This window comes from Populus alba, chromosome 3, assembly GCF_005239225.2.
Source record: "Populus alba chromosome 3, ASM523922v2, whole genome shotgun sequence".
Taxonomy (NCBI): domain Eukaryota; kingdom Viridiplantae; phylum Streptophyta; class Magnoliopsida; order Malpighiales; family Salicaceae; genus Populus; species Populus alba.
This window is the reverse complement of record NC_133286.1, coordinates 8,640,892-8,712,980: the sequence shown is the minus strand read 5'-3', so window position 1 is coordinate 8,712,980 and position 72,089 is coordinate 8,640,892. Positions and strand designations below refer to the sequence as shown.

At 30.1% G+C, this 72,089-nt stretch overlaps 3 protein-coding genes and 1 long non-coding RNA gene across 9 annotated transcripts; 2 read left to right on the top strand and 2 right to left on the bottom strand.

Annotated features, from left to right (window-relative positions):
- Positions 1-13,471: 13,471 nt before the first annotated feature.
- LOC118037946 (phytolongin Phyl1.1) lies at positions 13,472-15,496 on the bottom strand. The gene is made up of 2 exons (XM_035044130.2): positions 15,291-15,496; positions 13,472-14,912 (listed from the first exon to the last, which is right to left on the bottom strand). Exon 2 carries the CDS (start codon positions 14,574-14,576, stop codon positions 13,746-13,748), a length of 831 nt encoding a protein of 276 aa, XP_034900021.1. The 5' UTR covers positions 14,577-14,912; positions 15,291-15,496; the 3' UTR covers positions 13,472-13,745.
- A 6,218-nt stretch (positions 15,497-21,714) lies between these two features.
- LOC118037945 (uncharacterized) lies at positions 21,715-28,719 on the bottom strand. Of its 4 annotated transcripts, XR_012169424.1 has the most exons (7): positions 28,101-28,692; positions 27,957-28,027; positions 27,769-27,874; positions 27,288-27,420; positions 25,271-25,419; positions 22,443-23,521; positions 22,013-22,350 (listed from the first exon to the last, which is right to left on the bottom strand). XR_012169424.1 is itself a non-coding variant. In XM_035044128.2 (6 exons), the coding sequence occupies exons 1-6, from the start codon at positions 28,169-28,171 to the stop codon at positions 21,938-21,940; spliced, it is 534 nt and encodes a 177-aa protein (XP_034900019.1). In that variant the 5' UTR covers positions 28,172-28,692; the 3' UTR covers positions 21,715-21,937. The 4 variants fall into 4 exon arrangements, 3 of the variants coding, with proteins under 3 accessions (XP_034900019.1, XP_034900018.1, XP_073264292.1); XM_035044128.2 differs by lacking the exons at positions 22,013-22,350; positions 22,443-23,521 and adding an exon at positions 21,715-21,941; XM_035044127.2 differs by lacking the exon at positions 22,443-23,521 and having other exon boundaries at positions 28,101-28,690.
- A 201-nt stretch (positions 28,720-28,920) lies between these two features.
- Positions 28,921-31,521, top strand: LOC118037944 (uncharacterized). Of its 2 annotated transcripts, none has more exons than XR_004685693.2 (4): positions 28,921-29,335; positions 29,543-29,639; positions 30,124-30,203; positions 30,934-31,521. It is a non-coding gene; the product is annotated as an uncharacterized lncRNA (long non-coding RNA). The 2 variants fall into 2 exon arrangements; XR_004685692.2 differs by lacking the exon at positions 30,934-31,521 and adding an exon at positions 30,435-30,898 and having other exon boundaries at positions 28,930-29,335.
- A 13,736-nt stretch (positions 31,522-45,257) lies between these two features.
- LOC118037943 (auxin-responsive protein IAA26) lies at positions 45,258-48,448 on the top strand. Of its 2 annotated transcripts, none has more exons than XM_035044125.2 (6): positions 45,258-45,830; positions 45,971-46,539; positions 46,941-47,194; positions 47,587-47,734; positions 48,080-48,144; positions 48,265-48,448. In XM_035044125.2, exons 2-6 carry the CDS (start codon positions 46,034-46,036, stop codon positions 48,297-48,299), a joined length of 1,008 nt encoding a protein of 335 aa, XP_034900016.1. In that variant the 5' UTR covers positions 45,258-45,830; positions 45,971-46,033; the 3' UTR covers positions 48,300-48,448. The 2 variants fall into 2 exon arrangements, with proteins under 2 accessions (XP_034900016.1, XP_034900015.1); XM_035044124.2 differs by having other exon boundaries at positions 45,259-45,830; positions 45,999-46,539.
- The last annotated feature ends 23,641 nt before the right edge of the window (positions 48,449-72,089 follow it).

Sequence of the window (72,089 nt, the reverse complement as noted above, 5' to 3'; positions counted from 1 at the left end):
GGGTTATTACGGTAATATCATATTTTACCCTTTAATTTATATTTTGATGATATTTAAAATGAGGCCCTCAATGTTTTGATTTTAATTTTTGATTCTTAACTGTTTTATTAATATTTTTTCACAATTTCATTATTGAATCTATAATCTTGGTTTTTTTTTTTTTTTTTATAAACTTGATCTTTATTCTCTTGATTTATATTTTGTTTTGAATTCTTTTGCTAATTTTATTTTTCTTTTCAATTTTACCCGTCAATTAGAAGTTTCAGATATTTAAGGTTAGGTCCTCAATGTTTTGATTTTAAATTTTGACTCTTAAGTCTTTACCCTTTTATCAAATTATTTTTTTTTTTTAATTTTATCCTTGGATCCATAATCTTGATTTTTTTTATTTCTTCAAATTTGATCCTCATTCTCTTTATTTTTATTTTTAATTTGGATTCTTTTGTTAATTTGGTTTTTCTTTTTGATTTTTTCCATTTAATTCAAAATTTTATGTTGTCCTCTCATTTTTCAGGAGTCAATTTGTGGCAAGTACTAGTTACACGTTAGGTGGGTTGACTTGAGTTAACCAAGTTAAATGATTTTATTTAATTTTTTTTTTTAAAAGTAAGGATGACATCATTTTGAGAAAATATAAAGGAAAATAGTTAACTATTTTTGACATGGTCTTGACTAGGTTTGCCATGGATTGACTAGGTCACGGGGCAACTTGTATTTTTTATCATTTTATAATGGGTTAATTCTTTTCAAATTTCTTTTAAAACTTGACCCATCCTAAGCCTCGGGTCAACCCATTGTTTTTCCTTTTACTGGGTTATCCTACTCACATGATCTCTCTCACGAGTTTTGGTGACTTTAGTCTGATTTACTAGTGCTTTGTTTTTTAGACTTTTTTTTGGATTCTTCAGGATTGAAAATTATTTTTTTCAATTTCATTTTTATAGTGTTAAGTCATGGATTGTTTTCTTTAAAATATATTAATAGCACTTGAGCATCACTTTTTTATATTATTGAAAATTCACCCTGACTTGTAGTAAAGTACAAGCCACTAAAATATCCATGGAAGCAATTTATACTTTCATGAGATAACTTTAAAGAGTTTTTATACTTTTAAAACATGGGTAGAGAGAGGATGTTTCTAAGATAATATTTATTATTATTTTTTTATTCCTAAAATATTCCATGTAAAAAAATCTTAATTCCTAATCAATTCAACCAAAGCATATAATGATAAAAATAATTGTTATTATAGTTTTAAAACTTGACTTTGAGGTTAATTTGTAACAAGATTCAAGTCACAGATCACGAGGGTTAACTTTAAAAAAATTCTTTTTAAAAACAATCAAATCAAATGTCGTTTCAACAATTTTTTTTTTCCAAGAAGTCAAAGGGTTTTTAACCCAGTATTTGACCAAGTTTTACCTTGAGTTGTGAGTTGACCCGAGCCAATCCTTCTTTTATTTTTCTTAAACCTGTAGTTGTGACACGAACCAAAGATTGATGTCCTCTTTCAAGTGTAAGAGTGTCGAAGTAATAAATAGCCTGGCAACACCGAGATCGAACCATGGAGAGGTTATTTATATAAATTATAAATAATAACAATAACAAGTTAAAAAGGACTTTGAGATGTAAGATTAATGTGAGGATTAAACAATGATAAAAATGAATGTCAAGGTTAGAGGATCCACTAATGGTATTTTAAATAAGTATAGTATAAACTTTTTTTATTACTCAACTGGAAACCACACACAAAGGAGGTTCCAATAAGATGATTTTTCATTAATAACTCATTATAAATTGTTAACATGATCATATTAATTATCTTATTTAAGTAACACCAAACTTTTAAATATTGTCAGGAATTCATGATGCTAACTTATGTTAACAACAAATCATGTTCCTTTCATAGCACATATGTAGGTTATACCATACGGTTGGGTTATGAAAGTGCCAAGCATTTGTTGTACCAAGTGTTATACAATACAAATCTAGATTAACCATTTAACAAGTAAATTATTAAGAATTAGTAAGATAAAAATATAAGACATGTTAATATTAAACATTAAGGTCATGTTGAGTTTACACTATACTTATTCTTATACCATTAGTGTAACCTTTTCACCTTGACATAATAAGAACCTTAGGTAAATATTACAAAAAATATGAAGAAAAGAAACATAAATAAACAAAATAAGAATTGTTGAGTGTGTGGCCACATCTTAACCTGGTGACAATCCTTATCTTCTTGTCTGGACAAAACGTCATTGCTAATGTCAGAATTTGAACCAACTTCACCATGAAAGTTCTAGGAAATTGTCTCAGCTTTTCAGGAAAAAAAATTGAGGTCATTTGGACTTTTAGAACTCAAGATATGGGCTGAACACTGAACAATATCTGGGCTGCAGGACATATTCGGATTTCTCCGTTGTTGCTATAATTTAGACTTGAAAACGATCTTTTTAAATTTTGGACTCCATATGAAAGTTTTAGGCCCATATCTTAGCTTTCCATTCATATAAAACAAACTTAAATCCGAGATCTACAGCTTTAGATATGTTCCAATTATCGAACACTGTTCTAATTTGGACTGAACCAGCATCTCTTTTCTAAGTTTAGCTCTTTCTTTGTCCTTTCAATTTCAATAGTTAAACTCATTAATCAATCCTTTTATTTACGTGATAGACCTGTATTTAAGATGAACATTTACCATAAATTAAGGTATCTTATAGTATCAGACTTGTTATTATAAAACATGCTTTAATTAAGGAGTTATTGATACTTCAAGTGCAAAATGATAATATAAAACTTTGATAAAAATATATTTTTAAGTACTAATCATCTTGTATCAGTCCATTCTACCTTGTTCATTTGAGTTTTACATTTAACACGTAATTGTGATGACAAGGAGGATAATTCCCTTTCACTTTAGGCAGCAAAGTTTCCACTTAAAATTCTTGAAATAACTTGTAAGACAAGAGTTTAAAACTTAGTGTGGGAAAAAAAAAAAGATACTCAGGGTTCTTTATTTAACGTAAAATATTTTCTAGATTTTTCTAGATTTTTTTAAAAATGTTTTTCAATGTTTATTTCTCATGTAATATTTTAGAAAAAAAATTAGTCAATGTAAAATATTTTACACTGAATTTTCAAACTTAGTTTATTTGCTAAAAAATTTTTTCAGTTCATGAAGTTTCATAAAATATTTTACGGATATTAATTCACTTATAATATTATCTAATTATTTCAACTACCACATCAAAATCAACACCCCGACCCCGACCATCTTCTCCTCTTTCACCACCACAATGACCACCTCACCACCATTCTTTTCACCATCATCCTTATGTCACCATCTTCACTACCACCATCATCCCATCACCACATACTCCACCACCATTATTACTATCATCTCACTACTACTATACTGACCACCTTACCATGATCTCAATCATAATAGTCGTGTCACAACTACTACCATCATCATCTCACCACCTCTTTCTCCACTATCATCATCATATTACCACCACAATCATATAAAAATATTTACATGTAAAGTATTTTAAGTAAAAACATTTTTCAAATCAAATATTAAAAAATATTTTACATATAAAACATTTTATGATAAAAAAACTATGTCTAAAATATTTTATATCCATAAAATATTTTATGTGAAACAAACGAATCCTTAAGAAAAGGTTGTGTGCTGAAAATTTGGTTACTCCAAATACTTTATTACGAGATTCATAATTTACTAGATGGCATCCACTATGCTATATACTGGACAAAATTTTTTCTAACATAAACAAATAATGTTTAGGTGGCATTAACATTTTAAAAAAGTAAGAATGATCTAAGACTTAGGTAACTGAAAGAGATCTTACACATCGTCAAAACATCGACCTAGAAAGCAAACCAAACAAAATACTATGAATCGAGAATTTAATGCTTGCATTCAATCAATTAACTTAATTTAATTAAAAAATAAAATTTCTTTTAAAAAAACCAAATTCATTAAAGACTAAAAAAAAACTCTGAGATAACTTGTGCTATTTTCAAAATCATTGAAAAATCTCATAGAAAGCAAAAAAAATAGAGTCCAGTCTACAATTAAAATAAATGCCAAAAGAAAAAAGGGTTTGGATCAACTCATCGAGCTGGTTTAAGTAACTGAAAGAGACCGCACATGTCGTTAGAGCAGTGATCCATAAAGCAAACTAAACAAAATACCACGAAGTGAGCATCTAATGCTTATATCCAATCAATTAATTTAATTTAAAAATAAAATTTCTTTTTAAAAAGCAATATTTAATAAAGATTGAAAACAAATATGTGAGAACTCATGTCATTTTTAAAATCACTAAACAAAAAAACAGGGCCAATGTTGAACTAAATAAACACCAAACAAAAAAGGGCTCAAATCGACCCACCGAGTCGGTCTAAGTTTTAACACAACAGTCATGTGATCTTTATATAAGAATGAACTTAAAATATGATGAGATTGAAAAACAAAGCTTAAAAAAAGAAAAAAAAAACCAGCAAATTCGAGTGAACCTTCTAAACCTGGTTTAATCTCTCAAACTCGTAATCTATTAAATTCTAGACTCGAGTTCAATTAAAAACTCATCACCTAACCAATTTAACGTTGGGGGATGGATTCAAAAAAAATATTATTTTCAAGGAAAGAAAAATAACAATAAAAAAGGATTAAATTTGATAAAAAAGACTAAAAGAGGATGACATTGTAAGAAAAATTTGAAAACTATCTCAAATAAAAAAATAGCAATTGAAATAATAGGGGCCAAATTTGATATTTCAAAAAAAGGGGATGAAATTGCAAAAAAATTCAAATTTTATAAATTATTCAAAATAAAAAAATAGTAATAAAAAACATGGATCAGATTGGAAGGAAAAACAAATCAAAAGATTATCCTTAAAATATGGAGGGCCAACACCAAAATCGAGAAGGTGAGAGGGAAGAATAAAATAAAGGTTATTGATACTAAACCAACGACACTTAAAAAACATGCATCACCTAGGAGTGGAGGAGTCGCTAAGGTAATTTTGTCACCCCTCTGAAGTTGGTGTTCGACCGCTGAATGACACCATATACACTGTTAGAATCTAGCGGTTAGTGTTCACGCACCATCTTTTTGTTTTTATAAATAATTTACATGCTAATGAAATAATCATCATGTCCCTGATACAACATTAGAATTATAAGAAAACCATGAAAAAGATGAAAACACCTCTAAGCTAAAATGTAAAACCCCAGATAATATTATTGATATTAATAAAAGACAGGATTATAAAAAAAAAAAAGAGAGGAAAAGTGATAAGTTGAATTATAAGAATGATGATATATTTGAGAATTTGAATTAAAATATTTTGTTCAAGTGTTAATATATATAAATAAATAAATAAAAAAAATGTGAATAAAAGTTACTGTTGAGGGATATAGAAAACATTTTTTTTAAAAAAAGGGTTAAAGAAATAACATGGGCTAAAGTGTGTGCATGGAAGGAAAAAAAAAATTAGGGACATGGATGGTATTTTTTTTTTTGGAAAAGTTAATTAATTGTGTGTCTCTCTCTCTCTCTCTCTCTCTCTATATATATATATATATATAATATATATATATATATATATATATATATATAAAAGTAAAAGTGATAGTGTGTGCGGAAGAAAACATTAGGGACATGGATGGTATTTTTAAAAAAAGTTAATTATATATATGTGTGTGTGTGTAAGTGCAAGTGTGCTGGGAGGAGGGCAAAAAAACAAAAAACAAAACTTACTTTTCAAAAAGAAAGAAGAAGCATTCGGCAGGAGAGGAAAAAAAAAACAGTTCAAGCAAGGAAAACTTTTCAATACAAAAGTGTTAAAGCTTTAGCTATTACTTGGTAAGGTGTCCCTACACTTTTAATAAAATACTTGAAGAATAAATACTCTAAATTGATTGAATTTTGTGAAATGAGGGATTAGAGTTCATTATAAATTTTGAGGAAAATTACAATTGATTGTGAAATTGTGTTAAGATTGTTGAAGTGAGTAGAGAAAGTAGGAAATTATGGTAAATTGAAGCAAAATTTTAGGTGTTCTTGAAGAAGGAATTTTTTTGGAAAAATAATAATAGAAGAATAAAATTTAAGAATTTGAATGAGATGATGAGATTGTGTAGGAAAGACATGATATTAATGTTAAAGAGAGAATGAATCATGATTTTTTTTATGTTTTCCTTTAATTTAAATTTTGGTAAAATAAATTAAATAAATACATTTAATATATATATATATATATATATATATATATATATTGTTTTGAATGATGAAATGTTGTGTGTTACAATGCGGAAATTGAAGGAATAGGAAGGAAGTTTACAAAAAGAAGAAGGAAATTTTTCATGTTTCTCTCTAAATTTTATTTTGGCAAATGAAAGGATAATAGGAAGGATTTTATTTATTGAGTGTTTTGATATGGAAAGTAGAATATTGATGTGATACACATGTCAATTTAGGAGAGGCTACTAGGCCGACACCACAGCAAGGAACTACAGCTCGAGCTCAGTCGTCAGGTAATTACATGATACCCGAATTTAACATTGAACAATATGTATATATATTTTTTTATCTGATTAATCGTGGTTGATATATTAGAAATTATTATGTTGTTTTCTTGAGAAAGTAAGATATGCGATATGATGAATTAATTCCTGAATGAATGGGATTAGTGCCCTAGTGAATGGGCGTGGTAAGAAAGTGAGTCCCTGGTTAATGAGATTAGTGCCCTGGTGAATGGACGTGATAAGAAATTGAGTCCCTGGTTAATGAGATTAGAACCCTGGTGAATGAGTAAGTTGTTGAACTAATTCCTGATTTAATGGAATAAGTGTCCTGGCAAATGGGCAAGATGAATTCCCTGGTTAATGGGATTTGTACCATGATGAATGGGTGAAATGTTAAACTAGTTTTTGATTGATGATAATAGTGCTTATGGAATGGACTGGTAGAAAATTAGTCATTTATTAGCGAATGTAATGCCGTGTTAATTAGGTGATAGAATAATTATATTTTATTGATGTTGAAAAAAAAATCATAGATTATTCTGAAATTTAATTGATATATAATACTAGATGAGCAAGTTGATTTAATGATCTTTTGACTAAATTTACAAAAAGAAAGGAAGAAAGAAAGAAAGTAGAAAGAATTTTATGAATGTCTTTTTTTTCATTTGTTTAATTGAATTATTGTATTAAATTTATTTTCAGGTACATCTCCCTACCAGACTGAACAGTAGATTAGTTCCTTATATTTTGTTGGATATTATGTAGTAATGAATGAAATTATCATTTGTTATGTAATATAATGCATCTCGAAAGCTCTTTTGTGTAGTACAATCTAAATTATGAATTCCTTCTTTAATTATGAACTTAGTTCAATTATAATTTTGTTAATGATCCTTATTTATAAATTTTTGAATTATGTAATGTACTTCAGTTACTATTTTTAGAATAATTCTTTAGATTGCATCCATGTAAGTGCGGGATATTGAATTGTTTAGACATGTGTGAATTTAATTATTGAGAAGTTGTGATATAATGAGAGGAGGATGTCCTGAATGATAGGACAAGTAAGAGATTTGTTAATTGGGGATTGTGGAAGAAGAGTCGATAACTTGGTATCTAAAAATATAGAGGAAACTCTGCCGAAAGTTTTATTAATTACAAAAAAAAAAAAATCCCTTATTGCATTATCATGTCCTTGCTATCTGTTTTGAATACAAATATTGGGGATGTTACATAAAATGTATATATTTTTTTTTAAGTTAAAGGGCAACATAATAAATTTACTATGCTATAACAATTGAAAAGACTAAAAACCCTCTGCATGTTAGATTTATTTTTTTGGCACCCAGGGTTAAATAAGTAATTTATTTGTGCATAAAAAATAGAAAAAAGACCGATTTAACTCAATCAATTTCATAATGACAATCGAATCCTATGAAAATAACAATAATACCCTCACTATCTAGGCCGCTAATTTTTGAAACAAGGGGCAAAACTATAAAAATAGTTGTCCAGTCCACAATAAACTATGTCTTAAGTTACAATGTTTCATTGATGCCTCATAAATGTTTTATAATATATAAATAGAGTTTGGGTATTCCAAAATTCACAAGGAAGCTTACTTTCAAATGCATCTTGAATTTATATATAATGTAGTCTTGATAGATATCTGTTTTTATTGGATTGGTTGAAATGTTTTTAAATGCTTTACTATGGATAGTTGCCAAGTTAGTTTAGTTTTTATTCTCGACTTTATTAAATTTTAATTTTCTACACATTACCATCTTAACAAAAAAGTCTTAAGAAAAGTGTTACCATCTAGGTTTTTGGTATGGAAGATAGTGTTTTGAAGTGTTGCGTATGCTTGGAAACTTCAATGATTTACCAATGGTTCTTTCATCTTCTACTTTTACTTTTTATAGTTTTCTACCTTTAGAGATAATGTTTTGGTACATTTAAGACATTGGTGTTTTACATATAAACTTTAACTAATTCCTGGAGCATAATTTGAGATTCTTGACAGAATTAAAGATGAATTATGGAAAAAAAATCCACTATAGTTAAGAACTTATGACATTTTTAGTTTGGTCCTCTAATTTGACAAAATTACAATTTGACTTCTAAAAATTGATAACATTCCATATTGGTCCCTAGTTGTAAGATTAGCTTTTTTCATATTGGTTTGGTGAGTAATTGAGGGTTATTTAGTGAATTATTATCAAGTTTTATCATTTTTTTTCTTATGAATTAGATTTCAGGAAAACCATTTTTATTTTTAGGTTTTTAGAAAAAAATGACCAGTTTAGTTCAAAAACATATAAGGTTATGGAATAGATTCTTAGTTAAGTGTATTAAATAGGTTGTACGTTCTCTTTGAGTTTTTTTTGAATATGTCTCTTTTGTATTTTGATAATCTTGATATTTTACTTGCGGGACATCAGTAGGAAATTCTTTCAGTATCTACTTTCGAGTTCCATTTGTTTTTGAGTCAAATGAGTAAATAAGCTTTTATATGCACGAAAAATATTATAAATATTGAAGTTGTTAATATGAATTGGATCATGCTTCTTGATAATATATATGTTGATTATTATCATTGTTACGATAAAACATGATCAATTGTTGAATTTGAATTCTTGATATGAACCAATATATATTTTGAATTAACTTTTAAATTAATAGGTTTTCATTTGATTGATGTCATGAGTTGAGTTTTGAGATATGAATATGTTTGTTTGATTATGATTATGAACCTATGGTATGACAGTTAAAATACCTATGCTAACAGGGTAGTGTTAGTCTTTGTGCACATCGTATCTAAAACCCTAGTTGGTTGGGGGAGTCACTAACTTGTATGGACTAATCATCCCACAGTACAGAGCCTCATGATCATTGTATTTTGATTTTTTGACGAGCTTTACCTTATGATATTTTTGTTATGATCTATTTGAGAAACTTTTCTATAAAAACCTAGATCCATAATTGTATATATATTCCTCATTGTTGTATTACCTCGTATATGTATATTGAACGTTATTTACTCACTGAGTTGTTTAACTCACCCTCTCATTATTTATCCTTTTCAGGCATATAGCTTGTTAGTATATCATTTTTGTTTGACCATCATATACCTGTTTTTTTTTTTTTTTTTTTTTTTGTAATTAGTACTTTCCTTGTACGTCTAGTTAGTGCTTCACAACTATGAAATTGCATTAACTCTTGTATTATGATAATCAAATTATATTATGAAGTTAATTTTGTTATTAGTGCTGCATTGAACTCTGATTGAGTTATTTAATAGATAAGTTTGTATATAAGTTTGAGTTTGCATAGGTATGAAACCTTGTAGGGAAATATTATCTATGTGCTGGCCATGAATCCATGAATCAGGTCGTGACAACTACATATAGAACATACTCAATGAGACAAAAAGCACACATCTCTTCTCCAAAAAAAATAAAAAAAACATATTTACGAGAAACTTGCTGTACAGGTACAACTTAGGTCTAGAACTTATCAGCAAGGGAGTGTCTACATTTTTCTTTGAAGTTTTTCCATGATTTTATCAGTAATATTTCAAAAATAGTTTTTTCTAATTTAAATGTTTAAGATGTCACTAAAGAACTAAGTGCATTTTAAGGCTGAAGCTTTTTTTTTTCAATTTATTGTCTGGTAGGTTTTTCAATGGTCCATTGAATAATTCTCAACCTTTCTTTACCTTTTAATGTGTGCAATGGGAGGTTTTTCATTGTTCCTTTGATTAATACTCAACCTTTATTTACCTTTTAAGGTGTGCACTGACATGTGTTCATAAAAAAATTAATCTTTATTTGGGATTGTAATAGTATTTAAATTGTTTTTTCCGTTGAAAGAACATTCAATTAATTTGTTTAAGTGTTTTTTTATGATTTTAATATATTGTTGTTAAAAATAAAAAAATAATGAAAAATAATTATTTAAATACATTTGTAATTAAAAGACACTTTTAACAAGCATTTAACATAATATTATTTACACACGCTAATAAAGGAATATTTTATGCTTTTCCAAATCCGAACTAGTGCCATTGGGTAGTGTTCACAAGCAACGAGGAGACAGAAGCTTAAATCATCATTATGCTATTTTCAGAATGTGTGCCTGAAAAGGTTCTTGATATCATTGGAGACGATAAGAGCTGCTGATGTCTACTGAACTGCAACCGCTGTTTGTTAACAAGAAAGTTCTGGGTCATGATAGAATTTAGTTGAGCATTCTTTCAAGAAATGGGATTTGAACTTCTGCACCTGATACATACAAAGAGGATGAATGAATATATTTCCTCATAGCGAATGCAGATGCTCCTTGACGGAGCTTTGGACACAGAAATATGCCCTCGGAGTTCCACAGCCAAAATATAACATGACTTCATTTTTTACGGCAATGAAAGTGCTTGTGATTTTACCTTGATGGATTGTGTATCATTTAACACCTGAAATTGTACGTTAATTATTCTGAATTTATTCAAAGAAGCTACTCTCGATCAGAAAGGATTTCGTGTCGACTCAAAAGAATAAAGTACAGTCTCTCAACAAGGGATCCAGAGATGGAATAGTTTTTTTCAAGCTTGCCCTGTAATAGTGGATTATATCTTGCCATTGAAGCAAAAATATTCCATCTACCATATCTATCTACCAGCAAATGGACGTCTTGACTATGTGGAGGAGTTTGCGAACAGCACAAAGCTCATCGGAAATAGTCATGAAATCTACACTACTGTACCCTATCAGCACATAAAAGATATTCCAAGACCCACCATATCCTTCTATTCAAACATGAGTCAAGAATATGAATACTTAAACCTAGAGAAACTTAAAATGGTTCATTTGATTAAAAGAAAAAAGTGAATCTGTCCCCCAATTCATTTATTCAAAGAAATCTTTCATGACTTTAGCTCAAAATCTGAAATAGCTATCGCACAGTACTATCAGCCCCACAACTTACTATTTCACAAGGGTCACTAGTTCAGTTCCATCAGGCAAGAAACCTCTTAGCTGATAGCAACTTGGTTGCATTCTTTCCTTGTCAGAATCACTTCGTTCCTCAAATTATGACGATTGCCAAGAGAACTCAACAAGAAGGATTGAATCTGCAGTATCAAAGTAGGATTGGATCGACATGTCTATCGGTTCTAATTATACAATATACTAAAAAGACTCAATGCCCCTCTTATTATTTATCTAAACTTAAAGCATTGTGCGCCGTGGATTAGAACAGTATAATGACAACTCATCCCTTGCCACAAAGAGTTGTAAGGGTAGCGGAAAAGAGATGAGGTTGTTTTTTTATTAGGATACATTTGGCATTGAAGGGATGATTGAGAAGAAAATAGTCACTTTGAGTTTTGGTGGGGCTGCCCTGGGAGTCAGCTATGCCCGCGCCCTCATGTGAGGACACCTTGCACTTGGGATGCCTTGCCCAGGGCGCAATGCCGTACTCGCGCATCACGTGGCGAAACCTGGACACGTATTAATACTTTGAATTATAATTAAAATAAAAATATTTCTACCGCAAATTATAATATTTTTGATATTAATGCTTTGAACTATAATAGAAATAGTAATATTTATAACATAAATAATAGTATTTTTAATATTAATACCTTCAATTATAATAAAAATGATAATATTTATGGCACAAATAATAATAATATTTTTAATTTCATCCTTCAAATCAACTATATGGTTTTTCTTTCATGGTAACATGTTGGACCAAGATGCATCCATGCCCAACCCCACATTGGGTCTGGACGCAACAACGTCCAACTCCATGTTGAACCTAGACGCGTCCATGCCCAACCACAGGTTGGACCTGGACAAGTCTTTGCCCAACCCTAAATTGGGTCTGGATACGACCGCCCTCAACTCCATGTTGGGCCTTGACATATCCATGCCCCACCCCACATTGGGAATGGCCGCGACCGCGGCCAATCCCATGTTAATCCTGGACGCGCCCCCGCCTAATCCCATGTTGGGTCTGAACACGTCCGCGCCCAACCCCATGTTAGGACTGGACGTTCCAAATGCCATGTTAGACCTATATGCGTTTACGCCTAACCCCACATTGGGCCTGGACACGACCACTGCCACCTCCATGTTGGGTCTGGACACATCTGTGTCCAACTCAACGTTGGACGTGGACGCGTCCACGCCCAACCCCACGTCGGTTTTCTTAATATATTAATATGTTATAAATATTATTATTTCTCTTATAATTGGTGTTCATATAAAAAATATTATTATTTTTATTATAACTTAAAGTATTGATTTAAAAAATATTATTATGTGTTATAATCATTCTTGGAATTCTTAATATAATTATTTATGTGACAAATATTATTATTTTTTATTATAATTAAAATTATTAATAAATTTGAAAAAAGATATTATTATTAATATTTAAAAAATATTATTTTTTATATTATAAATTTCTACAATATTTTTTATGAAAATAAAAAATAAACCCATCGCGTAGCACAACCATCCAATTAGTAAAAACTAAAAGACATGCAGATATCCATTGGAATTCAATTATCCTCTATATACATTTCCATTATTTCTGCTAATAAAACCTATATTCTCAAAATACTTTTTGAGCTGAAGGACACATACTTCCAACACCATATTCCATTTACAGACCAAGTGAGATTCAAGTGGAAAGGCGAAATCTTATTTCCAACAAGAAAATTTTCTAAAAGAAGGTTAGAAAAACAGGTACAACAAAGGCACTTAATAAATGAAAGAAAACACACAACACTTGTGATTTTTTAATGCATAATTTCATATTAAGAATGTTGAAACACCATGAAGCTATGTGAAAGAGAAATTCATTTGCATACGATGATTCAACTAAATATTTTATACAAAAAAGAGTAATACTGCAAGGATGGAATACATATTTTTAGATTACATAACATCTCATAATCCATAATGCATAGACAAAACAAAAAACACAAGCAATAGTAGACAACTGACAAAATCATGTGCATATACACTGAAGATGTGATACTGTACAAAGGATTTGATAAACTTATGTGATGCCATGGTATAATTTCCAGCATATACCTCCACTATTTAAAATTAGCTGACAATATCTGATGTGTTGCTTTCATCCACTCGAGTGAATCTCTTTTTCAAATTTAAGTTCAATGAGTACATCCGAAACCACCACAAATTGATAGCCAAGTTAAAAATAGAATCAAACATATAGCCACATCAATAGCTAGAACAATCGTTACTTGGCGCCACCACTTCTTTCGAATGCTTTGAGAGCTTGATCTAATCCTCATTGAACCCAAATCCTTTTGTAGCGATATTGAAGAACCTGCTCCACCTTGATTATTGGAATCCAAAGTAGCTGAATCAAGCTTAGCCCCTCTATCAGTAGATTTTCTATGCTCTTCTAACTCAATATCTCTTATTGTAATAACATGCTCCTTTGACTTCCTTTTATCTTGCTTATTTGATTTACCTAACAAAGGAGCTTTGGTAGAATTGACAACTTCAATTTGTTCATTTGCATTAAGAGGTGATGGAGAGAGGCCTACATTATCAGATGAGGAACTCTCACCGGCCCAATCATTGCAAACAACATGCTCCAACGAAGTTATCAAGCTACAAATAACAGGCACTAATTGTTCTTGCACATTGATCGAGTTCATACCAGAAAAACTTCCTCTAGAACCTTTTCTAGCAACCTTTTTGAATTCATCTCTTACACGCTCTAGAAATTGAAGTACACTCGGGTGTCCAAGACCCTCATCAACAATTGTAAAATAAACAGAACCATCTTCTATCAAAAACCCAAAAGTTTTTTTAGCAATCGTCTCAAAATACCACTTGTGGTAAGAGGGAGTGCTTTCCAAGCACAATGCTGCTGAGTTCTCAATCTCATGGTCTCCCCTACTATACACATACAAGGTGCGATTACCCCTTGCAACACAGCAGTAATGGACAGTACTGTGCATTGAACTCATTTAAATGATACCAAAAACTAATCTACAAAAATCCTTCTCTTGAATAAAACCTTATGAGCTTCCCACCAAAATAACAAGCAAACTATCTATTTCTCTCTCCAACTTGTTTCAACTTAAACCAGTAGTTGGTTTTAGCAGCACACAATGGAGTCCAAAATCAGTTCTCAAACATCTAAAAATGCAATTTGGACAAACATAATCTGCGTAAATTTCTCAGTCAAGGAGGCAAGCAATATCAAAATCAGCTAAGTATTTCAAAGTAAATAAAGATGTCCCTCATTCCTATCTTCAAACCATCAAAATCAGCTAACAAAGCTTCCCCCAGTTCGAGGTACCCTGCAATTAAGTCAACAATCATATTATCATCTGATCAAGATTTAGCGAAAACCCAATAACATAAATGAACTCAAATTTCATTTAAGCCAACACCACAAAAGATCGGCAAACCCAGATTACACACACAAACAATTTGACCAAAATCCAACCAAAAATTTCAAGTTCAAAGATCCAGCCCAGAAAAGTTGAATACTTATATCCAACCATAATTCACTAAAATCAAGCTCTTCTTCTATTTTTCCAGTAAATCAAAGGATTAAAAAAATAAAATCAACCCCATGTAAATCATGTCAACTAGAACTACAATTCTGAAAAAAATTATTGTTAGAAACTAAACAGACCATACAATCTAAGACTTTGTGGATAAACATCGTTTACCTATGAAATAAAGCTGAAGGAATGGCAATGGCAACCCTTCGCGCAGACGAAAGAGGTTTTAGTTTGGAAAGATGAACTGAAGAAAACAGATAATTCTATAAAGAAAGGATTTGTTTTTAAAAGCAGTGGAGTTGGCTTGACAGTTTGACCCAATCACTTTGCAATCAGCTGCTGCTGTTTTTCTGTTGTTTTTAACAAACATTAATTTATTGAATCCTTATCTTAGAAATACTTCAAAAATTATTAAAAAATACGTTGACTCAGTCAACACTATGATGTTTCAATAATACTACAAAAATGGAAAGTTAGATTGAATTTTTATGTCACAATTTTGATGAGTTGTGGGGAACTGGGGATAGGATCAATATTCCACCTTGGCTGTTGCACTCGGTCACGAATTATTGGAAATGAGTGCACAACTGATATTGAGATACTTGAGTTTGTATTTTCAAGTGAGTGTTTTTTAAATTGCTTTTAACCTTAAAATATCTCAAGTATTTTTTAGTTGTTTATTTTTAATAATTTTGATGTGTAATTGTTAAAAATAAATTTTTTTTTAATATATTTTCAGTTATTTTTTTTTAATAAGCACCCTGCACTATATTACTAAACATACTAATTATTTGTTTAGAGATGCATAGACCTTTTTTTTTATTTGTTTTTTGAAAATATATTTGTTTTTGAAAAGTATTAATTTTTTAGTGTTTTTTTTTAATAATTTTGATACATTAATATTAAAAATATAAAAAAAAATTATTTTAAAACATCTTATTGGAAAAATGTATTTTTTTAAAAAAACATGCACTATAACACCAAACAAAAAAAATAGAATATTAAACGTAAAAAATATTTTAATATATTTTTAAATCAAAATATTTTTCACAAACATATTAACAAATACCAAACACAATAACATGACAGAGCGCTCGCTTGCAATCGAGAGGTCGAATACCCCGCACTTATTTTCAATTTTACTAGATGTCATGCCCCCGCGATGCTGCGGGCTTGTGACATGTTTGTGCGTTATTGTAGGTTTGTGAAAAAAAAATTATATGAAGAAAAATTGTTGCAATCCACAATGTTTTCAAGGGAAAAACTACAAAGCTAAATTCTTAACTAGATTAATATTAAAAAAATTAAATTAACAAAGAAAATTTTGAAAAAAATCATAACAAAAAAAAACCGAAAAGAAAAAAAAAAGTAGGGAAACATTGTACCAATCTATAGTTTCATGAGAAAATCTACAGTTGTAATTCTCAACCAGCTCAATATTAAAAATAATAAAATCGATAAAGACAATTTAAAAAAAAAATCATAATAAAAAATATTATTTGGGGAAACACTGTAGCAATCCACAGTGTTTTAAAGAAAAAAAAAACTATGAAGCTAAATTCTCAACTAGCTCAATATATATATATAATCGACAAAGACAATTCTAGAAAAAAAAAAAAAGAAAATCATAAAAAAAAAAAACCAATATGAAGGAACACTTTAACAATCCACAGTATTTTAAAGAAAAAAAATACAAAGCTAAATTTTTAATCAGCTCAATATTAAAAAACAATTCGACAAAGATAATTTTAAAAAAAAAACATGTGGGGAAACATTGTAGCAAAACAAAAATCATGTGGGGAAACATTGTAATAATCCGCAGTGTTTTAAAGAAAAAAATTACGAAGCAAAATCGATAAAGACCATTTTGAAAAATAAGAAGAAAAAATTTCATCAAAAAGCCTTGTGGGAAAACATTGTAGCAATCCATAATGTTTTAAAGAAAAAAAACTACATAACTAAATTTTTCAACCAGTTTAATATTAAAAAATAAATCAATAAAGATATATTTTTTTAAAAAAATAAAAATAAAAAAGAAGAAAAAGAAGAAAAAGAAAAAGACAATCTTGGGAAAAAAAAAATCTAAAGCCCAAAAAAATAAAAACAAATGTGGGAAAAAAGAGAAAGAAAGAAAGAAAAAAGAACAAACAAGGGAAAAAAAAACAAAAAAAAAGAAGCATGTGGTGTGGGGAAAGCTACAGTACTTTCCTCATGCTTTTTAGAGTATTAGTTAATTAGTCTATTTTTTTTTTTTATCATAGATAAGATATCAAAATGATTTAATTTTAAAAAAAATTAAAGATTTTGATCATTGATTCAAGATAAAAAAAATTTAAAATACAAAGAAAGGGTAACTCTATAAAATGGTCGAGTCAAATTTGATAAACCTACTAATAACCCGAGATATGATATCAAGATAACTTTATAAAAAAAAAGGTAAAAAAAAAAACAAAGAATACCAATTTTAAAAAATAAATTAATTTAAAAAAATTCTTTTAGCTATTGCCTCAAATTAAATATTAGAGGATAAAATCAATAAATTTAATTTAATTAAAAAATTAAATTCATTTTACAGAAGCGAAATTTAACAAAAACTCAAAACAACTCTTGTTATTTAAAAACAAAAAAAGATAAATCCTATAGAAAAAGAGTAAAAAGGAATGTTAAATGATAAAATATGAAAAGAAAAAAAAGAGCTTAAAAAAACAACTAAGCCTAAGTAAACCTTATAAACCTAAGTTAAACTCTCACACATGCAATTCATTAAATACTTGACTCGAACTCAACCCAAGAGCTCACCACCTAAAAAAAATAAACATTAGAGGATGAAATCAATCAATTTAAAAACAAAATTCTTTTAAAAAAGCTAAATTAAACAATGAAAAAAAAAACCAAGAATGATGAAATTGCAAGAAAAATAAAACAATATGCCAAAACCATCTAAAAAATATAGTAATTCAAAAAATAGAAATCAAATCTGATAGATGAAAAATATTAATTATAGATGAAATTGAAAACAATTCTTACTTTAATAAACAATTCTAAATTAAAAAAAAAATTGCAACAAAGAGAACAAAGACAAAATTGAAAAAAACCTCTTAATTTCATAAAGTATTCTAAATTTTAAAAATTATAATAAAGAGAATATGAATGAAATTTTAAGTATAACAAACTTTAGGACTTAATTTGATTTTTTTTAATTCCAACGCGGAAATCAAATAGGAGAGAGGAAAAAAAAAGAAGAAAAAAACATCACACGTGGCGCATCGGTCACTATAATGCTACATGTGTCGCTGGTCCACTTAGGGGACGCTAAAATGCTTTGAAAGCCACCCTAGAATCATGGATTCAGCTACCAAACAAACTTGCGTGTGTCGTCAAAAGGTGGATGATACTATTTATTGTGATGTTGCAGTCACACAAATTAATTATCCTAGTTTAAATAAACAAGATAGTAAAGAGCAAGTAAGGGATCGATCCAACGAGAAAAGGTTTAGTTCGGATTTTTATGTTAGATGATATGTAATTGAGGGCATTTTTGAGGTTATCTAGGCTATAGCTAAATAAAAAAATCAAATCAAATTAAATAAATTAGAAAATTATCAAAATAACAAACTTTGGTTTCAAATAGACATTCACCTACGAAAATCAAAACCGATCATTGAAATGATACATCAATTTATATTCTGAATATTTATGATTTTTTAATATTAGTCAGTTAAATAATTTGCTGTATAACTAACCCTAAACATCAAACAACTACAATGTTCATATTATTAATTTAATTTAATGGTAGTCTGAAGAACTAGATAAGTTGATTAATCTAAACAACATAACTACCCGAATCCATGTTTGATTTGATTGAATGTTTTTTTTAATATTAAAAACATAGATTCACCACAATTATTAAACTCAGTTGCTTCACAAGTTTATATACCACAACTCTAGTTTTAATAGTAAACTTAGCAATAAATTGGTTAGAATAATAATTTTGAGTTATATCTAGCAATCAAATTAAACAATCATAGAAAAGAAGAATAGGAAAACAAACATACTCATCATATAAACTGAAAAGAAAGGTTAAATAGATCTCATCTTGAAATCAGGTTTCTGTGTTCTTGCAGTTAAGAAAAAAAACTTAACCTTACATGTTTATTAAGAGACTAATAAAAAGAAAAGATGAATACATGATTTCGGGTATAGGAAAAAATGGTGAGTTTTTCTTCTCTTTTTAGCTGCCTCCCTCTTCCTTTCTCTCTCTCTTTTTATTTGATAGGAAACTCTAATCTCTCTTTCCTACAAAATAGTCATTTTCTAAGTAAACAATTTGCATTTAAGTAGTGTAATAACTATTTTTTAAAAAACAAAAAAAAAAAATAGTCGTGCATAAAATCTTCAAGTTTTGAATTTGGACTTGGAGGAGTTAAATTGCCGAAATAAAGACTTGGATGTTGGTTTGGAAAGTAAATTGGACCTGCTTTTTCATAAAATTTGTATGCTAGCAGAATTCATATGTCATCTTAGGAACATCATATCTCTCATATGAGCTCGTTTTCTGTTACAATTTGGTAGGCTGATAGTTCTTCAAGTTAGGAATCCAAAAAAAAAAAAAAAAAGAGTTTGCATCAAATGAACTTCTCTAGCTCAAGATATTTAAGTCGGAATGGCTGAAGATCAACATTGACAGAATGAAAAATTTGTCTTTGAAGGCCGCAATTTCCATGCTCTTTCTCTTTTTATTTTTCTTTACATAAATAAATAGAAAGGTATAGATGTTAACTTTCTAATGTCACTAGAATTTCTTCATTTCGACCTTTAGAGCTCAAGCTCTAGAAAAAAATCGATCGGAGGTCAAATCTGTCAATTATCTTCACTTTACTTTTTTTTTAATCTTATATCCGAAAGTACCTTTAAAACATAAAACAAAAAATATCAAGACATTATATATATAAAACAAAGACAAAATACTAGTTAAATATGAGAAAAACTATCGAATAATATGATTGCATTACTATTTTAGTAATTGTTTTTCTTTTTTTAATTTTCTTATTTATCAAATTACCATATTGCCTTCAAGGACACCCAATAACTACCAAATGATCAAATTTAAATGACAAAAGTGGCCCTAAGTCAAAGACAATTGTTTTTAATTTTCAAGGGTAATAAAGTAACTTGTTTAAAAATAAAGTCAAATACTTAAAAGCTCCGTGAACCAATTGATTTTTTTTTTTAATCTTTTGAGGGCAATTAAGTAATCACACTGTCAAAGAAAACACAAAATTATTGTTTAGCCCCTTCTCTTTAAGTAATGACCAATGTGTCTGATGAAAAATACTATCATATCCCTAGATCCAAGGCGAATACTTTGTCCATCAAAGAGTAAAATCAGCCTTTCATTATTGATTCACACAACGAAAAGCTGATGACTTTTAATATAAAGTGTATTGACTTATTCATTAACTTTTAAAACTTTTATACTTTATATTTTACAAACCAATCCCATCATAGTTTTAATGACATTATTATTATTATTATTATTATTATTATTATATGAGCTATGAATTAATTCATGCTTCAATGTTCTTCTTCTTATGCCTTTTTCTCTTTAATTTAATGCCTTTTGAACATTACACATGCACACATATAAGAAACACTAAATTAAAATTCAAGATTATTTTTATTTATTTAATATTCATAACAAGATATAATATGAAAATATTTGTATTGCTTAACTTGTAAGAATAATGTTTAAAATTTAATGTAGAAAAATATGTTTTCTAATGAGGAAAATTAAATGTGCAATAAAAATTAACTTATTGTTCATGTAATTTCAAAATAACCTTGAATATTAAATACAACAACAAAAATTTTGAAATGATTATTGAGATTTTTTGTTATTAATAAATTAGAGATTTAAATAAAAAAAATTAAAATTAGATTAGTTCATGATAAATTTTCTTTAAGCATTATCAAATTTCAAAATTTGATTTTCAATAAAATTAAGGCTAGTTTAAGCATTATGAAATTTCAAAATTTTGTTTCCATTTAACAAGAAACAATGGGCATTTGTAATTAAGTTATTATTAAGAAATGTATAAACTTTTCTAGAGACAATAAAGTAGTGTTCGATGTTATGGTAGTGATTGCTTTTCAAAGTATTTTTCGCTTAGAAATACATTAAAGTAATATATTTTGTTATTTTTAAAAATTTATTTTTAATATTAGTACATCAAAAAGATTCAAAAATATATAAAATATATTTTTTAAAAACATAATCATATTTTCTGCAAATGCATAGCCAGCCGTGTTGCCAAACAGGTTCTATATAGTGGACATTTGTAATTAGTTGATTATTAAGAAATTTCCTATATGAATGTTGCACTATATTTTTTTAGAAAAAAATATTTTTGGTAGTAGTTGTTCAAGATAGAAACTGAACAATTTTAAATTTCAATCAAATGATACCAATGGTCAATTAGATACAAGTTTCTTATTTAAAATAAAAAATCAAAACATCAATTAAAAAAAATTAATCAAGTTTTGATTAGGTAATGAGTTAACTCATTAGGTTGATTGGGCCAAACTAGGTTAATTCAAAAAAACTAGTTAGTCGATTTGTAGATTAATCGAGTTTTTCTTCCACATTAGCACAACGTCAAAAATTATTTTCTAAATTAGTACAATTGAAAAAATAATTCTCAAAATAACACACAAACAGTGGTGGCCCATAAGTATATGCGCCACCTATAAGTCACACATTTACTACATGCACGACATATTAAAATCTCATTCTCCTTTAGTCTTGGCCATTTTAGCTACCTGCCCAATAACATAGTCACAAAAACAACAACAATACGTCAAGCAAACATTTTATAGAATCACATCAATAATAACCAACAACTAACAAAATCAACTAATTTCAATTGTAGGTACATTTATAATTATAAAAATGAATTACAATACCAAAATAATTCATTAATTTCAATTCAATTACAAATTAATTAAATTACATAGTTAAACATCTAACAAATTAACCCATTAATGGACCTGCACCATCAGAACCATAGACATGTCATCATCGTGTATGATAAACACGATCATCATCCTCTATTGCACTATCCAAACATTGAGCCTTCCCAACCTCCTCAAGTAAAGAAATGCACAATGAGAACCAAGTATTGAAAGCACCACACACATCATCGTCGATAGCTTCACGAGCTACAACCACCTAATATGATTGTGAAAAGATTATATTATCATTTTTAATATATAAATAATAATTTTATTACATGTTAAAAAAAAAAACTATTCCATACATACCAATCTATTAGATCTTGGTGCATAAGGCTAATAATTATCCAAATCACATGGAAGTTGACGTGAAGTGTCATGTGGATATCTCGTAACACGCTCTCATGGTAGTGTTATGAATCACCTTGTTATGTTCATGTAAAACCTGACAAAAATTTAGTCTTTGGTCGACCTATGCTAAGAAGAATTAATGGATGTAGACTAACCAACTTTAGAGAAAAATCTGGAGGAGAAGGAGGACCGCCCTATTCCAAGGGAGAATTAGAGTAGTAACTAGCCCAAAAATAACCCAAAGGAGAGATAAAAACAGCCTTAACCAACACCCAAATGGGTGGTGGTTATCTCATTTAAGAGGGAGTATAAATGTAAGGGAGAGAAAGAAGGTGAAGAGGGAGTATAAATGTAAGGGAGAGAAAGAAGGTGACCCAACCTCTCCCTAAAGTCTAGCTGCAATTCTACTGGAATCGCCCCTCTCTCCTAAAGAGAAAACTGAAACCAACCAGCTGCATGCCAATCTTCTTAGTTACTGAGTGAGAAGAGAATTGGAGGGAAGAGAAGTGATAAAAAAACATGGAGGAAGAAGGAACCTAAATCTCCTTTTAGAATCGACAACAACTATTGCTACAACACACACACTCTTTCTCAAAGAGAAAACTGAACCTAACTAGCTTACTGACACGATCAAAAGATTGATGTTTCTCCCAAGTGCAGGAGTGTCGAAGTAATAAATAATCCGGCAAGACTGAGGTTGAACCACAGGGAGGTTAACTATATAAATTATAAATAATAATAATAATAAGTTAAAGAGGACTTTGAGATGTAAGATGTGCTAATAATAATAAATTTTAATTCTAACATGTAAAATGTGCTCAATTACTTGAAGTACAATGTAAATTATATGTCTTAGCTTTCTAGCCATATAAACCAAACAAAAATCCAAGAACTATAACTCCATATATGACCCAATGACTGAACAATATTCCAGTTTGAACTGAACCAACTTCTCTTTTCTAAGCTTAGCCTTCTCTTTGTCTTCTCAATTTCAGTAGTTAAACTCATCAATCAATCATTTCATTTATGTGATAGGCCTGCATTTAAGATAAATATTTACAATAAATTAAAGGTATCTTATAATATTAGACATGATATTATAAAATATGCTCTAGTTAAGGAGTTATTGATACTTCAAGTGCAAAATGATGATATAAAACCTTGATAAAAATACACTTTTAAGTATTAATCATCTACTCTTAAGTCGGTTAGAGAGGCAAGTAAGATTGAGAAACCCTAGTTTCTCTTTAAATTTATGATACTTTAAGTGCAAAATGATGATATAAAACCTTAATAAAAATACACTTTTAAGTATTAATCATCTACTCTTAAATCGGTTGAAGAGGTAAGTGAGATTAAGAAACCCTAGTTTCTCTTTAAATTTATAGGTGGGTACACATAATTTTTTAAAACTTTAAGGTTATGTTTATAGTTGGGGTCTGGTTCGAACAAGGTTTCAGGTTGGGCAGTGCAATATTCATACCCTACTCAAACCCAACTTTTCAACTTCGGGTATTACCTAAACATTAATGGAAAAACAAAAACTCATATCCATTCGAGTAAATTCTAGTCAATATCCATCAAGTTCGAGTTAAATTGTCATCCCTATTAGTATTAGAGTAAATTTATAAATCAGTCCCTTTAGTTTCTCAAAATGAATTAAATAGACTTTTTAATTTAAATAATAATAATCAATAACATGATCGGTGTTGTCCATGCTTAATTTAGTTTTTTTTTTTTCATTAATCTTTACATGTAGTCTATTTTTATTTTTTCTATTTCTTAAAAATTAAAATAAATTGAAAAACAACATTAAATGAGTGAAAAGAGATCAATTTATAAATAGATTAAAAAATATAGGGACTAATTAATTATTTTAAAAACTAGAGGGTGAAAAAGGATCAATTTATAAATAGATCAAATTATAATTTACTCTTTTTTATCAATATAGTATCCACAATAATTAGACTAGACTCGACTTGGGGTTGACCCAACCATAGACTCAGGTTGTAAGTGAAGTTGTTAACCTAAATCAATTCAACTTTTGACCCTTTTTTTTATATAAAAAAATCTTGGAACGACTTCAATTTGATCAATAAAAAGTCTATGTTTTTCATTGCCCAACTTAAGATTAGACTCTAAATTAACATGTTATTAAATTGACCCACTAAATAATGTCACTAGGTATTTAGAAGCGGAACCAAAGAGATGACAGAACACTAAATAAACAAATGTAGACTCGATCAAGACTATTGGTAATGGGGTAAAAGAAGCATTTATTACCAGAAGCAAAACTGAAACCAATAACTTTCTAAGCAAGTCACTAAAATTCCTAGTGAATACAAAGGTAGAAATGCAACCAAGCAAACAAAAGGCGACAGGCTCCCTTTATATGGTTCTACCACTCGCACTACTCCATTCTTCACAACACTAGAGAAAGGTGCAAGGTCAGATTCTGGCCAACCCAAAACCAAGATTAAATTGACATTTTGATGAATGCAATCAAAGAGCGCACCCGAAGAGATGAAGAGAAACAGAAACATTAGTAGGATTTTCCTCTGGCAAAATTAAACCAAGAACGTTTCCACTTTCATAGATGCAAAGGGAGGTACACATTTTGGAAGAAAATTGACCATGACAAGCTCACAAGGCATGACATTATGTACACACTAAGTTTCTGTGATTTTATGTACATACAGTATTATTACGTTAATCAGCATTTCTTGTTGTCAGTGCAATGAACAGTATATAGGTGGGTTATAAAACATTCATCAAACATCCCTTACCTTAAGCTGATTTCTGCGAGTGAATTTGATGGTTTCATTGGGCTTGATTGAACGGTGCTGAACTTGTGAACCAAGACCTTGAAACATGGCAAAAATATTATGTAGAGTGCAGCCAAAATAAAAGGTGCTGCTACTAGCCATCCCAACAGCTGCAAAATCATTGTGATGACATTAATTATCACATAAAATAAAATGCCTCTGAAAGGGAATAAAATAAATATTAAAAAATGTCTATAGCCACATGGATTTCCTCGTGAGCTCCAAATCTCAACCCATATAGAAGTGCAGAATCATCCCAGTGGTTCAAGGAGGAAACTGAAAAGAACAAGTCAAAGCATTGCAGATCCACTACAGTAATTGGACGTTCTATCTAATCTAAAATTTTACAACAATCAGCACTGGGAGTCAAATTAAGTGAGCAGGCATATCAACTGATCGCCGGAGTTAGTGCAGTATAAATTGACAGTATAAGCTGCAGACTATATAGTGATTAGAAGTTCAAGGTTGTTGGTTGCAACAGTTCAGCTTACTACATCTTGTGACATGGAATGAAAGATAAGAAACTTTGTTTTTGAAAGAATGTTGGACATGCCAAAGCAAGTGCCAATGTATCTTTTATTTGTTGTCCACATTTTGAGTAGTTATGACCAGAAACATAAAGAAGACAAGGAAGAACTTTATTTCCTGTTTTGTCAGAAGCTGATTAGCTGCAAAAGATGGTCGCCTATTCAAAGTGATTTTCTACTTAATTTGTAACCCATCTAATCCTCCTTGTTCTAATTTGAACTAATGGTACATTGGACTTTGTCTGTGTTTGAGGGAACAGGGGTTTCTACTTCTTCATTATTTGTTAATGCACATGCCCTAATAATAATAATAAAAAAAAATACCATCCACATTCTCTAGACAGTGAATAATTAATGTGACAGCATCTTCATAAACTGAATGGATTTTGTACTTCTGGGTGCTGGTTGCATGCACATAATTCAAATAAGATCCATCATCTTGTATGTGGCTTGAATTCTTTAATCTTCTTAACAAAATTTAGTTATGGACATCGAGAACACTGGCTCAGTATCCCACCTCAGACACCAAAACCTGTGCTAGATTACTAACCTAAAGAAACCAAAATCCTCCAACCACCACATTGTAGCACTCGAGAAATTCATTCACAAATACAGACCCACCCTATTAAAACCTTATGCTATGAACAAAACATTGAAGTCACTAATTAGATGGTCCTATGGAGGCATCCTCAACATTCATCCAGCACGTAGGATTAGCATTATTAGAAAATGCTGCTATCACTTGTACCAATTTGGCACCATGGTCTTGGATCTCGGTTTAAAAATACATTTCCCAAAATTGTTTACACTTCTTATCAACTGAGCCTCTTTTAATAATAATGTCAGTCTGCAGATAAGGCATTAGGGAGAGAGGGTACAGCAATCTGGGACCACAAGCCAAGTGGAGTACAAAATAAACATTTAAAGTTGTTCAAGCTCAAGTTTGTCGAAATGGGATCATATTTGAAACCAAACTCTAGCTTAAGCTGAGGAAGATAAACTATGATCCCTCAATCCTCTCAGAGATTGAGCACACAGCTACTGATGTTGAGTATTTTACTCCATGTGGATATTTGATTGTCATATTACCCAACTGATTATCTAGAGGCTGTCATCTAGAAATTATTCCTTTCGAGGATTACTATGTTTTGAAGGGTTTGAATCTATTTGAACCAAGAGATGTTTTGGTGATTCTATTATTTATATAAGAGTTTCAATGAGAATAACAATAACCTTCTCGTATCTAAATGATCCCTTGGAACACCATATCTCCTGACTTCTAAATTCAACGTTCTACTTTAGTATGCTGACTCCTTTCTTCATCCCAAGATGTTTACCCTAAATACTTAAGGAGTTTTATGTCCAGTGAAGGTAAACACCGGAGTACAATCGCGTTCATTCATGTGAGATAGAGAGTAAGAGTTTTGGTTAGAACCAATATGGCTACTTACAGCATGGGCAATACTTAATATAACTTCGCGCGAAGCTTGTCCTGTCAAAACCTTTTTCAATGCATCGGATGTCAAAGGAAAAGGAGGTCCACCAGACATAACTTCGCCTAAGCGCAAGAAGGGCACCACCAAACTTGAAAAGGAAAAACATAAAATCAGAATTCAAAAAAGAAAAACGAATCTAGTACATACTTAAGGCGCTGCAATGCATGCATGTACAAAAGGACAAGAAATTGAAAATGTTATTATCAAGTCCAAATGCACATCAAAGCTCCTTTGAGCATTCAGAGACCAAATCACCAAATATTTCCTTAAATCTTTGACTGACTGCCGCAGTATAAATAGATAATTAATCAGAAAATGTGGTAGAAAATGGATCAATGCCAGGTATAATTTTTTCCTTAAAAAAAAAAATCACGCAATGCCAACGATGAAGAAGGATACGGTACCATGATCCATTCCAGGAAGAAAGCAGAAATACCTTAGCTCTATGGGAGTAGCGATGAAGTTAGCTAAAAGCACGGTGGGAGCATGGCAAAGAGATCCAAGCAGCGCAATAGCCAGTCCACAAAGCAGAACGGTAACACCTGCCAATCATTTCCAAGAAATTTCATTAAATAGCTTCAAGAATCTCATCGAGTTTATCCACAGAACAAAATACATACATACCGCATATAGGAAATATTCCGAGAGCAATACCAAGTGCCGTTGAGAAAGCCAATTGCTTCGGCTCTAAACCCCTGCCAATAAATAAATAAAATAACACCACCACAGAACCTCATCTATAAAAAAAATAGATTGAAGAGAAGCTACCTGCGAAGGATTTGATAGAGAGGATCCACGATCTTCTTGTCAAGCCAAGCCAGCAATCCCATCTGCGGCATCGCCTTTTTGTCACTTCTTTTTCTTTATTATTTATTAAAATTACACGATAAAACACTTTCTTTTTTTCTTTTCTTCGATGAGAATCAAACACTGTATTTAAAATCTCATTTCTCTCTTAAGATATTAACAGATTCTCTTCCTGTTTTCTTTTTCTTTTTCTTGTATTTTGTATGATTTTTAGTCTTCAGTTCAGAGAGAAAAGAAAGGTAGTTGAAACTTAAAACACTTTTGTGTTCAGTCTGTATGCCTGTGACAACATCAGGGACGCCCATTGTTTGTGCCCTTCTGCGATGAGGGCACGTCATGTCCTTTTCTTCTTTTGAGAGCACCCCGTATTGTCACTTGTGTGGGTGAGAGGCACAGATTATTATTTCTTACTGTGCTTGTTGTGTGTGAGACTCTCCATCTGACGTCAATTTTTGCCCTTGTACTTTTCTTTTTTGTAAATTTTGTCACCATACAAATATTCTTATGGATTATGCAAACACTGTCGACCTGGAGCGCTTTAAATGTGGATTTTAATAGTTCAGTAACGATTATACCCTTCATTTTGATTGAAGGTTTAGTTGTGTTGAAAGGGTAGTGTGGGGTTTTCGCATTGCCTTTCCTTCTGATCTTTTGAGACGTGGCAAGCTTTTATCCATGTTTTTCTGGTCATTAGCTTATCGTTTCTTTTTCATTTTCATTTACTATAAGTTAATTTTTTTTTAATGATTGTAATTATTTTTTAAAATAATATTTTTTAGAAATATTTTAAAATAATATATTTTTTTATTTTTAAAAAATTATTTTTAATATTATCATATTAAAATAATATTAAAATATTAAAAATATGTTAATTAAAAAAAAATTAAATTATTTTTAAAATACTTTTAAAACATAAAAAGAAACCATACCGAAAACAGGGATGAATCGCAGGTTGGAGAAAAATGGAGAAGGATGCTGCATCGGAGATAAGAGAATGCTGCCGAGAGAGGGTGAAGGTGGTGCGTTGGCAGTGGTGGTTCTTCTCCTTTTTCTAACACAAACTGATAGACGAAAGTCGAAAGAGGAGGCACCATCCAAGAAGAAAAAAGGGGGGCAAGGAAGCCATGACGAAAAAGAGAAATCTACAGAGCGATGGCCCTGCTCTCGCGTCAGTCATGACGAGGATGGTTTTAAAGGTTTTAGGCATAGGACACCTTTCTAAGTTTTCTTTTATCGATTTGTGTTTTATTTTGGTATTTGACTCATTAATATGTTTTTTATTTTTAAATATTCAGACATGTACTTTATTGCTTTGGGTTTTTACCAAGGTCTGCTGTGGTGCAAATTATAATATGCTATACAGAAATTGAAATATAATTTATGAATTATGAATTTCCTGGCAGGTTGGGGAACATCAGGAGGATTTTGTTGTGGGAGATAAGAACTGAAAGATTCGAATTTATACATGGATGATGTTGCTCTTCGCGGGTAATTGAAATGGTGAGTTGATAAGGTGTTGAATTGCTTTATTTCTAAATATTGAATGGAAATTTTGGTTTCCTGTTAGAATGGAATTATGGATGCTCTGAATTGGTTTCTTTGTATCTTGCCTGTAATGTGTTTGACTAGGATTCTGAGAAAGTTGACCTTTCTTTTTCTTTTCTTTTTTTTTTTAAAAAAAAAATGTTAAATGGAATATAATGTTTTCTACATGTTGGGTGTTCGAATTCGCTTAGAGATTTATTATGCTGATAGAAGAGTCCATGTTGATCCCTGTTGTTTTGGGATGTGATTGGAGGAAACAGTTTGTTTGGTCCTCTCTTTGTGTCCAGGTTTTAATTCTGGTTTTAATATAATTTTAATTGCTTTCCATCAAGTGTAAAAGGAAACATCTTGATGATCAATCAAGTCAAACATTCACTTGAGTCATAGCATGGGTCTCTACTGTTAATTCATTGAATTGTTTTATTTTTATTTTTATCAGGTACAAAGGAAACATGTATATGATATTAAGCAATTGATTTTAACCAGAGATGGTGGAAGTTGTTCTCAACATGTATTCCAGTGAGTGCCCTTTTGACTTTAAACATATTTTGTGACTTGAATTGCTATTTGCATTTTCCATGCATGATAGCTCTGTCGTTGTTTTTGCAATGCTATAATAGCTTTCACCTGATACTCTTTGTGCTTCACACAGTCCGAGTGAAGATAGTTCAGTGTGTTAAAACTTGTTGCTATGGTTGTTGTTAATTGGAATTCTAATTCAATCTGCACTCTGGAATTGATGACATTCAGGTTTGATCCCCCATGATGACCATACAAGAATAATTCTCTCATATCCCTCCTCAGGATAGTAGATATTGCTGGGTGGTTTGGTTGATTGTATTGCATAGTAAAAAAAAGATTGAATCTGAAATGTTGACAAAAATGTAAAGTGAATAATATATTTTCATGTTGCAATCCTCTAGATTTGTGAGGGTCAAATTTGAGATGGGAAGACCTGATGTCAACCTCAACACTGAGTAGTAGTTGTTTTAGTTGGTTTTTGCCTTATGATTATTTTTTGTTACTCTATGTATCTGTGAGCTCACATGCACCTAAATCTTTATGAATTGTTAGCTCACATGAACACTCATTTTGTGAATTCCACTTGGGATCATCTTTTTTCATTAACAGAAAGTTGTCGTTAGGTGCATGCAATGGTAGTTGCAATCTCCATGTACATGTTGTATACCTAAATCACAATTTTCATTTATTAATTGCTCCTTATTTATGGATTTAAATTTCTTCCCAGCCTCAAATGCCCTACATTAATATGGGAGAAGTCGGTGATACAGAACCCCATCCTGGACTTCTATACTATAATTTCCTTTAGGCAATGATATGGGACCGGGCAGAAGTTTGGTGGTCTGTTAATTAGTTTCAGGTCTAGGGACAGTCTTGCTTCGTCTTATTCTATTGAAGGCCTCTTGACCAGTCATTCCAATTCTTTTGAGTGATGGTTTGGATTTTTATCAACATCGATGTGCCTTCCATTCACAATTAAACTACTTGATTTGCGTGCTTAGTCAGTTAAATGGTTGGTTAGTCTGCCTATTGTTAGGTATTTCCTCTATCTAGGTGTACTGTTAAATCAAATGCTTTTAAGTTTTTGTTGAACTGGTTTTCTCTATAAAAATAGCTTCATTTCCTATCTCCTTGAAAGCTGCAACAATTGTTAATTATTCTTTGAAAAAATGGCGATGCCAATGATCAATGAATATAGTGATTCTCCAGCTTTTCTCTAAAAGCCAAGCTAAAATCTTCTCTTTGTTGCTCCCCCACTGGTGACATGACCCGTCAGCATGAGATGCTTGATCAAGATCATGAGCAAGATTGGAATAACAGTGATGTGCATCATGGGAATTATAATCCATCTCGTAAAGCTGAATCTAATATGCAAGAGGATTCATATGGTCCAATGACAAGAGCGAGAGCGAAACAACTACAACGGGCCTTGACGAATCAAATTGCAATGATTGAAGCTGCGTCGGAGTTAAAAATTAGCAATCAGTTTGAAATTGGTTCAAGGGTGCTTATTTACCTACAATTGGAACTTGGAGATGGGAAAAGCCCTTAATGGTTCTTTTCATGCTGGGCTACTTGTATTTGGATTGATAATGCAAGTGAAGGAATTGATGTTGTTTACGGTCAGAACAGTAGATGGATTTGAACCCGAATTTGAAGTCATCCAATGCATGTGAAAACAAGATTTATGTAGGTAAAATTCAAGTTCAGAACGTGATCTTTCTATATTGTCCAACCATGATAGCATTGGACTTTTGTGTCAAAAGTTATGGCTGTTTTAAATTTAGTCTGCATATGTTTTAGAAATGTCAAAAAAAACGTCTGTTAGTTAAATTTGTCTACTTGCTTTATTAAAAGTCTAGTTTTTAGGCTTGACTTCTGTCATGTTGAATTCACCTAACTTTGGAGGGATGTTCCAAAGATAAATATGTATCAGAATATGAAGAAAACACTTTTGGCCAAGATTTGAAAACTTAATTCAGAGAATTAAGAGCTGTTCTTCCAAATTCGTTTTGTGAAGAACCCTACCTGACTTATCACTCTTCAATCACAAAGAGTGTGGCGTCGAAATCCTAGATTGATCTTTGTGGCGTCCAGATCGACTTATCAAAGTATCATTCTAGTCTATCTCCATCTTATTTACCTTAAATCACTACAATCCAGCCTAAATACCAAAAGAAAGACAACACAACCAGACCCATCCTTCATCCATTTTCATTATAATCATTGTTGCCGATTTTCAAATCATTCACGGCACATCATCTGGTATCAGAGCATCAGTTGCGATCTAAGACAGGAGCCAAAAACAAGAAGAAGAAGAAGAAGAAAGGTTTGCTGGAATTAAGGTTGACAGACTTAACTATGGCTGGAGATAAAGAAGATTTGCCAAGAGGGTTAAGTTTGGAACAGGCACAGGTCATGGGCTTACAACGATCTCATGCTGAGATTCGGGATGAGATGACTGGAATTCGTGAACAGTTGAATACCCTTATGCAAAGGATGCAAAGAAATAATTTGCAACCCCAACCGAGGCAAGCACTTAGAGTGCCACGAAATGATATTATAGAAGCTGACGAAGATCCAAATGGGGATGATGAGGCTGATGATAGGGTCAGACCAAGAAGGCAGAATTATAATCCTCCTAATGGTCTCAAACTTAAGATTCCACCGTTTAGAGGAAGTAGTTCACCTGAGGAATACTTGGAGTGGATTCAGAAGGTTGAAAAGGTGTTTGAATGGTATGAATATTCTGAAGAAAGGAAGTGCAAGGTGGCAGCACTTGAGTTTACAGATTATGCTCTTTTATGGTGGGAAAACGTAAAGATTCAGAGGAGAAGGGATGAAGAGGAGGAGATTGCAACATGGGCAACTATGAAAAGAGTGATGAAGAAGAGATTTTGTTCCTGATTACTATAAACAGGAGCTATACATCAGACTTCAAACTTTGCGACAGGGATCTTTGACTGTGGAAGAGTATGTGAAAGAGTTTGAGCTGCTGCTGATTCGATGTGAATTGATGGAACCTCAAGAGCAAACAATAGCTAGATTTCTTGGAGGGTTGAGGAAGGATATAGCTAATGTTGTTGAGTTACAGCCGTACATCTTCCTTGAGGATGTTATAAAGCTTGCAACCCGAGAAGAGAGGCAGCAGAGACGAGGAGGTGTCCGAACTGGTGGAACTACGTCAAGCGCGACAAGGGCTGTTTCTACGCCTACACAAACATGGAACACACCTAAACGAGATGAGAAGGTGGAGTTTAGCAAGGGGAATACCAGTTCTGATTCTTTGAAGGGAAAGGAGAAGGTGACAGAACCTCAACACCCTAGGAGGTCTCGGGACATTAAGTGCTTCAAGTGCTTGGGACATGGGCATATTGCTTCTGAATGTCCAAATAAAAGGGTGATGATTTTGCATGGGGATCATGGAGAGCTGATGAGTGGAGATGAGGTTGAAACTGAAGACGAAGATGAGGTACAAGTGGCTGAACAAGAAGAGGATTTCGAACCAGTGAAGGGAGATTTGTTGGTTGTTCAACGGGTTCTGAATGCACAAATTGACGTTAGTGATGAGCAACACGAGAACATCTTTCATACTCGATGTCAGATTCGAGATAAGGTGTGCGGGATGATCATTGATAATGGAAGTTGCACTAATGTTGCGTCAACTACCTTGGTGGAGAAATTGGGTTTAAATACCCTTCCACATCCCAGACCCTATAGTTTGCGATGGCTGAATGAGAATGGGGAGATTCGGGTGACAAAGCAAGTTCGTGTACCTTTTTCCATTAAAACCTATCATGACGAGGTTTTATGTGATGTTGCACCAATGTCAGCTAGCCATTTGTTGCTGGGTCGTCCATGGCAGTTTGATAAGGATGTGACCTACAATGGACGAAAGAACACTTATTCTTTTATGCTGAATGGAAAGAAGGTGAACTTGTTACCACTGAGTTCTCAACAAGTTAGAGAGGATCAGTTACGAAGCCAACAAAAGGAGGTGACATCACGAAAGGGGCTGTTGTTAGCCAAAAAAGGAGACATCAAACAAGCATTAGCCGCAACAGGGATTGTTTTCATGGTCTGGGCAAAGCAACTACTACAAGTAGAAGGATTGGACTTACCAAGACAGATTAAGGAATTACTTGAAGAATTTAAAGATGTGTTTCCAGATGAATTACCTAAAGGATTACCACCTATTCGTGGTATTGAGCATCAAATTGATTTGGTGCCGGGAGCTTCACTTCCTAATAGACTAGCATACAGATGTAATCCAGAGGAAGCGAAAGAGATTCAAAGGCAGGTCGGTGAGCTCTTAGAGAAGGGCTATGTGCGAGAATCACTTAGTCCATGTTCCGTACCTACTTTGCTTGTTCCGAAGAAAGATGGTACCATGAGGATGTGTATGGACAGCCGTGCTATCAACAAAATAACAGTTAAGTATCGATTTTCTATACCCAGACTTGATGATTTTGCTTGATGAGTTGCATGGTGCTGTATTGTTTTCTAAAGTCGATTTTCAAATCGTACTTGGATTACCAAGAACACAACGTGGGAAGGATTTAATAATGGTGGTGGCTGATCGATTCTCCAAAATTTCCCATTTCATTCCTTGTATGAAAACTGACGATGCAGTACATGTTGCTGATTTGTTCTTTCAAGAGATTGTTCGTTTGCATAGAATTCCTAAAAGCATTGTCTCTGATCGTGATACAAAGTTCTTAAGCCACTTTTGGAAGACTATTTGGAGGAAACTTGGAACAAAGTTACTTTTCAGTACGGCATGTCATCCACAAACTGATGGACAAACTGAGGTAGTAAACCGAACTTTATCTTCTTTGTTACGAGCTGTTATACATAAGAATTTGAAGAGTTGGGATACTTGTTTGCCGATTGTGGAGTTTGCATATAATCGTAGTGTGTATGGGGCTACAAAATTTTCACCATTTGAGGTTGTCTATGGCTTTAATCCTTGTGTTCCTATTGATCTTGTTCATATTCCAATTGATGAGAGGACATCTATGGATGGAATTAGAAAGGCAGAATTGATGAAGAAACTACATGAGCAGGTTCGACTACATATTGAGGAGAAAACAACAAAGTATGCTAAACAAGCTAACAAGGGGCGAAAGATGGTCAGGTTTGAACCTGGAGATCTTGTTTGGATTCATATTAGCAAGGGCAGATTTCCAAGCAAACGTAAGTCCAAGTTGATGCCAAGAGCTGACGGTCCATTTCGTATTATAGAGAAGGTGAATGACAATGCGTATAAGGTAGATCTTCCTGGTGATTACAACGTATCAGCTACTTTTAATGTGAAAGACTTATCTCCGTACTTGGATGATGATGACGATTCTGATTTGAGGACAAATCATTTTCAACCCGGGGCTGATGATGTGCATCATGGGAATTATAATCCATCTCGTAAAGCTGAATCTAATATGCAAGAGGATTCATATGGTCCAATGACAAGAGCGAGAGCGAAACAACTACAACGGGCCTTGACGAATCAAATTGCAATGATTGAAGCTGCGTCGGAGTTAAAAATTAGCAATCAGTTTGAAATTGGTTCAAGGGTGCTTATTTACCTACAATTGGAACTTGGAGATGGGAAAAGCCCTTAATGGTTCTTTTCATGCTGGGCTACTTGTATTTGGATTGATAATGCAAGTGAAGGAATTGATGTTGTTTACGGTCAGAACAGTAGATGGATTTGAACCCGAATTTGAAGTCATCCAATGCATGTGAAAACAAGATTTATGTAGGTAAAATTCAAGTTCAGAACGTGATCTTTCTATATTGTCCAACCATGATAGCATTGGACTTTTGTGTCAAAAGTTATGGCTGTTTTAAATTTAGTCTGCATATGTTTTTAGAAATGTCAAAAAAACGTCTGTTAGTTAAATTTGTCTACTTGCTTTATTAAAAGTCTAGTTTTTAGGCTTGACTTCTGTCATGTTGAATTCACCTAACTTTGGAGGGATGTTCCAAAGATAAATATGTATCAGAATATGAAGAAAACACTTTTGGCCAAGATTTGAAAACTTAATTCAGAGAATTAAGAGCTGTTCTTCCAAATTCGTTTTGTGAAGAACCCTACCTGACTTATCACTCTTCAATCACAAAGAGTGTGGCGTCGAAATCCTAGATTGATCTTTGTGGCGTCCAGATCGACTTATCAAAGTATCATTCTAGTCTATCTCCATCTTATTTACCTTAAATCACTACAATCCAGCCTAAATACCAAAAGAAAGACAACACAACCAGACCCATCCTTCATCCATTTTCATTATAATCATTGTTGCCGATTTTGAATCATTCACGGCACATCAAACAGTAGGAAGCTGCAGCCACAGACACCAAGATCACCTTATGCCTGGCTCAAATCAACAACCGATGATTTGGATATTAAGGAAAGTATCGTGGGTTGATTGGAAAGAGAGGAAAGAACATGAAACATCTTTGTCCAGAGGATTTTGGGTATGATCCTCGAAACTATTCTCATAACTTTGAGGATGATTTTTGCAGAGAAGATGAATTGCGCTCAATCATAATTGATCATAATTAGGAAGATTTCCTACCATACGAGAGATTGGTGGTGGTGCTGCAGGTAAGGAGGACAGAGATTCAATTGTGGAGCATATATTTTAGGATTAAGGATGTTTGTGGGTTTTGAGCTTGTTTTACAGTGTTGTTGTGATTACTTTTTAAATAATTTTTTGTGCTAAAATACATGTCAATGATGTTTTTTTATTTTTTAAAAATTATTTTTGACATCAGTAAATCAAAATATTTTGAAAAAACTAAAAACATATTAATTAGAAGTTAATAAAAAAAAAATTTAAATTTTTTCATAAATATTTTAAAACACATAAAAACAAATAGGTCTAAAGGGCTTTGAACTTGCCATTGAACTTAATTTTGAAAAGTGAAAAAAAAAAAGGAAGAAAAATAAAGTAAGATGTTTAATTAGCGTAAATTATGATGAAATAAAATGTGTTTAGATTTGTTTAATATTTTTTTGTTAATGTTTGCAGATTTTGAATTTTGATGGAGAGTTTTAATGGGTGAAGCACTTCGCTTGCATTGGCATTAACTATTTAAGAACTGAGGAATGGAAGAAATGCTAGTGAAAAATTAGACATGGCCTTCGAAGGAGCTAGGCCTTCTTGAAAAAAAAAAAAATCCAATTCTAGAAATTAATCAAAAGATATAATGGGATGCACATCAAATTGATTTGATAACATAAAAAAAATATATTAATTTTAAAAAATAAAAATAAATAAATTTTTTTTAAAAAAAATTTAATAAAATACATATCAAATTGACTTGATAACATAAAAAATATTTTCCAATAGCAATATAAACGCTATCATAGTGTCCTATTATAAACTTGAGATGATTTTTGCCTTTTACAGTGGCTCATATTATAAGGATGTCAATGTGCCTTTGGGTTTATGGTTATAGTTATTTTTTAAAATATTTTTTACTTAGAAATATATCAAAATAATATTTTTTTATTTTTAAAAAATTATTTTTAATATCAGTGTATCAAATTGATTTGAAAATTCAAAAAAATATATATTAATTTGAAGTAAAGAAAAAAAATAAAAAATTTCAAAGTTTTTCAAAAATGTTTTTGAAACACAAAAACAAACAGTATTAAATGAAATTCAGTTAAAAAACATGTAAAAATTGCATTTCAAACTTAATTTTTTAGTGAACCTCATAGTATAAAACACAGTTTGGTGTGTTACCAAACACCATACTGCTTTTTTTGCATCGTAAACACCAAAGTTAAAGGTAAACAAACGCACCTTAAAAGGGAAGAGGACTTAGGTATTGTTTTTATAAAAGTTTTTTTTTTAAAAAAATATTTTTGAAATTTTTTGTGTTTGTTTATCATTAAAAAAATAGTTAATAAAAATTATTTTCCAGTCAAGGAAAAAATTAATTTAGCTTCTAACTTATTAATGTTTTAATTTTTTTTTCAAGTTTATTAAAAGAATGAGAACTAAATCTGACATATAAAAAAGTAAATCGTTCGGTAGAGGTAGAAATTAACAACTTATTTTTTTTTTTCAAAATAATGTTTTATTTAACTAAATGTTAAAAAATAGATGATGCTAGATATTGAGTTACTTTTTTTTATAACAATTTGATTACGAGATATTTTATAAAATATTATGGATCATAATTATTTTTTTATATATTTTTAATTCATCATATTTATTGGAATTTATAGTTGATAATTGTTTTTGCTTGGGAATGTGATAATCTTATACAAAGTAGGAGAAAAGTCACCTATGATATTTATTTCTCAACAAATTTAATATTGAAAGACAAAATAAATAAATAAATACACTTTTTAAAATATTATAGATATCAATTAAAATACAAAATTACCCCCAAGAATAAATCATTAAAAAAAATATATACAATTATAAATAAGCCCCTTAAGCCAAGCTTTACAATTTGTGACTTTAAGGGCAATATAGCAATAACATTGTGCTTTGAAGAGTGAAATTAAAAAAAAAAAAAAAAAAAAAACCTAAAACCAAGCTAAGTGTCGTGATGCTTTTAAGGGTATTTTTTCTTAGTTAAACCAAAATTAAAACCTAGATTGATTTTTCAAATTCACAACTCATAAAACTTTAGACACGAGTTTAATTAAAAGGTTCAATTGTCAACAAATGTAAAATTCAAAGATGAAATTGAAAAAAAAGATTCTCAAATTAAAAAAATAAAAAGACTTACCAAAGTCTAGAAATTAACAATGAAAAGAAATAGCATCAAAAATAAAAGAAAAAAAAATGAAGGAGAGTGATATTAAAAGAAAAAAATTAAAAACTATTTCAAATAAAAAAAAATAAAAACCAAAAGAATGAGGACCAAATTTAAAAGAGTGAGAAGATTAGAAAATGGTGAAATTGAAAAAAAAAATTCAATTTTAAAAATTAATTAAAATAAAAATATAGGAATTAAAAAAGAAGGGATGAATTCAAAAGAAAACAAACTTGAAGGGATATATGCAAATTTGAATGGTCAGACCAGGGTTTCTAGGAGAAAAGAGAAAAAAAAAGAAAAATGAAAAAGAAAAGATCGTTGGCACCTCACTAGAGGTCATGTTGCCACACACACCTAATAGCGAGAAAGAGGAGGTCGAGGAAAATCAAATAACATGGTGAAACAATGTTTTTGACCACAAGAATCAGGTGTACACGCCTCTTGAAAACGATAAAGAGACTGCATGCTAGCGTGCAACTTTTTTATTTTTATAGAAATACCACTTTTCTCATATAACCAAATAATTATTACGAAAAAAACCTTCGTGAAATGATGAATATACCCCTATAGCAAAGCTATTAAAAATTGTATTCAAATGGTAAAAGAATCATTCAATTGTAGCAAAAAACTATAAATATATATATATAAAAAAAGCCCTTGGAACATAGCTAAATGTTTTTTTTTAAGGGCAATAAAGTACTTTTATTGTTCCAAAAAATAGCAAAAAGACTGACATGCCCCTAAACAATTTTAAAATAACAAAAGGACCAAGTGAAAATATCATTTTATCCTTGAATGACAACATTGTGTGATTTTTTAAAGATAAAATCATTAGTTCATTATTACAATTCATAGTAAATCAAGGCATATATACAATACTTTTCATACATGTTTTAGGTTTTTGTAATTTATACATTGTCATAATATTAAAATTTAAAAGGGAACATAAATGATCTCTATAACTCTATAATATGTAAAAGACTATTCTACCTATGATCCTTGGAGGCCAACATGCAACAAAGATGACAGCCGACCAGAAACATACACACACTATAGCTATTTGACTTGTGCTTTGTTACAGATATAATAATTTTATATTTTAGCAAAAAAAATGAATATACAAGCTTTTTAAACGTGTTTTTTTCCATATAAAAAATCCCACTAAAAAAAAAACTTATGCATGCATCTAATTAAATAAATCAAGAATTATATGAGCCAATAAGTGTAAAAAAAAAGTCATTAACGATAATAAAAGACTAAACTAGAAAAATCAAGAGATAGATATAGATCAAGATATTTGATCTCGCAATAAAGGGCATGTACCAAGTTGTGTTTGATAATTTTATTTCTTTGAATAAATTTTTTTATTTAATCAAACAATTATTCATGCCAATAAAATGATGTACCCGATAATTTTTTGTTTTCTTTTTCAAAATATCATGAAATAAGCATCTCGTGTATACACTTAATCAATTAATTTAATTTAATTAAAAAACAAAAAAATATTTTAAAAAAGCTAAATTTATAAAAGAACGACAAATAAAATGACCCGAGATAACTCAAGTAATTTTTAAAACTAGTGAAAACCCATAGAAAGAAAGAAAAAATTAATGGATTCCAATCTCTAATTAAATAAATGTTGAAGGATGAAACTAAAAAAACATGAGCTTAAAAATAAATAAAAAAAAAAAAAACCAAGCAAAGTCAGGAGAAAAAACAAAGCAAACCCGAATAACCTTCTAAACTTGAATTAATTTCTAAAACTCATAACTTGTAAAAATTCTAGACTCAGACTTAATTAAAAAGCTCAATTCTTAACTAATTTAATGTTAAAAAATAAAATTTTTTTAAAAAAATCAATTAAAAAAAAAGAAAAAAAATAGTAATAAAAAATAAAGATCAAATTTTGTAGGAAAAAAAACTAAGGGATGATGAAATTATTTATATAAAAAATCAATTTAAATTAGTTATGAGTTTTTGCCTCCTAAGAGGTATTGTTGGGAAGGAAAGTGTTTTGGGTACAATCATAAAATTATGACTATAAGGTTCAGAAATCGTCTCTTAGTATTATGGTTACTAGGTTTGTGAGAATCCAAGTAAGGGACTGGTTGTGCAAGAAAAAAATGCATCACTCCCAGTACACCCTACCTAAGGTAAGTTGCATTATTATTTAATTGTTTTTTTTAAGTCAAGTTTCTACTTGTTAGTCTTTTTTAAGGTCCAAGGAAGATCTCTCTTTAAGATAGAATCTCAACCTTAGTGGGTGAAATCTTAACTATTCTAGGGTCTAGATTTTAGCATCGCATTTATTTTGCGCTTTGTATCTTTAATATCTGAGGGTATACTCTACTATATAGTTTTACACTTCTAAATATTAAAGTCTATAACTAAACCCTAATGCTTTAAATATAAAATGAACAAAATAATTGATGAAGGATTTTTGATCATTTAGCTAAACATTAACAGATAATTATAAACTAGTTACAATTTCTTTTCATTTTTTGTATTTTTAAAATATGAGAAAGATGCAATTTTTTCTTTGTTTTTTATGAAAATATACTTGGAAAACTTTTAGGATTTGATCGTATGCATCGAAACAAAACATTTTTTTTTATGAAGGAAATTAATCTAAAACTTTTTGAGTGTTTGGTGGGCCGAACTCGGCCTAGCCATTTAGGCTGGGCTAGAACGGATCCAGCCCATGGCTTACATGGTTGCGAGGCTAACCTAGCAACCATGTTAATTAATATGTCTTCTGCATGCATAACCATCACCTAGTGTTGGGAAGTCTGACTGGTGGTCTGGGAGGCCGATGTGAGGCTGGTGGTTGCAATGGTGGAGGCTTGTGGTGGCAACAACAGAGAGAGGGTGTTGGTTGCTGAAGGAAGAGTTTATGATGAAGAGCAAGGAGTTTACAACGGCTACTCCTAACATAAGGGTGGACAGCTATTGGTGGAGAGGCTGACATCGTGGTTGTCGAGGGTTGTAAAAGTTGAAGTTGTGGTATAAAGAGAGAATAAAGCTGATAGATGGTGAAAACTAGAGAGAGGTCGAGTTTTTCCAAACTTTGCACCTTATTTTCCTCTATCTCAGGCCATGAAATCCATCCTTATTTATAGGTTGGAAGAAGGATATTTTGACTTTAATGGTGTCAAATCTTGGCCCTTGATTTGGCTAGGAATCGTTGGCTCAAAGTGGATATCATGAACTGTCAAATTTGACAATTGAAGGTTGTTTAAGTTGGCCACTTTAGGTTGACACCATGGCCACTGTGGTGTTCATCAACTAAAAAGAACCATACCGAGGTGTGGTCAAATGTTAATAATTATTTTCGTGCAAGTTTTGTTAAATTTGATGAAGAGATTAAGCATTAAATGCTCCTGAAAAGTAGCCATTTGAACAATCTTTTCAATGAAAATTGAAGAAGATGATGAACAGTAAACAACGTTGTTTCGGTAAAGTTTAATTTAGTCATTCGATTTGTGATTTATCTCAATTACACCCGTAATTGACTTTAAACTTCCAATTTTACACCTGATGAACTTCAACTTCAGCCTCGAATTCAACGTCTTGTTCATTTCGGTCCTTAGTCTTGGATTTCTTCAATTTAGATTCTAATTGACCATTAAATTTTCAATTCTCTTTAATTTCACCCTTGATTTTAACCAATTGGGTTCGCATAGTTTGATGCCTTTTGCAAAATGATCATTGACTGTGAATTTTTTCAATTTAACTCCTAATTGACCCAAGAACTTTGATTTTCTTGTGATTTTACCTCTTATTTGAACTAATTAATTTTGTAAAAATTAAATTTGATCTCCTAAAATTTCAATCTTTTCAATTAAGCTCAAAAGAAGCTTCCAAACTTATTTTTTCACCAATTAAGCTTATAATACAATTAATTGAACTCATATAAAGTTTGGATTTAATAAGCTTAATTGGTGAAAAAATAAGTTTGAATCTGCATAAAAATTAAATCCTTTAATTGGATCCAAATTAATTCTTAAGCATAATTAAATTCTCAATTCGGCCTATGATTAAATCAAATTAGCTTATTAGAAATCTAATTATATCTGTGGGCTTAATTTTTATGCAGATTCATTTAAAAATAATTTAATTTGACCTTGAATCTGTATTATTTCTTCAATTTTGGGTATAGTATGATACAATTAGACTTCCAATTCCATCTAAAATTGTAGATTGATTTTTTCTACATTTGAAATCCTTTTAGTTTAAAAATCATTTAATTTGACCTTAAATCTGTATTATTTTTTTAATTTTAATTATAATGGGGTACAATTACACTTCTTAGCTTGATTTTTTTCTAGATTTGAAATCTTCACAGTTTTTTTTTTTTTTTTTTGCCAAAATGCTAGTCTTCTTGCTATTATTATTTTATTTTTTATTTTGAAAAGAAAAAAGAGGTGAATTTGGAGAATAACCCAAAAATGAGTTATAATAATAATAATAATGATAGTGGTAATAATGGTACTAATAATTATAATTAAAATAATAATAGTATTAATAGTAATAGTAATGATGAAACAAATAATAATGCTAATGATATAGATAATATATGTAGTAAAAGTAGTAGTTTTTTTTTTTTTTTATGATAATAATAATAATAATGGTGGTGGTAGTAATGGTGCTAATAATAATTGTAATAATATTAGTAGTAATAATAGTTTGTTATAATAATAATAATAATAATAGTTGTTGTTATAACATTAATAAAAACAATGACAGTAGTAATAATATTGGTTATAACATTAATAATACTAATAATAATATTATTAACAATAATAATAACAATAATAAAATTGGTAATAATAGCTTGTTATAATAATAATAGTAGTGGTTATAACATTAATAATAATGATAATAGTCACAAGAAATAAAATAATGGTAATATTAGTGGTAGCAGTAACAATAATAACAACAATAATAATAGTGATTATAATAATAATAATAATAATAATAATAATAATATTTATTAATAATACTAGTGATGATGATATATATAATAATAATAATGATGATGATGATGATTCATCATTTAATGTTAGATTTATTAAGAATTGAGTTTTATGGTTTTTTCATGTTTAATATTTTCAATATAATAAGGATGATAAGTTTGAAAAGTTTACTTGACTCAACATCTTTTTTATTTTTATTTTTTTGTCTTATTATATCTATTTTTAATCTAATTGTTTAAAATTAGTTTTTTTAATAAAAAAATTATTCAGATTTTCTTTAATATATATATTAATTCACATTGACTTTGCTTTTATATAATTTAATTGGAAGTTTATGTTAAGTAAAAAATTTAAGTTAAGAGATTTAAAGATTTATTTTTTTATTCAAGTTTAATAGCATAATAAAAAAAAATTATGCTCGAAATATTTTTTTTACAATAATTTGCGCTGCATCGGCGAAGAACACGAACAAATGAACTGGTCTTAACTAAATGAGCTAGTAATTAGGAAATGAATCAGCAAAGCAAGTGGCGCAATGTTATGATTTTGGGAGTCACTTTCTATTCTCATTAAAACAATACTGGAGTGGTACTTTCTTTCTCTCCCTTTCTAAGGTAAGAGTTTAAGACTCTAGAATCTAAGGCTATTTTTACTTATTTGCATTTTTTTTTTAACACAGTGAAATAACATAGTTTATTCAATTGAAAAACGTGGTATTTATAGTTTGTCATTATTCTAAATAGTAATATCTAAACAAATTATTAAATGGGTAGGAGAGAGAGAGAAATTTTTAGAGACAAATAGAAGTTTAGTTACGGTATTATTGGTATAATAAAATTTTTTTAACAAAATAAATTTAATGATAACAATAAAAATCACCAATAATAACTTGAGTAGATTAAATTTGTTGTTTAAAAATAACAAGTGGCCAATTTATTTTTGATGATGAATGTAATCCACTTGAATCATCTTGGTATTTTTTATTTATATCATTTAATTTATTTATTTTTATTTTTAGATGATATTAATGATGTTATAATTAGAACTTCGATATATATTTAGAGTGTTTTTTTCTCTCTCTTCTCTTCATCGTATTTAATAATTTTTTTTTTTGGATCTCATTATAAGTTATAAATATCAAATTTAATTATGACATATATAAATTATATTATTTTTTTTAATTGTTCACTAGTATTTTTAATTTAATGAGATAATTTTTTTTAAAATTAAAATCTAATAAATACAACACTTTTGTGTGTTGTTGTCTTGCGTTTAGAGAAAAAGAGTATCTTTTCTTAAGGGAGGTCAGCAGCAGCACGCTTTGCTTCCTCAGCTAAACAACCTAACGTTTTTAGAGCCAACCCCCCTCCTTTCTCCTGCTCGGTTGCGTGCGTTTTGCTCCAAAATTCCTAGTGTACTGTTTTTGGGTTCTTGAGCTGTCTCTCTATAGTATTAGTTGTTAGTATAGATATAGATAGATAAAGGGAATCTCTCTCTCTCTGGTTTTAAACCTCCCTTCATTTCCATTTCCTTCCCCAACTTTCTACTTCAAATCACCTCTCTTACATAGTCAATCTCAATACCTCCCTTGTTCTTATCATTGCCTTTGGCTTTTGAGTTGTTGAAACACCTTTTCTTTTTTCTGTTCTTCATTCTCTTCATGGGATATATTATTGTTTTCTATTTGATGGTTTGATGAGAGAGTTTTTAAAGGCTGGCTCTTGCTTTGCTAGTTGAGATCTCAAGGTCGTCTCAGAAGCTCCTATCTAGCTTCTTGTTTTTAGAGGTCATTTTTTAAAGTGATTTGAGGATGTGGGTGCTCAAGGTTTTGAGTGCTGGTTATGGAGTCTACTAATTTACAAAGGTATGTAGCTTAAGCAGTACTGAGTCCCTTTTATTTTGGTTTTAGTTGTAGTATTTGCTTTCTTTGCTCATAACCACACGGTTTTGTATGTTTCCTGTTTTGTAACTTTTCATGCCTTGGTGTTTCACGTTCCTGTAAAGTTTTCTTACTTCTTTCTCGTGTCAAAAGTCGAAGGAAAAGGCATTTTCATCCGGTGAAAATTAATGGAAGGTTGTTCAAAGAACGTCGAGGCATGTCCTCAGTTACTGGATTTGATTCCCAAAGAAAGAGAATGGCTTGGTAAGGGAGAAGATGAAAGATCCTCCTCGGAAGACAGAAAGCTTGAACTAAGGCTCGGTCCACCTGGTGAAGACTGGTCTCTCAAAAGCACCAGCAATAGAGAAAGACACGAGTCTCAACTTCTCTCTTTTGGGTACTTCACCAATGGAAACCAACAAACTCACAAGTTTCCTTCTTCAGCTGAGAATTCACATGTTTGGTTTAATAAAAAACAACAGGGAAAGGTTCCTCCTTCGTATCTCAATTTTCCATCATCATCCACACCACCAACAGCAACTGCAACCCAACAGAGCCTGCCTGTTATGGACAAGGAATCCTCACAGCCCTGTTGCACTAAAGTGGTAGTAGAGTTGCCGCAGTGTGCAGAAAAGAAGGCATTTTCAACACCAGCTCCTGCCAATACAGCTGTTGCCAACAGCTCTCAGAAAAGGTACTCCAGCTTTTTTACCCTTCTCTGTTCTCTCGCAGTCTGTATTTTTGCAGCTTTTTTGACAGGGGATATTCATTCACATGTTTACTCAGCTAGATTATGTGTGGTCCATACCATTGTTTCTGCCAGTATGTTTTTACTTGTTAAATTTGATCGATGAGCTAGTGCATGTGGTAATTCTTTTTTCTTGGTTTTAAAATCTACCACCTCTAACAACTGTTGATTCAAGATGCCTGCTAGCTTTGTTTGGTTATCAAAATCTTTAACTGTTATCCTTCCATTTTTGTGCTGGTTCTACTTTTCTTTTTCTTTACATGTATGCCTTTTAATGAAGTTTTGATCTTTATCTCCTTCCCTATTATTTATTGTTTTGTACTCTCTTTAATGCTCCTTCAAAACAGAATTGCACCTGGTCCAGTAGTTGGTTGGCCTCCAATTCGTTCTTTCAGGAAGAATCTTGCAACCAGCAGCGGCAGCAATTCAAAACCAACCTTCGAGTCTCAAAATAAACCAGCTGGAACTTGCAAGAAAGGGTTATTTGTCAAGATCAATATGGAAGGTGTCCCCATAGGAAGGAAAGTGGACCTCAAAGCCTATGATAGCTATGAAAAACTCTCAACTGCTGTTGATGAACTCTTTAGAGGCCTTCTTGCAGGTTCTTCTCAAAACTTTTGTATAGTAACACTTTTACCCGTGTGGTCAATTATTGAGGCTTTTTAATGTTACCAGATAGCAATAATGGATGTGCTTAGATTCGATAGTTATGTTAAATATATATTAACAAGTTTATTGCTTTCATAAATTAAATGCACTGTCAATTTACAATCTGCAAAGGGCATGGCATATCCATAGGTTCTATTATAACCATTTGATTGCAATGGTTAGTCCAATTTATGTTTGTTTAATTGCTGTTTGAGTTGCAATATTCTTGGATAATTTGCTGCTTGTTTTTCTTAAACAATCCCAAGACGTATGTGTTAATGTTTACTTACTATATAGACAAGGGTGTCTTATTTTCTTTTTTTGTCTTTTGTGTCCTTTGTATAGCTCAAAGAGATTCCTCTTGTAATGGAATCATGAACAAGCAAGAGGAAGAGAAAGCAATTACGGGTGTATTGGACGGAAGTGGGGAATATAAGCTTGTTTATGAGGATAATGAAGGAGACAGGATGCTTGTTGGGGATGTCCCATGGCAGTAAGCATCTTAATTGCTGTGGATTTGATTTTATATTACCAGCCTATAACCAAACACCAATTTTATGCTTTTATGTCCTTTAGCATGTCCAGATTAACTGCATTGGATTCCTAATCGCTTAAAACCATGATATCCTTGCCAAATTCATCTACTATTTTGTTTATTGCATGTATGCTATCTCTCTCATAATTGAATGCATTATCATGTCTTTTTTCACCTAAAAAAAAATACCTTACCATTGTTCCCCGCAAGCTAATACTGAAGGGTATTGAATTTCTTGATCTGGGTTCCTTACTGGTGTAGTTGGTTTGTACTAACACCTTTTATTTTATCTGTGATTTGTAGCATGTTTGTTTCCACAGTGAAGAGGCTGCGCGTATTAAAGAGCTCTGAAGTTTCTGCACTGAACCGTGAGTATAAATTTATTATGCTAAATCCCATAGTAAGAACAAACTTAAGCATGGATTAACTTCCATCTTTTCATTGCCTGGTGCTTATTACCGTATGGCTATGTGATGTGTTGTTTTCAGTTGGAAGCAGCAAGCACGAGAAGGTGCCCGTGTGAATCGAGTGAACAAATTAAGATGAGTTTTGCTGTGATGATTCTCCACTCGTGTGACTAAGAAAACTGGGATTCCGTGGTCCATATTTTGTTTATCTAATTTGTATTGAACTTTTTGCAACTCAAAGTATATATAATTACTAGTTATATTACCTGTAGGAAAAAATATACATGTTTAGTCGATTCAAGCACATCTTAAAGAAGGGGAAAAAAAATTCAATGTTGAATGGTAAAAACAAAAAAGAAAATAATTAAAAAAAATGACAATTTGTGTTTATTTATTAAATCATGAGTTATTTGAAACAATAATTTTTTTAAAAAAACTTGAAATTTTTATTCAATTAAATATTGAAAAATAATTTTTTTTAAAATCTAAATATATGAAAGGATTTAAAAAACAGTAATTGTATGAGAAAAAAGGCTTGAAGGCATTTGAGTTAAAGTGCTAAATTCACGAGCGATAAACATATAAAAAGGAAAGCAAAATAAACCATAAAGGTTTTTTTTCAAAAAATAAATCAATGTTAGATTATGGAAAAAAATAAATAAAAAAAATGATATGGAAAAATCAATAAGGTCAATTATTAACAAGTTAAATATTAAAAGAAGAAATAAAAAAAATTAATCACACAAAAACAATAATTAAAAAAAAAAAAAAATAAAAACTCGCTCGAGTTAACCTGTAAACTCATGGGCATAGTCATGAGATTAAGATTGAGATAGCCATATAAAAAAGAAAATATAAAAAACCATGAAGTTTATTTTAAAAAAAAAAAAAGAAAAAAGAAGAAGAAGATGCGAACTTATAACCTGACCATTTCACTATAAGCACCAAACTAGAAAAAAAAAAAAAAAACACAAAGCCCAAATTCTAATAAATCAAATGTCAAAGATTGAAATTAAAAAAAAATTAATAAAAAAAGGATTAAAAAAATAGCAATTAAAAAATGAGAATCAAATTTGAAAAAAATAAATAAATTGAAGGATGGATAATTTTGGATTGAAGGGCTAAATTGAAAAGAAAAATAAATTTCACAAAAGATTTAAAGAATAAACTACAAGAGAATGATGACCAAATCTAAAAAAAAATCAACAAATTTAAAATTTTAATTAAAGGATGAAACTAAAAACAATTGAAAGTTCATAAAAGAGGCAAGGAAAAAAAAAGAAAAAAAAGAATCAAGACCAAATTTTAAAAAAAAAAATAAAAAACTTAGATTGAAGGATGCAATTGAAAAATAAAATAAAAAACTTACAAAAATAAGGACATAAATTTAAAATTCAAAAGAATGAGGATTGATACTAAAATATCCCAAATTAAAGGGACTACCTTGAAATCTTCAATGCCATGCACAAATCTTGATGGAGAAGAGAGAAAAAGAGGAATAATGAAAAAAGAAAAAAGAAAACATCCCCTTTAACAATCCATCCATTACAGCATAACATGCACCACCTCTAGAGAAAAAGGACACTGGTTGGTAGAAAATTCTTCACCATCACATAACACGCCATGCGTTGCTGAAAGTTTATAGAACCTTCCACGTGCTTTCGTGTATGTGGAACATGCTTGGCAAGTTTTATTATTATTATTTTTTTGTAAAAACCAATATATCCCTTTATCCATCCCACAATAACCAAAAAACCTATAGAAAAATACAAAAAAGCCCCCTAAAAAACCTAAATAAATTCTAAATTTTAGGGTAAGTTAGTAACTTTAAATTGCTTTGAATTTTTTTTATATATTTTTTTTATTTTTAAAAAGACAAACTTATTTATTTACCCACCTGGTTATAACAAAAAAAACTCAAATAAAAATATCCCTAAAAAAGACTTAATTAATTTTGAAACTAAGGGAAATTTAGTAAAATGAATGTTAAAAAACAAATCTCTAGAAATCAACTATAAATTTTTTTTCTTTTAAGGATAGCAAAGGTATTTTTTTTTTTTGAAAAAAAGACTTTTAAAAATGACAAATGGATAACATGTAAAGGATTAGTTTAACCTTGAGTTTAGCCTTTTTGGCGGATGTAGTGAGGGGTAAAATCACCAAATCATTATTACAATGCAAATTAATCTTTTTCTAGTGCTATAATATTTTTCTCACATCCTATATATATTTTGTTAAATATCTACCTTATTTTTCTCTTTTTTTTTTTTTTTTTCTTGATGCCCTTTTACTACACTGCTTAAATAGTGTTTGATATTTTGGTAATAGTTATTTTTTTTAAATAATTAATATTTTTTAAAAAGTACTTTTTGCTTGAAAATATATTAAAATAATATTTTTTTTATTTTTAATTTTTTTTTACATCAATATATCAAAACAATCTAATAATAATATATATATATATATATATATATATATATATATATATATATATATAAGGGGGTCTTAATCATCAAGTTTAAAGCTCAATGTACAATTTTGTTTGCGGTATTATCCATAACGGGTTGATGCAAAAAAAATAATAATAATGTACTTGTAATTTTGCCTGCCCTTTTTTATTTTCAGATTTTCTTAAATTTATTATAACTAGTTGTTCATAAACTGCATATGTGTGCACACTTTAGAAATATGGAAGTTGATAATCACAATTCGCTGAGGCTAGCTATGTGCTCCAGGCTAGAGGTCAAGAATGATGTCAAAAAAAAAAAAAAAAAAAATCCGAGAAACCACGATGCTAAATTTTATCGCTGACTTTACGTGAAGTTACTGTTTGGTATTGTATTTTTAACTATATTTGAATGTAATTTAAAAATGTGTTTATTTTTTTAAAAATATTAAATATTTGAATGTAATATTAAATATTTTATATGATTTTGATTTGCTTATATTAAAAATAAAAAAATAAAAAAATATTATTTTAATATATTTTTAAATAAACAAACTTTTTAAAAATAATTTACTTCATTGCTCCGAAATTAAGAGCTAAAAGGCTATGCTTATAAGAAGCTTTATAAATGATGACTTTTGTATTTAATGAAGTTTTACCCTTTGTTCAAAAGAGTATATAATTGGATATCATTAATTCTCTCATGTGCTCTTAATCAAGAAGATTTTTTTGGTATTTTGAAAAAAAACAATTGCTATATATAGTTATTTTTCCACATTATAGTGGTAACAAAGATTAATTATAAAGATAGATGAGTTATTTTTCCACATTAGCATAATAGGCCAAATTATTTTCCAAACTAACACAAATAGAAAAAAATATTTTTCACTCTAACATATAATACGAGTCACCCATGTATCACATGTGCGACCTATTAAGATGTACATATATACATAAATGTCCAAAGGTTGCGCATATACTATATGAGTAACCACTAGTTACACATGTAGTCCATGCATTAATACCCAATTAATTATTTCAAAAACATTTTCCTGTTTCTTTTCCTCTCCCTTACTCTTTTCTTCATCTACCTTCTCCCTCCTCTAATGTTGTTTTTAACTCAAGTCACCTGATCTTTCTTTCCATCATAAAAAAACCCCCTCTCTCTCCCCGCCCTTCACCGTGATATACCTCTCTCTCTCTCTCTCTCTCTCTCTACCATTAGTTTTTTCTTTAGCCATCCACCCACAATAACCACTAGTCCACCGCTACCACCACCCATAAGAGTTTCATTTAAACAATTAGAGGTATATTCATCTTCCCCCTCTATTCATTTGTTATTTTGCTTGGCTAATTTGTGGATTTTTTAGGGTTAAAGTTTTAGAGTTTAGTTTCAGGTTTTTGTTGATTTTGACTAAATTAAGAGATTAATTAGATATAAAATTAGATAAATTGATTATGTTAGTGTTAGGGTTTTAAGGTTTAGTTTATGGTTTTTGTTGGTTTTGGATTTTTTTTTTAATGTAACTTGAATAATCTGTTATGTTAATAAATTATCATTGTGTCTTGTTGTGATTTTCACATAATATCATCATATATCTTCTATAGTGAGAATATTATGTTATTATAGAGACAAAGTTATCGATACTAATAATGATATCACTTACCATAGAGGAAGTATCGAGTTATGTGGCTTGAGATTAAACAATTCATTTGACAAACTTAAAAATTTAGTATGTCAAGGGATTGGGTTGAACTTTTTTAAATTTTATGTTATTATTACTTGGAGGATGCTAGGTGGAGGCTATCTGAATCATTATGTTAGTGTGTCCATACTAGTGATATAAGTTTTATGAAATGGTTGGGCTGATCATTGCTAATAGGTTACAAATATTATAGCTTTACTTGAATATGAAACCTAAATGAGGAAACTCTTCAAGTCACAAGTTACAATCAAAAGACCACACAATCATCACATGCAGCAGGCCTGTTTAGAATAGTTGATGATGCAATGGACCTAATATCAATTCAAATAATTATGTTAATGGAAGCTTAGTTGGGTATGATAATGATTTTATATTGTTATAATGAATTTGAATCGAGTGATGAGAAAGATGATTGTTATGACAATGATGTAGTTAAAAAAGATAAGCAAGGTGACCTTTTATTTTTGAATTTAAGGATGCTAGTGGGTCTACTCATATGATAAGCTTTGATTAAGCTTTAAGTTGTAGGAATTTAGGCTTAAGTATCGAGTTAGAGGTTGGATAAAAGTTTTGAACTAAGACTTATTTAATTAATGTAGTTAAGTAATGGCGTGAAAAGAATTCATTATAATATAAAATGCGATGTTCAACCACAACTTATATGAAGTTACAATGTAAGCATGAACCATCATGTAAATAGTGGATATAATAAGAATTTTTACATTTGAAATTTGAAAACTGAAAGAGTCCCGCACATGTCGCAATCCAATGGTTATATAAGCCAAGTGTCAGATTGACTTTAATTTTATTGTTAATATGAGGTTGGCCATTATTAAAGTTAAAATAAGTATTAAAATTGCAACCATTCAAACTACTATCTATAGAGATTCTTTATATGATATATCATATAAAAATGTTTGGTTAGCTAAAAATATATATATATATTAGAGAGGTTGTTTAGAACACATGAGGAGTCTTTTCAAAAGATGATGTTGATGGTGATACAACAATAGTTAGGAGAGTATTCTAGGTATTTAGATTTTTTTAGAGGTTTCAATATTATTGTCCACTAATAAGTATTGATGACACTAATTTATATGTGAAGCACAAGGCAAAAATCTTGATTGGAGTTGCTTACATGAATATTAGGGTTTTGTTTTTTTGTTTTTCCCTATTATGTTATGCTTTGGTTGAAGAAGAAATGAACAATAACTAGACATGGTTTTAGATTTGCTTCATTGACATGTCATAGGTAGTCATACTAGATTGTGTATAATTTCATTTATACATGCAAAAATTAAAAATGCTATGTCATGGATATGAACTAAGCCATATAAGTATTATCATTATTATTCCTGCCACTATGAATAATTTCAACAAAAGATTCAAAGATATGGCATTGAAAAACTTTTAAGATAAGATATGGCAAGAGCCTTCTCAATGAAAATTTGATTATGTATATGATGATATAATTGATATAAATGGTCAAATCAAAGAATAGCTTAAGATTCAACCGAATAAGAGATGAGAACTCTCATATGATGGTAGTCATTGGTATGGAAATATGACTACTAATTTGTCAGAGGTTTTTAACAATGTCTTAAAAAGTGTTTGTGGTTTGCCTTTAATGGCTACAATGCAAATTACTTTTTTTAGTACTAATAAATATTTTGTTGATTGAAGAGCTAGAATTGATGATTGCATTAATTATATTATGGCCTCCGTATGTGCTGGGAAAACCACTTGTTTATGCAATAAAATCAAGATCACATGTCACAAGTATATTTAATATCTCAAATGGTGTATTTCAAGTTAAGACCCCCTAGTAACTAGCAATCAAAGAGAGGTTAGATGAACGGTTTGATTTAATCAAATAATATATATGTGTGGTAAATGACTATTGTATTAACAACCATGTTTACATCTCATTGCATATCACAACATGTTGACGAACAATTTATTAACCATTTATTTTTTAATATCAGTTACATAGATTCATATGGTTTTTATTTTGAACCCTTGACATTCTATTATAGCTTGATTATACTGGTCTACGAGTTGAAGGATGTCTAACAAGATGGAGAATTGAAAAAAAGTTGATGTAGATCCACTCATTTGCATAACAAGATGGATGCCAGAAATAGACATACACAAAATAAATATGGGTTATGCGGTGTAGTGTGTCATAAGAGGAAAACATGCCAAAGTGGACAATGTAAGTGAAAATTTTTATTTAAAATTGAGACTTGTATTTCATTTTTCGTTGTTAATTTATTGTTTATTTTATCCTTTTATTCTCTATCCTTTAATATATTTTTTTTCCAGGCAGACATCATGGTGTGAACTAGGGGAGGTGAATCTATATTAGGACATCGCAGTATACGAGAGGATGAGTCCTCATTATATCCAGGTCTAATGGTTATCTTGGTGTTGCAATTGTAGTATGAGCACCACTCTGAGGATATTTGGGCTCGACAAGTTAATTATTTTTATATAATATGGTCACATGATAAATTTATAAATGTTGTTAATACTTATGTTTATATTTATTTTATGAAAATCTTAGGGTGGTCTAGCTAAACCTTGCCACTATACACTGATGGACCTAGATAACAATGTTTATCTTTATGTCATCGAGACTGGATTTTTCAAGATTAGTGACCTAAACGGCGTAAATATCGATTATGATTTGATTATAGTATTAGTAGAGTGGTGGAGGTGAGAGACCCAAACATTCAACTTTCTTGTTAGATAGATGATACTAACCTTATAAGATAAAGTCATGCTAGTCATCCTTTCGATAGATGGAACTCCTATTACAGGTCTTATAGCTTTCAATGAAGATGAATTATTTCTTCATTTATTAGGACGGGTTCCTCTTCTTGAGGGATATAAAGGAGATTATATTAGGTTGGTATGGTTGAGGGAGAGTTTTGAGACCCCACATGAGAGCGTGACAAAGGTTATGTTGCATTATCATGTTAGAACATATATAATAAACTTGTTTGGGGCCACAATCTTCTTCATTTTAACGAACAATACATTTTCATATTACTTTCTGCCTTTGCTAGAAAACTTTGCTATCATTCATAACTACAACTAGAACTCGAAAATGATTGCATATCTACACCATTACTTTGTTATGAATGGATGTCAAATGGGAAACAAATCGATCGATGTTTATTGTTCCTATATGTATAATTTGATATTATGTTCTATAAAATATTTTTCTTTTAAATATTTACTAATTTTTCATTATGAGTATGAAGCTATGGCCATAGGAGCTTCTTCACATCGATTATCTTGATGTTTGGAAAAATCAGAAGACAAGGTTACGGGAAGACGACTCTCAATTGGAGCTCGATAATGATAATTATGAGTACATTATATAATTTAAATTTTCTATAATTTTTTTTTTCTAAATTAACTATTTATCATATTAGTTGGGTTGGGGAGTTGAATTCATATAAACCTTACCAGGTAAGCGTGAAGTCGATTATTCAATTTTTTTATTGAACTTTATTTTTTGGGTGTGAATATTTTTAATATTTTTTAAGATTTCATACGTAATATGGACATCGTATACCAATGATTTGATTGGAAGATCATCTTCATTATGCATGGAGGGATTGATTTAAAGTTATTAGTGATCCCCATGCATTATTTTGTCATTGTTGATGTGCATTGCCCTAATCGGGTAATATGTTAGTTTGGATTACATCAACACATACCTGATGATGTTGACACATTTGATGATCTGCATGGTATTAATTGTTGAGGTAGAATGGACGATGATTGATCGGTGTTTCATGTAGAATATGTTAATCTTTGTCATGCAAGGAGAGATAACATATTTGCAAAGCATTATCCACTTAATGAGTTAAATCTCTATATGTCTTGGTACATGAACATAACTAGGCGATTTATATGAGAGCATGTTACGAACGTCCATGTGACACTCTAGATTAACTAGCATGTAATCCAAATAATTATGAGCCTCATACACTAAGATCTAATAGATTAATATGTATTGGTTATTTTTTTAACATGTAATAAAATTTTATTTATGTTTTATAAACAATATTATATTCTTTTCTCATATATTAGGTGGATTTTCTAATATGAGAGTGTCAGAGAACTGCGACAGCATGTCATGATGCTATCAACGATGTTGCATGCGACTTTTTCAACACTTATTATCATCATGCCATTGTTCATTTGATGAGGTTAGGGAGGCTCAACATTTAGACAATGCAATTGAGGAGGATGAGATTGTTTATTATGCACGACGATGACATGCTTATGGTTCTGATAGTGCAAGCCCATCAACGAATTAATTTATTAGATGTAGTTTAATTTGTAATTGAATTGATATTATTTATTGTAATGAAATGTTTTGGTGTTGTGATTAATTTCTTTTAATTATTAAATTACTTGTTATGGAATTAAGTGAATTTTCTTAAATGGCTGTGTCGAATTTGTTGTGATGAACAACTTGTTGGCTTGAGCTTGAACTGCTATTTTAGTGATTTGTTGTCTTTGAAATTGTATTTTTGTTGGCAGGGGACTGAAAGTATTGAAATAAACAACCAACTGACATTTTAATAGGTCAAGAATGTACTACATATACGATTCATTTAGATGCACAACTTGTGCATGTGGTACATGCGTGTTTTAATAGTTTAAATAATTCGAACTAGCGTGTTAAAGGTGGGGAAGAAAACTAGATGATTAATGGAGATTATCAATGCCAATGTTCTTCTGTCAAGTGTACAATTTGAAAGAATGATGGCTGTAACAGTTGCGCACTTTATTTTTTTTTCCATTGCCACAGCTGCTCCAAAGCAAACAGTTCAAAGGATCCTTTTGGCGTTGGGTGGGGAGAAAGTGGAAGATTTTATACTCTTTTTGTTCTCAAGGGGAGACCAATGCCCTTGCCCACGATGACCCCTGATAATGACAATTGTCCTACGCCTCAACACTAAATTCCATTCTCTTGGGGGTCCCTTAAACTAGTTAGTTCCCTTTGGAATCCACCCACCATTGATTTTCATTTGTATGGTTATCATTTGCTTTGGGACATTAGTTGTTGTTTCACTTTCAATGTACCTTCGAGCTTTTAAAAAATTGGCTTGAGAAAGATGTTTGGAGAGTACTGAAGGGTCATTTTCAATTGAGAGCTGCCTAACTTCCAGGGCGAAAATTTAGAATGGTCCTTATTCCAAAATAATTGACCGTACTCTGTGACTGCATATATTATTCATCTATCTACGTACCTTGGCGTTATAATTTCAATAAGCCTTTTTTTTTTTTTTAAAAAAAATATTTAATGTGTTGTGAAATTAAATATATTAAACTATTTAATAATAGAATGTTGGGATGCGCTGTTAATAAAATTACTTGAATTGAGATTTATATTACAAACATAATTTAAATTAAAAGATTTTTTTAAGGAATTAAACATTTACTTCAAAAACTAAATTGAATGCTTAATAAATGAAAAATTTCTTTTAAAAACATATAAATGTCCTAAAAAAAGTAAAAAAAAACAATAATCAAAACATTATATAGGTTTTTTTTAGTAAATGGAATTATTAAATAATTTAATAAAAAACTATACAAGTTAAGATCTAATATATTTAAAATAAAATTGAGGTTACTGAATTTTAAAATATTTAAAGTTATTAACTATGTAATTAAAAATTAGTTATTTACTATTTACGAAACAAAAATTATTAAAATTAGTAAATTTAAAATAATTTTGGTCATTTTTATTAAATTATTAAAATAGATTGTAGGTAATTTTTCAATATTATCATTAAACTCAATATAATGATGTAAACTTGAAAACTCTCGACTTAACTCTTTTCTTAGCTTATATTTTAAATTAAATAGAATGAAAATTAATTAGATATGACTTTACAACTAACAAGTCCAAAGAAAAATAATTAAAAAAATATCTTAGATTAACTCTAAATAACTCGTCAAACCTACAACTTGAATTATAAACTTTATTAGATTAAATTAATTTTTTAATTTTATTATATGATAAAAAATATAAAAATTAATTTATTATTAACTCAATAAGATAAAATTAAATAAAATTTTTATATTAAAAAATAAAATAAAAAAACTTAAAGAATCAATAAAAAAAACCCAAAAGGCTTGTTACAGCAAATCCTATGCATGTGAACATGTGCTGACAAGTGGTGGTGTCCTGTCTATATCATAGAAATGCAAGGCGACTTTTAGCTACGGATATGTGCTCAACCAATTAAGCTGCAACAACTTGAAATTTTAATAAAAAGGTATAAAAATATATTAATCTAGTTCACTATTTAATAGAGTAGTAGTAATTAAGGAATTAGCTAGGAATCAAAGTTCGTTGCAGAAAAAAGAAACAGTTGTCCACCAGAAAAAAATGTTTTCTTTTTTTCTTTTTCAATGAAAAATATTAATTTTTATAAGTTTCCTTGAATTGTTACCGAAAGATGACTTTCCATCGTGTCAAAAGTGTTACCAGTGTAGTAGAAAATGAGACCACATTATTAATACTAACGTTATTATTATAACATATAGTAAAATGTATTAGTGTTTTACTATGAACAATATTATGTAGTTTACCGTAAAACACTAATGTCTTAGTTTTAAATTTTTATTTTAAATTGTTTTATTTATTTATTTTTATGCCTTTCAGGATTTTTTTTTGCTTATTCCTTTGTTTTTTATCTTTTAACAAAAAAAATTTGTTTAATTTAGTTTATTAATGTTAATTTTTTTTATTGAGTTATCAAACTTTCATGACATGTTTTTCGCGTTTAACGAGTTAATCTAGTTTGACAAGTTAACCTAGAATTATTGTTTTTTGCATTTTTTTTCTTTTTAATTAATTTTTTTCATTTAGTTTAGTTTATTAATGTTAAATTTTTTTCTATTTAGTTATTAGACTTTCATGACACATATCGCGAGTTTCACGGGTTAATCTAGTTTTATGGGTTAACCTGGTTTTACGGGTGAACCCAGTTAATTCTGGGTTAATCCGTCAATTTTTTTTGTTATTTTTATTTTCATAAATTTTTTTTGTTTAATTTAGTTTGTTAATGATAATTTTTTTTATTTAGTTATCAGACTTTCATGACACAGATCTTGGGTTTAACAGGTTAATATGGTTTGATGAGTTAAGCTGGATTTTTTTTTTGTTTTTTTTAATTAATTTTTTTCATTTAATTCAATTTGTTAACATTCACTTTTTTTTTTATTTAGTTACTAGACATTCATGACACGGATCCTGAGTTTAACGGGTTAACCTAGTTTGACGAGTTAACCTGGATTTTTTTTTTAATTATATATTTTTTGTTTAGCTTAGTTTGTTAATGTTAAATTTATTTCTATTTAGTTTTTTTTTTCTTCTTATAAGTTTTTTTCTTTTTAATTAATTTAGTTTATTAATATTAAATTTTTTTCTATGTAGTTCTCGGCTGATGCCTTTAGTTTTTTTTTTTTTTTTATGTCTTTGACTGTGGACTGCACAGTGCAGTCCACAATGAAAAAGGCTGATGCCTTTTATTTTTTTTTTTGTTTAATTTAGGTTGTTAATGTTAGATTTTTTTCTATTTAGTTACTAAACTTTCATGACACAGATTCTGGGTTTGACGGGTTAACCTAGTTTGACTAATTAGCCCAGTTAATTCTAGGTTAGCCCATTAATTTGTTTTTTTCTATTTAGTTATCAAACTTTCACGATGCAAATCCAAGGTTTGACGGATTAACCTGGTTTAAAGGGTTAACCCAGTTAATTCATGTTTTTTTCTTTGTTTTTTTTTTTCTTTTTCAATTAATCTATTTAATTATCACACTTTTATGACACGACCTTGAGCCAAACCCACGTCCAATGCTATTGGGTCTGGTATTGCAGCCAAACTCACTTAAATTTGGGTCATGCAAGTTTAATGTTATTATTTATTAATATTATTCTTAGGTCAAGCGTTGCAACCAAACCTAAGACTTCTGGGTATAACTTTGTAGAAAAACCTAACACTTTTAGATCTTAATTTTTTTTGAAATGCAAAAAGTAATTGACCTATGACATTGCGTAGGTCATGTAACTAGTTATATGATAAAACAAAACTTATTTTTAGCTATTCATCCTCTTTACTTTCAACATGAACGACACTATTAAAGATCAATGAACTTTTTTTAAATGTAGTTTAAAAGTTTTGAGGAGTTCCTAAACGATAATTTGTTTATAGTTTAGAATTGAGATTTATGCGTGTGAATAAATTTGGTATTAAGAATTCATTATAGGCTTGTATATCCAAATAAATTCTTATGAAAAATATTTTTTTTCCTTATAATTGTATATTAAAGTGAAAAAAACTTCCAATTAAAATTAATGAATATTTAGAATAACTTTAAGAATTTTTTTGGTGAACTTTTGACATTCAACTACCAACCTCACTTGTATGTACAACGTTTTATACTAGAATATTAACCATTAATTCTCATGTATTCAAATTTGGTTATTGAAATATTGGTCAAATTCTCATGGATTTAGTAAACTCGTCATTAAATTCCAAAATACATGCAAATATGTACTTTGATTTTTCATATTGAAATACTAAACAATATGATTTTTTATATATATTTTTGAGAGACTTAACCATATGCAACACATAAAAATATTTTTTTGTATATTTTGTCAACTTCTTGAAAAAAAATATATTCAAAAAATTGAAAGAGGTCTTGCCAAACATATCTTCAAACCCAAAAATTCAAAAAAAAAAAAATACAAACAAAGCCTAGAGACAGATTTTTTTTACCCAATTGGGTTGATTGACATACTTAGCTCGACCCAAAAGCAGTTAAACTAACTAGGTTGACTCGATTGGGTTGATCCGATCGAGTCGACTTAGAAACAAACCAACTGAAGAAACCAAAACCAAAACAAATTAAACTTTACAAAACATAAAAACTTGAAAATCTTTCAATCAAAACAGATCAAATGCATGAAAGACAAAAAAAAAAAAATGAACATTCATCTTTATTTTGTAAAATGCAACTCTCAATCTAGGCCAGATTTCGAACAAAAAAGGGCATGATTTTGTTCACAATTATACATAGAACAAGAATCGGGGGTTAGTTTGTTTCAATGGTTAACAAATCAACATGATTTTGGTAAAATAAGTTTGATTCAAAATCAAAACCTTAGGATTAAAATACATTAAAACCTGTTATTGGTGTGAAAATTTCCTAGATTACTTACTAAGAGTGATAGACAAACTTGTGTAAATTGAAATTTAATCAAAATGCGCTCTAAAACTAGTATTTAAGGTAAGATTCATTGAAAAAATTTGCAAAAACAAAACCTAATAGACAAAAAAATTCATAAAACTAAAGCAAACCTAGAATGACCATTTTAAGCTTCTAAAACATGCCTCCCCTATTCCCACATACCATATTATAAATAATGAATAATAATGAATATATTTGTAACAAAAAACAACAAAACTAAAAAATGCATTGATTATCAATCTCAAGAACTACCAACTTAAAGCAAAAGGCATGCTTGAACAATCTGAACTTTAAAATCCAACTTTGGCATCCCTAAAGACCTAACAAACAACCTAGAAAACTAGAACTAACTCCCTAACAACAAAAAATGAGTATCCTCTTTGCTGCTATTTTGGCATTCATTAAATCAAAACAAACATATAATGCAATATGTAAAACCAATAAACAACATGTCAAAACATTCAAAACTTTGCATTGAACACAAGAGATCAATCCAGCAGGCCTCATGGACTCCATCTTCAAGGTTTGAAAGTATATACCTTTAGCTTAGAAATATTCAAACCTGAATCAATTTTTTGATATTTCCCTCTTTCTTCTTTATCTTCAGACTTCCCTAGATAAAGTTGTAGCTTCTAAGTTTTTCTGGATTGAATTACTTGTGTTTTAGCCTAAGTTTCTCTCTTCTTATCTCTTTTGCTCATTTGTTTTCTTTTTTTTCTCCTTCATTATGCTTCGGGATCCTTTTCTTTTATAGGCGGATTCAAGTCTTCTAGATAGGTTTATTAGGGTTCAAACAGACCAAAACCTAGCTGGTTTTCCTATAAAACCAATGGTTTTGGGTTTAAGTGGTTTTTTAGGAAACTTAGAGATCAAAGTGAGGTGTTTTTTGTATTTAGATCTAGGAAGAAAGGTTTTAAACCCATGATAGGAACCTTTTAGGGGTTTCTAAGTGGGAGCACATGAAAAAGTTAGGTGGGTTTCTGCAAATGGATGTTCCTGTCAAGGTTGACTGGGATGGTCACTTTTGTGACTTTGCCAGAGCAACTCTGATCTCAACATTGTCTGAGACCACCTGAACTTGGTGGAGAAGGGGGGGTGCACATATTTTAATTAGATCCATTCTTGCTTGATTTGAAGGTCTATAGCTCTACATCCAAACGTTTGAAAGTTCCCACTCAAACAACATGATGACTGAAATTGTAGTGTTGTTTGACTAGGGACAATATGTTGTGGAGATCAATGAAGAATATGGGATGTAAATGTTTGATTTTAAAGACATGGGGTTTTAGAGCAGGTGTTTCTCAATTGAATGGTGGTGGTTGCAGCCTTTGTAGCGGTCGGAAACGTCACATTCATTCACCTAAAATTGCCTACCTAATTAGTCAAAAACTGTAGAACAAGATGCATAGTACCTTGAATGGTGTTGTTTTTATATATATATATATATATATATATATATATATATATATATATATATATATATATAGGATATGGAAATTTTCAATTTGATCCCTATTCTTCTGATTTCATTTGATTTTACCCATAATTTTCCCCTAACTTCCTAATTTCGTGCAATTGCATTCCTATTAGATTCATTTTTTAGCCCCAACTTTGAGCGCCTTTTACAAGTTGATACTTGGTCTTTGGTTTGTTCAATTAGACCCCTAAATTAACCATCAAAATTCTAATTTTCTTTGATGTGACCCCTGAATTTACCTGATTCTAGTCCCTGAAGTCACGCATGTTTTGCAAGTTAGTCCCATTGGTTAATAAATTATTCAATTAAGTCCCTATTTTCTTACTAGACTTTGAATTTTATGCAATTAAACCTTTGATTTGACAGTTAAACTTTCCAAAATCCAATTTTGGTCCATAAACTTCATTTGTTTCATTTGACTTCAAAATTGACTCCCAAAAGTTGATTTCACTTGGGATTCAACTCTCAATAAAATTACTTATGACACACGCTTTGGGTTTTTTTTAGGATAACTTCCCTAACAAAGACTTAGTAAAATTTACCTTGTCTTCTCAAAAATGCAAGATTTTTTTAATGCTATGTCAAATAACAATGTTTATGTAACTCCCACGATTCATTTAGTTTTTGAACAAAAGTAGGAGATGTCCTATTTGGGTTTGAGAAGGGTCAATAGTCGTTTGAAGTCTCACATTTGGATTTTCTCGACATAAATAAAGACAAATATTTTTTTCATTTCATCATTACTCTCACAACTAGTTGCTTAAGTGCATCATTTATCAGTCTTTCTCGCTTGCTTTATTAGAGAGGATTTTTCAAGGTATGTAATAAAGACTGGGTTTCATGGCTAACAAATAAAGGACTTCACAGGTTTAAATGGTATAATAGCCCGATATTTTCTATCTTTTTATGATCAAAATTAATGATAATTGTTTTTAGTCGTTATGTCAACAATGCTAATCACAATAGCATTCGAGAACTATCAAGTAGATTTTATTCATTAGTATAGTAGAATGCCCATATGACTTTATAAACCAACATCATCATATAAAGAACTCAATACACAAACACACAACATTATCTTTATATATTCATAAATCTACATTCCTGTTCCAATATAGTTATCATTACAAGTCTTTACAAAAGTACCAAACAACAATTTCAGAACTAATACACTTGTTCATACAAAATACAAAATATCTTAGCATACAGATACATAATTCATGTAAAAATATGCGGACCTATGAGACGATATTCCTACGCACCCTGGTCATATGACATCCCTATTACAACACAAAATGAATACAAGAATTATAACCAATTGAAACACAACAATAGACACTAAAGGAATATTTTTGCTACTTTTCGTTATTGGTCTAAATAAGTACAATCCTTTCTTTATCCTTTATATGCATAATGTAACATTTATTATTTTTTCAATTATATTTTCCTTACTCACTTGTCCCAACCTTACTATAATAGTTGTAAGGGCCGGGGTTAATTCATTTGTCAAAGTTATTTATTTTGCTTTATTTTGGTCATCCCTAACAAAAACTACTAAACATGTTTATCCACATTGTTCCAACCCGGTCATCCATCTCGGATGCCATTAACCGAGGCTATTCACAATATCCACACTCGTTCATCTATCTTAGATGTCATTAGATGTAGCTAATCACCATACCTAAACCCAATAATCTATCTAGGATACCATTAGCCGAAGCTAATCATAATACTCAACTCGACCATCCATCTAGGATGCCTTTAGCCAAAGCTAATTATCATAATCAACCTGATCATCCGTCTAAGATCCTATTAGCCAGAGCTAATCATCATGTCCAAGCTCGATCATTCATCTAGGACGCCATTAGCTGAAGCTAATCATCATAATCAACACAGTCATCCACTAGGATGCCATTAGCCAAAGCTAATCATCATAATATGTCATAACCTATTTTTGGGTTATTCCCTAATTCATATTTTTCTCTCTCTTTAAAACAATATTATCAAAAAATATATAAGTGAAAAGAGGATGTTAGAACACTCAGAAAATGGTCAAAAATTGGTTGAGGAGGTTCAAAAATACAAAGATTAAAATTTGACAGTATTTCATTGACTAATGAGAGCCTTATTGACAAAGAAAATTCAATTTGAGGAAGAAAAGTTCAAAATCAGATGTTTATGGACTCAACTAAAATTTATTGAAGGTTTAATTGAAGTTATGGAGGGTTTGATTACAAGAAAAATTGATTTTTGAAGTCAATTTAGGCTTTAATTGGAAAACATTAAAGTTATTGGGTTAAATTATAATTTTTAAGAGTTAGCATAAATATTAAAGTTTAATGGTCAATTAAAGATTTAATTAAAGAAATCTAAAACCAAAGACCAACATGAAAAACACGCGTAAATAGAGGGGCTGTAATTAAATTGAATTAGAGGCCAAATTAGAGAAATTAGAAGTTTATTGATTAATTGAGAGTCAAATTGCATAAATTCAAGACCAAGGATCAAAGTGAAAAAGGTGGCCAACTTCAGGGCCGCTGTTTGATTTTTGGCAGGGATGCAATTGCATTGATTTTTAAATCAAAATTGTAATTTAGGACTTGATTGAACAAATTACAAATTGAAGATTGATTTGGACTTTGACATAAGTTTGGCACCGTTTTCATTTAAATGAAACGACGAGTTTTGTCCACAACGACGTCGTTTCATACACTGTTCATTAAAAAAAAAGAAGCTCGAAACAGTGTCGTTTTGAATGACATTGTGGGTCTTCTTCTTCCCTTGGAAGCGCGAAGTAGGAAAGAAGAAGATTTTTTCTTCCTCTATTTTTCCATCGCCATCTTTCTCTCAAAAAGACACCGACCAACCTTACTTGTCCAAAGCTTTCCACTTGTTGGAGAAAATGGAGGAGATGTGTCCCTCGGGCAGTTTTTGGAGCGGCTGCACAGTGACCGCCCCTACCTCTCTCCCCTGTTTTTCCTATAAATATAGGGGAAGAGAGCCAAAAAAAAAAAAGGGAGCACAAGAGAAAAAAGACGGTCTAGAGAGAGAGAGAGAGAGGCAAATATCGGTCTGTGTTTTATGTTGGCAAAATACAAATCCGGTATTAAAATACCTGGTTTTCATCAACTTTTGAAAAATACAACAAAAAATTAAAAAAAAAAGCAAAAAAGTTTTTGTACATATGGCCAAGTGTCTCATAGCTAATAATCATATTGTTTTTTTACACTAAAAAATATATTTTACCATGCATTTTGGTTTTAATAACCAGTTTATTAAAGTCACGAGAACTTTGGTTAAAATTTCAAAAACAACAAAAAATTTATTTTGTTTGTCTTTTAGTATCTGGGATACGACATTACACGTAATACGTATTTCAGATATTAAATTTTTTTTTTTTATGCTAAAATGGTTAGGTTTTACCCCCCATTAAGATAGATATGACCAACGACTAGAAAACGCAACAAAACCGTAGATTTTGTTAGACATTAAAACAATACATCCTACCTTAGGTATGACATATTTGGGGTGCTAATACCTTTCCTTTACATAACCAATCTTCGTACCCTATTTTTTAGACTAGTTAGGGTTTCTAGTAACCAAAATATTAAGTGGCGACTCTCATTCCCTTTTTCCATGGAAAAGACCAGAATTCCTTGTCTTACCATAGTTTGCTAAATAGACCATTACATTTTTCTAAGTGTGGATGATTGTCACGATACCGCACACAGGCAACATAACCAATCAAATATTTCATGTATGATTCATTATTCACCACAAGATAGTAATAGATCTTTCATACTGAATTCATTTTGAAGAACTTATATTATGCTAGAAGAGGGTGAAAACCACCTACCTGTTCCTCTCATGGAATATCCTCGTCAGGTCGAAGGTCTGATCCCAGTCGTACCAGGACACATCAAATGATTACTAATCAGTATATTTACATTCTGTAATCATATAAGCCATCACCATACATATCTCAAGAATACACATGTTCACATTCAAATGTTTCGCATAACTTATAATCATAGAATGAAATTAAGTTATCATATCAAGACACTTCTTTTAATATTAAACGTAGGTCACACACGAATGTCCTAATGTTTAATTCTTAAGTTTCATGGTGAGTTGGGTCAAACTAAAAAAAAAATCTTTATAAGAATTAAATCATTTCTAACATAAAATTCATCAACAAAACTAATTCGTAGTTGTCACAAAGAAATCATCAACGAAAACTGGGTCACTAGTAACACATAAATTGTCAGCGAAAACTAGGTCCCTAGTGACATGGAAATCATTAGCAAAACTAAGTCACTGGTGACACATAAATCTTCAGCAAAAAAAATTCCATGACTGATGCATGGAATCGTCAACGAACACAATCACTGTTGACTCATAAATTATCAACGAAAACTAAGTTGTTATCAAGCTAGAAATCATCAACGAAAAAACTTCCACGGCTGATGCATGAAATCATCAACGAACACAATCACTGTTGACTTAGACTTCATCAAAGAAAACCGAGTTGCTGCCAACCTAGAAATCATCAACAAAAACAACTTCCACGGCTGATGCACGAAATCATCAACGAACATAATTGCTGTTAACTCAGAAATCATCAATGAAAATTGAGTTGCTGCCTACTTAGAAATCATCAACAAAAACTATATCGTTGTTGTAACATCCCCCGTACCGAAACCAATGCATCAAATTTTTTAAAAATGAAACATGGTAATTTTTTTTCTTTATTGAACTCATACACAATTTATTGAAATTTCTACCAAAATTTTAGCAGAGTTTCCCCTATGCTAGAAGGTCCCAAGTTATCGACAAATCATTTGTACACATCCTATATTCATTGTTCATACACAATCCAATCATTCTAAGTCTCAAATTATAGACTTTTAAAATAAAATTCACACAATTATTAAATTATAAAAATAAGAAGGATCCTAGGATTTAAGAAGTAACCATTAATTAACCATTGTAATTACATTCATATGTTAGCATAATAAAGATTTTAAATTTCAATTTACTACTTACAATTTTAACAAAAATAACACCACATAACTTTATACATACAATTTAGGAGTATTGTTATATACAACCCAAAGGAAAAATTCTTCCATCTTACTATTTACTTAAGTGACTACATATAGGGAACACTCAAGCATCAACTAAGGGTTACGCTACTGAGATGAACCTACATAGTAATTTACATAAACATAATTAAATTAATTAAGATAATCTAGTATATTTTTCATTACACTAACAATTTGCTTTTTAATTCTTTTATTCATCAATTTTTATAGTCTATAGTTTTCTATCTGCCAGCACACCCATCTTGTCCAATAATAACTAATTCTATTGATCGCTTTTTCGCCCGGTACTAGTTTCAAACCAGAACACTAGTCCAACCATCAGCCCATTCACAGAGCACCAGTTTCAATCTAGGACACTGGTCCAACCATCAGCAGGACACTGGTCCATTCCTCAACCCATTTATAGGGCACTTGTTCCAAACTAGGACACTAGTCCATTCATCAGCCCATTCACAAGGCACCAGTTCCAAACCAGGACACTAGTTCATTCATCATTCATACACTACATATAAATATAAAAAAATTGAACTACATCTTATTAGGGACTAAGTTAAAGAATTACATAAGACTTTAAATTAGAAATCTAAGTGTCAAACACCTACCTGAAAACTATGTTTTGCTAGTTGTCCCCTACTCTCGTTTATTTTCCACAATTTCACATATATCAATGGTTACACTAATTTAAATTTCAAGTCTTGACCATACATACACACATATACATACTACATTTTGTAATTAAAAAAAATCCAAAAAAACAATTACCAATTTACTATACTTATTTTTAGTAACATTACTGGATCCTCTAACATTGACAATTGTTTTATCATTGTTTAATCATCATATTAATCTCACATCTCAAAGTTCTATTTAATTCTTTGTTTTATTATATATATATATATATATATTATTTGTAATTTATATAGTTGATATTCCTATGGATTGACCCCGCTCTTGCCGGGTTATTTATTATTTTGACACTTCTTCACTTGAGATAAGACATCAACTCTTTGATCGTGTTAGTGAGTTTATTCTCTTAATGCTTTTTATATATTGGTATATCAAGTGCAATATAAAAGAATACTTTTAATGAAAGATCACCTATATGGGTGAGAAATGTGATTGTTTCTTTGAAAATTTTGAGAATGTTAAATTCTCTAAAACACTCATGAAACCAAAAGTTATTCAGGGCTAAAATGAACATAATCTTGAGAGCCAAAGGAAACCCTAAGTGGAGAGTTATATAAGTATTATTGTCTTGGTTTACATAAAAAGCTAAATAGTTTAAGACATCACGTTTACTATTTAGAGAGTAAATCCGATAGTATTTCATTAAGGAAGATTCAAAGCTAAAAGTTATCTTTTTTTTTTTTTTAAGTGATCTACCAAATCAATATCTTTTTATGAATTATTGGAGTCTTCATATTGGTTCCATTCATATAGAGGATTGTTGGAATTTATTTATAAAATATGTAATGGGCCTTTTAAGGCCAAATTATATATAAGGTACACTCACATTTGAAGTTAAATCCATATTGTATTTTTGTGATCCAACATGAGTACTTAACATGAAATATTAACATGTTTTAAAAAAAATTAAAGGTGAACATAAAATTGCTCTTAATGAACCTTTGGATAACAAAAGCTTCAAACCCAAAATAGTTTGTGGATTGTTCCATGTGCTTGGGCTTGAGTTTGGTTAATGAAAAAAATATTTTACTATTAAGTCCCTATTTTATCAATAATTTCTTTCAAGTCCCTAAAATATCTTGTACATAAATCAATACATTAATTAAATGAAATGAATGAATGAATTCATAAATAATTTTATTCATGAACTATGAACATTCATCATAATTAATAAACATTCATGAATTATAAAGATTCAGAAATGATGAGTATTAATGTTTTGGTTTCCAAGTTCTATAAATAGTAGTCTTGATGAGTGGAAAAGGATGGAAGAAATTCTTGAGTTCTTTTCTCTCTTTGTTGTTGTTTTTCCCAAGTTTTGTTATTTTACTCATTTGTTCTACTCTAAAGTTTAGGTTCGGTCTTTATAGAGAGATATTAAATGTTATTCCTTTGAGTTCATTCGAACTTGTTTAAAAATACACCTAAATAGAAAGTTGTTAGAATCTTAGAAGGCTTACTGAAGAAAGTTCTCTATACCAAGTGAGGAGTAATAAAACCTTAAAGATAAATATTAATCTTTAAAAACAATAAAATTTCATATTTGGATAACTTCTAAGGAATTCAGTAAGTACTCTAAACTAGTTTTTGTTTAAGATTAATTTCAATACTTGTTTAGCTTGCATGCTATATAATTGCTTTTCTTATATTTCTTTGCCGGTTTATATATTTATTTAGTGAGCATGCTAGCTTTTGTAATGTTTGCATGTTTATAAACTAGACAAATAGACCCACTTGTCTAATCATCTTCTTACATGCAAAGTTTTGGAAAAACAACTTTAATTATTTTACTTCAAAAAAAAATCAATATCAAATAGAAACTATGTTTATCAATACTATTATCATATTTGTTTATCAAAGAACTAATAAATATATCATCGTGTTGTTGTAGAGTTGTTTGTATAATTTGTTTTATATTTAAATTGAACAAAATCTGATTTTGAAAAATAGGATTGAAAACACATTATATTTATGAGAATTAAATTTTAAATGATGGTTTCATAGAAGGAAAGACATTTGTCCCCAATAAATCATCCAAATATTATTTTTGAGCTTGCGTCCTTTATTTATTTATTTGTATAAGATTTAATTTATTTATACATTTTATTAAAACTATTTTAATGGATAGTATTGTTGAATGCATTAAATATCTTATTTTTTAATCAATTGCAAATTTGAAATGATGTCTCGATATTATTTAAGAGATTTTTTATAATTTACTGAAAAAATTTAAATTTGATAAAAAAAAAAAAACCAAGGTAACATCATAGTTTTAATTAAGGGATTGAAATAAACAAAATTCACGAAGGATCAATTATTTTTATATACTATAATAAATCTGGAACATTTTATAATATTATTTATATAACATTGAGATAAGATTTAATTGCATATTTGATAATTAATTATATAAAAAAATAAAACCTAATCTATAAGGTAAAATCTGATATACAATTTTAAGTCTAAGACTTTATTTTTTGGTTATAAAATGAATTTTATTTATTTATATGTGTGCTCAAACGTCAATTTAAAGAAAACATAAAGAATAAAGAGAATTAATCTAAACATTTCATTTCATTAAGTTATGGAGTGAGAACAATAATAGAAGTAAGAATAGTGCCATCTAAAAATTTCGACATGAATTGTCAACATCGCAAGCTACCAAAATCGCCAGTCACCTGTACTATCTTACATACATATAATAAGTACATAATATATAAATGGTAGGTAATAGAAACTCATAGGTCCTCTAAATTAGTGTTCACACAAAAGGCGATAAAAATTATAATTTATTTTTTTTAAAAAAATAAATTTGTATTTGACTCTTATGGAAAATTTTAAAAATCTATGATTGTAAAAAAAATATTAATTTTAATTTTTTAAAAATAAAATTTAAGATTTATCATATTCTGCGATTGTCCATTTTAATTTTAATTAATTGAGGCAGTCTTGATTAGTAGCAAACTACAAGGGATCTTCACAGAAAACCAGGCTAGTAAAATTACTTATCGTCATTGTTTACAGAAGATGGGCAGAGAAATTGCTGTCGTTCAAATCGATATTACTTCACCGTATTGTATGATTAATATTTGAAGATAAAAAGAATATAAATAAAAGAACTATAAATGCATATGGTTAAAAAAAATTAAAAATATAAAACAAATTTGTTTTTAGTTAATTCATGTAGATATCTC

Coding starts and splice junctions, on each gene's coding strand:
- LOC118037945 (XM_073408191.1), bottom strand. CDS start 28,171: ATGCCGCAGATGGGATTGCTGGCTTGGCTTGACAAGAAGATCGTGGAT. Junction 28,028..28,100: donor CTCTATCAAATCCTTCGCAG/GTAGCTTCTCTT, acceptor ATTTATTGGCAG/GGGTTTAGAGCCGAAGCAAT. Junction 27,421..27,768: donor GCTACTCCCATAGAGCTAAG/GTATTTCTGCTT, acceptor TTCCTTTTCAAG/TTTGGTGGTGCCCTTCTTGC.
- LOC118037946 (XM_035044130.2), bottom strand. CDS start 14,576: ATGAGTTCAATGCACAGTACTGTCCATTACTGCTGTGTTGCAAGGGGT.
- LOC118037943 (XM_035044125.2), top strand. CDS start 46,034: ATGGAAGGTTGTTCAAAGAACGTCGAGGCATGTCCTCAGTTACTGGAT. Junction 46,540..46,940: donor GCCAACAGCTCTCAGAAAAG/GTACTCCAGCTT, acceptor CCTTCAAAACAG/AATTGCACCTGGTCCAGTAG. Junction 47,195..47,586: donor CTTTAGAGGCCTTCTTGCAG/GTTCTTCTCAAA, acceptor TCCTTTGTATAG/CTCAAAGAGATTCCTCTTGT.